The sequence below is a fragment of the Engraulis encrasicolus genome, chromosome 3 (assembly GCF_034702125.1).
Source record: "Engraulis encrasicolus isolate BLACKSEA-1 chromosome 3, IST_EnEncr_1.0, whole genome shotgun sequence".
In the NCBI taxonomy this organism is placed as follows: Eukaryota; Metazoa; Chordata; class Actinopteri; order Clupeiformes; family Engraulidae; genus Engraulis; species Engraulis encrasicolus.
Window position 1 is genome coordinate 26,424,362 of NC_085859.1, and position 70,284 is coordinate 26,494,645.

At 42.0% G+C, this 70,284-nt stretch overlaps 7 protein-coding genes across 8 annotated transcripts; 4 read left to right on the plus strand and 3 right to left on the minus strand.

The window, feature by feature from the left end:
• Positions 1-13,227: 13,227 nt before the first annotated feature.
• sdf2l1 (stromal cell-derived factor 2-like 1) lies at positions 13,228-18,087 on the minus strand. Its single transcript, XM_063195085.1, has 3 exons — positions 17,672-18,087; positions 16,811-17,007; positions 13,228-14,151 (listed from the first exon to the last, which is right to left on the minus strand). Exons 1-3 carry the CDS (start codon positions 17,847-17,849, stop codon positions 13,873-13,875), a joined length of 654 nt encoding a protein of 217 aa, XP_063051155.1. The 5' UTR covers positions 17,850-18,087; the 3' UTR covers positions 13,228-13,872.
• A 141-nt stretch (positions 18,088-18,228) lies between these two features.
• Positions 18,229-19,532, minus strand: LOC134445924 (uncharacterized). The gene is made up of 2 exons (XM_063195083.1): positions 18,736-19,532; positions 18,229-18,489 (listed from the first exon to the last, which is right to left on the minus strand). Exons 1-2 carry the CDS (start codon positions 19,357-19,359, stop codon positions 18,289-18,291), a joined length of 825 nt encoding a protein of 274 aa, XP_063051153.1. The 5' UTR covers positions 19,360-19,532; the 3' UTR covers positions 18,229-18,288.
• An 81-nt stretch (positions 19,533-19,613) lies between these two features.
• Positions 19,614-27,289, plus strand: ydjc (YdjC chitooligosaccharide deacetylase homolog). 2 transcript variants are annotated; one of them, XM_063195082.1, is made up of 6 exons: positions 19,614-19,859; positions 20,499-20,713; positions 20,834-20,990; positions 22,242-22,341; positions 24,544-24,721; positions 26,134-27,289. In XM_063195082.1, the coding sequence occupies exons 2-6, from the start codon at positions 20,550-20,552 to the stop codon at positions 26,498-26,500; spliced, it is 966 nt and encodes a 321-aa protein (XP_063051152.1). In that variant the 5' UTR covers positions 19,614-19,859; positions 20,499-20,549; the 3' UTR covers positions 26,501-27,289. The 2 variants fall into 2 exon arrangements, with proteins under 2 accessions (XP_063051152.1, XP_063051151.1); XM_063195081.1 differs by having other exon boundaries at positions 20,526-20,713.
• Positions 27,290-32,145: 4,856 nt separating this feature from the next.
• On the minus strand, positions 32,146-40,875 carry ube2l3b (ubiquitin-conjugating enzyme E2L 3b). Its single transcript, XM_063195086.1, has 4 exons — positions 40,758-40,875; positions 39,392-39,487; positions 35,393-35,579; positions 32,146-33,527 (listed from the first exon to the last, which is right to left on the minus strand). The coding sequence occupies exons 1-4, from the start codon at positions 40,833-40,835 to the stop codon at positions 33,373-33,375; spliced, it is 516 nt and encodes a 171-aa protein (XP_063051156.1). The 5' UTR covers positions 40,836-40,875; the 3' UTR covers positions 32,146-33,372.
• An 8,268-nt stretch (positions 40,876-49,143) lies between these two features.
• Positions 49,144-51,373, plus strand: LOC134445928 (C-C motif chemokine 26-like). The gene is made up of 4 exons (XM_063195088.1): positions 49,144-49,472; positions 50,221-50,338; positions 50,594-50,691; positions 50,962-51,373. Exons 1-3 carry the CDS (start codon positions 49,409-49,411, stop codon positions 50,685-50,687), a joined length of 276 nt encoding a protein of 91 aa, XP_063051158.1. The 5' UTR covers positions 49,144-49,408; the 3' UTR covers positions 50,688-50,691; positions 50,962-51,373.
• A 4,992-nt stretch (positions 51,374-56,365) lies between these two features.
• On the plus strand, positions 56,366-59,001 carry LOC134445929 (C-C motif chemokine 26-like). The gene is made up of 4 exons (XM_063195089.1): positions 56,366-56,946; positions 57,846-57,960; positions 58,332-58,429; positions 58,735-59,001. The coding sequence occupies exons 1-3, from the start codon at positions 56,883-56,885 to the stop codon at positions 58,423-58,425; spliced, it is 273 nt and encodes a 90-aa protein (XP_063051159.1). The 5' UTR covers positions 56,366-56,882; the 3' UTR covers positions 58,426-58,429; positions 58,735-59,001.
• Positions 59,002-60,206: 1,205 nt separating this feature from the next.
• LOC134445927 (C-C motif chemokine 19-like) lies at positions 60,207-65,885 on the plus strand. Its single transcript, XM_063195087.1, has 4 exons — positions 60,207-60,474; positions 63,946-64,069; positions 64,420-64,531; positions 65,214-65,885. The coding sequence occupies exons 1-4, from the start codon at positions 60,411-60,413 to the stop codon at positions 65,241-65,243; spliced, it is 330 nt and encodes a 109-aa protein (XP_063051157.1). The 5' UTR covers positions 60,207-60,410; the 3' UTR covers positions 65,244-65,885.
• The last annotated feature ends 4,399 nt before the right edge of the window (positions 65,886-70,284 follow it).

Sequence of the window (70,284 nt, forward strand, 5' to 3'; positions counted from 1 at the left end):
GACTGAAGAAGGAAGGGTTCGCCCTTATGCTATTGCGCCATGTTCCCCAACCCCGTCTTGTTAGCACACCTCACCTTACCTATGGTTCCCTGCCACTTAATATTCCAATTTGTAATGAAGTGTTGTCGAGCATAAGGGAGTGACTCAGTCTTAACTTTCCAGGGCCTGTGGATAGGTCTGTAGATGCCCCAAAGAATTACAGGCTACAGGAAATTCAGGGCTTCCATTCTTCGAGATAGGTGATCACCACAGGGTTTCCGTAGTTCTCCTTTTTAGTGTCTATGGACATGTGTTTGTCTGAGACAATGGTTGAATTTGTGTTTCAAGGGGGAAATAAATATAATTTTGTATATTTTTTTAAAAAAAAAGCCCATTGCTGTCTGCTTCCTTACAGACAAGACCCTATCAATATTGCCTCTGCTTTTTAAAATGTGAACGGAGTAGTGCAATATTGCTTATAGGGTCTTGACTTTGAGGGATGACTGCAAAACTTAAGAGGAGTGAAGAGTTGGAGAGTCCACTGAAACAATACCTGTTCCACTTGTAAGTTAATGATAATAATTGCTATACAACATAAAGCATTATAGGTCATTTACAAAAGCACAACATTCTCAATTGTATTATTTTTTTTAAAAATGCACTGGTAACTTTTTAAGCCTGTGTTTTTTTTTTGTTTTTTAACTATAACCAGTTTCCTGATTAATATCAGAGAAGCCAATAGTTTAATGTAGGTTCAACAATGGAGAATTTGTTGATTTGTTGTAGTATTCCCTCCACTAAACCCAAAAATCAGTGGTTTGGCTAAATGTATTTTTCCCTATTGTGCTTGTGCTGCTAATGATTGCTGTACGCCTGTACGTGTATCCTGGAGGTCATAAATACCAAAGTCTGAGTTTCAAAACGAGCGAAGTTCGGAGTGTGACTTCTAAAAGGGGTCAGAGGGCATGGGTGGCCCGCCTGCCTCTCCTTCACTGAGGGGGTCACACACACACACACACACACACACACACACACCCCCTCCCTGGTAAGGTTTAGTAAACATGTCAACCCATGATCCTATTGGACACAGTGTTCTCAGCCTTTGACTTCTTCCAACCACATCCACAGACTTTAAGCTAACATTTTTTTAGTTCACATAAACATGAATTTGAAAAGAATACAATGCATTCATCAGGTATTCTCTAGTCTTGTAGAGGCGTAGAGATGAAACTAGCTACATTAGCCTATCACATGTCTGATTGAACTTGCCACTCTCCTCTTGTGTACCTCATCATCATCATCATCATCATCATCATCTGCTCTGTGGACTGATGCTGCTAAACAGCAACAACAGCACCTCAGTGTTTAACAACATTCAGAGCTGACTGTTTTACATGCATATTAATCACACACACACACACACACACACACACACACACACACACACACACACACACACACACACACACACACACACACAATCACTTTTAGGTCGGTGTGAGACTGCGGCCCTGTTAAAGCTGTGGGGTGTGGAGGGAAGGGGAAAGAGAGGGCAAAAAAGAATCCAGAAAACAACTCCGACCTGCTGCCTGACACTCTTTCCCTGTTGCACTACTGTGGGAGCAGCAGCAAGCAGTGCAATAATGAAAGGGCATCAGTCAATCAGGTTCAACTACACAGTAATTCATGAACAAAATAAAACAGTAAGACGACTATCTATTTTCTTGGGGGAAAGTGATCTTTTTCTCTTTTTTTGCCAAGTAACACTATGAATGGGGTTGTGCTAAATACCTATGCCAAGGTGGTCTAGACACTCCTATGGGTGCCCTGGGCCTTGCAATGATGAAAGGCTCACACTTAATAATGTTTGTGTATCATACCTGGATTTAGTTGGCGGTCATCTTCATGTAAAGGCTAAATATTACCATAGGGTATAGGTACAGATGATTTTTAAAAATAAATGTTTAGCCATGACACTCAAAAGCATGGTTGGAGAGGCGATGTTAATATGCTCTCATTGCCATCTTGGTACGACTACAGATGTTCTGAATATGGCCACGTGTCCATGCACGGTGTCTATTTGGAGAAGGGTTGGATCCTTGTATTTAGTAGGGCGAACATCAGTAGGACCATTTAAGAATATATGCCAGACGGTTTGAACTGATTTGCGTCGTCTTCTGCGTGCGCTACACATGTAACTGCATGCTACCATGATGCACAGTTGCATTTTGTGATAGCAGTTGGTTTTGATATATTAGTCATAGGCTTTTGAGAGACCTCCGGGTATGGCGTCAGCGGTAAAGCATCCATGTTCAGATTAACCACTCCCACTCCTTAACTGGCAGACGAACAGACATACATTTAGATTGATATTTATATGTTTTTTTTAACTAGTTAACGCTCTAGTTTGCTGCCTTCTGGCTTCAAGCGACCTCCGGTTAGGCCAAAACCAAAGATGGGGGTTAAACATTACGCACTTGGTCCATTGGTTGAATATGGCACAACGGGGTGTTCAAAATGGACAAACATGTGGTCAGTTAGCTTAGCTTTACGCAATGGTCTGTCTATGGGCGAAGAAGGCCTGCATTAGATCAATATGGAAACAGCCTGAGCCACCATACTGTCACCATAGTAAAAACAAGAAGAAAAGAACGAGAAAGGTGCAAACGGGTCATACCATCTCATAATGAAGTGTGACAGACAACATGGGTGTGTTTGTCCATTTGTATGTTCAGTGTCTCACATGTCGTTTAAATAAAAGTGTTTAAGTGAATTTCATGTAGGCCTACCAGCTTAAGACACCGTAGCCACCATATCAACGTGCTCGTGAATTTCGCCATAGTGAATAACCTCGATAAAACATTGGCGAGCCTGATACGATACTCGTAGGCCATTGGGCGTTACATTTGCAGGCACTTACGGCTAAAATGGTTGGCGAAATAAAATTAGATAGCGCATTTTTGTTATAATTGGAGATATTCTGGTTAAACCAACTAAACCAGAAGGCCAGGGAGACGGGGCCCCCAAAACACTGAAGACTGCAGGCCTGCACTTCAGTGGACGGCGTCTCCTTAATTCTCATTTCTCACCAGAGCTAAAGGGCCAACTAGTCGGAATTGACAAAAGCTATTGTAATCAGTGCACAATTTGTAATGGTGCACAATTTAAAAAATATATAGGCCTATATTTAAATGTGTGAAATGTAAGTGAAATTAGTTATGTGTAGGCTACATTACCTGATACAAGGGGACATTAGGCCTACCTGCCTAATAAAAACACACACCGCACCCATGTAGGCTATGCCTGTTCTCGCAAGAGATATCGGCGACAAAGTAGTTGGACCGTTTGATAATAGTGTCAAAGGCCTAGTAGTTAGACCCGCTACCCATATTTAGCAATTAACAACAGGTGTGTAAGGATGACGTGGTCATGCATTTCATCTAGTTGAAATTTCAACTGCACTGTAGGCGTTTGCATTAGTAATTTTCTCCCCTCAGATACATTCCTGGGTATTTGTCGCCATCTTTTGGTGATTGCAGGACAAAGCTCGACGCTCAAGTTGTAATGAGCGTGCTGTGTGAATAAGGGACTTGCCAGGACTTCATATAGGCCTAATGTATTCAGAAAATTCATATTTTATGGGCACTGTTTTGTTATATGCATGTGTAAATGGATACGCAGCCCTTTTTCTTTTTTCAATGTGACATTTCTACAATACATGATGTTGTGCAATTAGGCCTTGGCTTTTCTGTGTGAAGAAGAACACCCTTTCAGAGGCATTGGGTCCACATTTCAGAAAGAAAGAAAAAAAGAGTGGAATCACTAATTATGGTGTAGTCTAACCAGTAGAATTCCAAATCAGAAATGTCTTCTTTTACCAATGTCTTAATAGCATTTCAGATTGTGATCAAATAAAGAAATACAAGCAGGACTTTCCATGTCATTCTTTTTTGTTTGTTTGTTTTGTTATCAGATTCCTTTATAAACCTCGTGCAGGTCAGAAACTCAACAATGCAGGCAAAGAACAGCCACCAAATACAAACCAATCTGCTGCCTCTGTAGTGGTTATTTGCAAAAGTAAGTCGTGGTTTCAAAATGCAAAAAAACATGTTGCATTTCCCTTTTGCATGTGACCACCAAGTAGCTGTCTTGAAATCAGATGATTAGATCAAATCTGTGGATAGGGCTTTTGCTGGAGAAGGGATGGACCTTTTTTATGTGATGTCAAATACTGTTGAACTTTGAACCTTCCAGTACATTCAGAGCCGGTATGAGTTGCCTTTGGTGGCACACACATATGGTATATACATTTTGGATGCCACTGTTTTCTGCCTGAAACCACCTTGCTTGAAAATGGAACTTGTCTGGTATCACAGTGAGAAAAAAGCTTATTGTCGTCTACAGGTGGCTGCCAAACAACCCTGCGTAATAACATTTACTATCTTGGAAGAACATTATTACTAAAAGAAGTCATGTCAGCACAGAGCAGTCAAAAGACCATCCAACCGGCCAAATAAAATGCTGGTGAAATTTGTCTGGTAGGAAAGGAAACTAACTACTACCCACTTTGACAAGTAGTAGTGTATTGCCTCTTTTCCACGGACGTTTTTCTGGTAGGCCTATATCTCGACACAGCGTGACTTGGCCACCACTTTTTGCTTTTCCAATAGGCACGACACAGCTCAATCGTAAAGCAAAAAGTGGTGGCCGAGTTGCGCTGTGTCCAGCTGTAGGCCTACTAGAAAACCGGCAGTGGAAAAGAGGCATATGTGTGGCTAGTAAGACTTCAACCTCTGTGGTGCTCAACAGACTGGGCTGCTTCTCATTGACTTGACAGGGATGACCTAAACACTCAGCATAATACTATGCTGAGCATACTTTTAAAAGTTCATATATATTTTGGAGTACAAAGTGACTGACGTTTTGACGGACCTGCATCTCCATCAGAGTCAAAAAAAAAAAGAAATACTGTCCGTGCACCAAAACTTTTAAAATGAGTGCTCCGGTCATCCCTGTCAAGGCCGGATTAAAGGACCAGTTCAGTCAATTTCAATATGCTGTTGTATTGCTCATGCTACCCTTGACTTGTCAGTACCCGGTGATCCCACATTTTTCGGCTAAGCCCTTTCCAAGATATGAGCTATTCTAATGGGGGCAGCGTTTGTTTAAAAACAAATTTAAATTAACATAGGCCTACTCCAAATATTTTCCCATAAGGTACCGCTGTTTGCTAGTTGTCTGCTGATGTTGTATAACCTTTCGGATGTTTTTGGGAATAAATAAAAATCTCGGAAAAGGCTGAAGAAGAAGGAAAAAAACCTCAGGTACTGACAAGTCCAGGGTAGTGTGAGCATTACAACTGCTCAACTGTTGAAATTGACCAAACTGGTCCTTTAAGATGGTCTGTAGGCTACAGGATGCTGTACAACTCCCCTTGAAGGCAACGTTCACAATTACTTCTGAGTAATCAAGACTAACATGTCTGCCAACTGCGGAAAGGAGTGTTAAGAGATTAAGTTTTCAATACCGCATTTGCAATCCAGTACATTTTGTGTTCCCCTCTTTGGTCAATCAGGGGCCCTCTGACTGGTGGAGGTCCCTAGGCTACATCCTATCTAACCTCTGCATTAATCTGACCCTGATCTCTGGGTGTAATTGATGAGAATTACCCCCTTTGTCTTGAGAATGTATCTTTTGAAGCTGAGAAGGTACCCCAAGAGTAGGGAGCCAAGTGATGGCAGTCTGGATTCAGAGGCTTCAACTTAAAACTATAGCCTACTCTCCACGTCATTTATTTACATGTGATTCCATTATACTTTTATCTCTTCCACATGGTTAAAGGGTTGTTCTTAAATCAAATGGAATAAAAAGTGAAGCATAGAACAAGGTGACATGCAAGGCAACTCATGAGCAGGGCTATACATTTTTCATCACTAGCCAAATTTGACTTGTCGATGCCAAGTCTTACAAAGTACTAGCCACACATACACTTAATACCAGTCAAAGTGGGTAGTCAGTTCCCTTTTCTACCAGCCAAATTTAATTTTATTTGGCCGGTTGGCTGGTGTTTTGACTGCTCTGTGCTGACTTGACCTCTTTTGGTAATCATTTCCAAGTATCATAGAAGTATACTAAAATAATAGTCTGGCAAGTGAGGTTGTATGTTCTGTCGCAAGGCGGTTTGTCTAGTTTGGTAAAATTGTGTTTGTTCAACCAAAATGTGAAAAGGCTGATGGAGTATGTGGCCTTTATAAACATGTTTGATCCCAAGCTTTCTGTGCTGTACTGCTTCAGACACTAGGAGACAGAACATGTTTTCGCCTGCCCCCTGTTGAAAGATACTGAGTATAGCACATTACAAACTTGAAAAAAAAAAAAAAAAAAAACCCGCATGGACTTGACCAGTTTGTGGAAACCTATTGCCTCAAGTGAATTAAAAAAGGCAAACACATTTCCTCTTTCAAGTTTTAGATGTAGAGTAGGCCCAAGTAAATATAGGACCTAAATTGAAAGTTACATAGCCTATTTGATTTGTGTTCTCAAAACTTTGAAAGCTGTGCATTCTTTTTTCAGAGTGGTATTGTCTTTTTTGGCATACTAGTAGCACATTTGTGGGGAATTAATCCGACAACCCCTTGATAACAAATTTTGTACGTGTTTTTCAACCACTGTGCCATGCCACACTAGTGTGCCATGAGAGATTGTCAGGTGTGCCTTGGGAAATTATTCAATGGGACCGAAAGGGTTTTAAAACACTTTTTAGGCCTTTATTGCTACAGGACAGTGTGAGAGTAGACAGGAAATGATTGGGAGAGAGAAATGGGGCAGGGCAATGACTCCCCACTGAACTCAAACCGGGGTCCCCGTGGGCAATGTTAGCCCAAATGTGGGGGGCTTAGCGTGCTGCGCCACAGCACCCCCCTCAAAACACTTTTTAAAATTAGTATGACATTAAAAGATATTTTTATGTGTTTCTTTAAACGCTATTGAAAACACTTTGATAAGAAGACTGTTTATGATAAGCTGCATTATCATTATTTTAGCATTTCCAATTTGTGATGTGCCTTGAGATTGTTTCCATTGAGAGAAGTTAACCTTGAGTGTAAAAGGTTGAAAACACTGTTCTGTAACCTTACTCCCCAGTCCACCACTGAATGGGTTTCACCATCAGGCCACAGCATAATGGTTTGTCGATTGACCAAACTATGGCTGAAACATAGAATGGAATAGACTTTATTGTCATGCCAGCATGAAAATTCCCTTTAATCTCACTGAATAAAAACACAAACAGACAAAACACATATACAAATTGTTTCATCCACCCCCCTCCAAGCATACACATCATATAAAAGTCAGGTAGAAGTTCCAGACCTCTAGCTTTTCTATTACTTATTGACCATGGAAATTGCATTTGGTATGAAAGAATGTTTGTGATGTTTCTCCTTGCAATGAGTGATCTGTAGCGCCTCCCTCAGGGCAGCAGTTCAAATTCAGAGTAAAGAGGATGAGTGCAATCATCTAAATCAGTGTTTCCCAACCAGGGGTACGTGTACCACTAGGGGTACGCGAGCACACTGCAGGGGGTACTTGGAAAAATGTTACTACTATGACAAATGTATGGAGCAGTCACATTAGGACAGAGAAAGTGATATAGAACATTAATTAGGGGGTACTCATGGCACAACTTAGAGGCTTAGGGGGTACATGAGACAAAAAAGGTTGGGAAACACTGATTTAAATGTTCAAAGATTTCCTGTCAACTGCAGTCCTGTATAGACTGCCCAGTGGTTTTTGGGGTCGTCCTGACTTTCCTGCCATTTGTTAGCCTGGTGAACCAGCGCCACCCGCTGGACGGCAAAATGTTTTGTCTACGGGTGGGTCTGGCCTCGCATAATGATTCAGTAGCCTCAGTCTCATTGCAGGGCCAGCCCCGGGCTGGCCCGGACAAAAGGGGGCTGACGGTGATCTCATCAAAAGGGGGCTAGGTGCTAAAGATGGCCGCCGGGCCAGGTTGTGGGGCTTAGGGCCGCTTTTCCTAGCCCGTCGAATTCGATGGGCCATCAAGCACCAACGAGGCTCGGAGTCAACCTATAAAAGTACCATTGGCAGGGGGGGTATGTCGTTGTGCGCGCTTGTGCATACGTTTGAGATTACTGTTTGCGTCACAGCTTATTTAAAAAAGGCTTCATGTGCTGGACAAAGTGGACATGAAATAAATAACCTGTATTCCCATCATCCTACTGGGAGGTTATGCCTGCTGTAGGTTATTTGGGAAGACATTTGTCTACCCAGCAGACAACTATCAAAACCACATGTTCGGATAGAAAGGACAGAGACGTGTCTTCGATACATTCGTTCCTTTATTTGTAGGCACAAAAGTCATAACGGTGGCTAAGCACGCCAACATAGGCAACATCAAACACACATAAGGTCAGAAAAACAGCTGTCGCTAACGAAGAGGACGTTCATTTTGTGTTGCCCATCAATCTGCTGTTTCCATAGCAGCTAAGCTTTAGGCTACTGCTGTTCAGCGAACCACTGTTCCAATGCACGTCTTACGACAGCTCCAGCGTCGGCATTTTCCCCTTCCTCTGCCACGCGGAGAGGTTGAGCAAGTTGTGACGGAACGTCCCACTCTGCAAGGAATGCGTCCAGGTTTTGCTCGCAAAGATTGTGCAGTGTACAGCAAGCCAGCACCATGTCCTCAACAACTGTGACACTGCATTCATTTTTTTTGCCCAGACACCTCCATCTTCCTTTTAACCGCCCAAAGGCATGCTCAACAACACAGCGGGCACGGCTTGTCCTCTTGTTGTACAGCTCTTGACTTTGTGTCAGTCGACCAGTGTCCGGGGTTTGGTTAGCGACGTTATGCTACTCAGTTCGCCGGGTCAGTTACCTACTTAATTCCAAACCTAGCCTGCTAGCATTCAGCATTCAGCTAGCATTCAGCCATGTTTACGAGCATAGCCTAGACTACTGGCAAACACTACACACATAATACTATCTATATGCTGATGCGGGGCGAAAGTGGGCTGTGCCCGACTGACGTTTCACAAACAAGGCGTGTACCTGAATGTGCCTGGGGTCGGCTATGAGTCCGATCAGGCAAAAAATGGCCCGGGGCCGGCAGCTCCGAGCCGGCCACTCTCCTGAGCCCCGGGCGGCCCCGGGCCGCTGAAGCGCGGCTAATGAGACCAAGGCTAATGAAGCCAGAATGCCATGAATCTGGCAAACCAATTACAACGCAAAGATGTGTTTTGAATCAAAGCGGGCAGGGTTTTGAGGGAAGGTTGTTCTCATCAACAATCTTCGGATTTATTATGCATCGAGGCCAGACTAAATTAGACATCCACATTTAGTCTGGTTTATCAGGCTAGCCATTTGTACCACTCTGGACAGCCTGTTCTTATTTAGTAGGGTTGGCTTATACATGCATCTAGATTTAGCCTATTATTACTAGCCTATTACTATTATTATTAGCTTTTTAAACTTCATTTTGAAGAGTGTCTTGAATGTCATTTTCCATCTACTGGATGATTAATGTTTCTGTTGTATGAGTAGCAGATCAGCTATTACAGATGTAGTCAAATCAAACCAGACTGTATAACTGCACTGTATAACGTTTTCAGTAGTTCATTTCCAGAATTCATGCTGCCCATTCACAAACGCTACCTTTTTAACAAATACTTACCACTTCCATTAAATTCTAAGTATTCATGATGAATGAGAAAAATTGCATTTTGCATACATGAAAAGGGTGATCTTCTCCATGGTCCGCCATTTTGAATTTCCAGAAATATACATTTTTAGCTGCAAAACTTTAGTAGTATTCATGAAAAGATCAAATTTGGCTATAGGCAGCTCAGTGTCAATGAGCAGCATAGTTGCAATACCTACTCTGGCCACAGTCTTACACAGTTACACAGTGCACCTTTAAGCACCAATGATCCCATCAGGGCTGGCAGAAATAACCCAGTCTTGTGATCGGTATTTGTATATGCATAATGGCACTGTAGTCAGACAATAGGACTGATGGTAAAGGCATCAACAGGTTTGCAGGCAGGGCTTTGGTTAGGCCCAGGACAAAGTCTTCTGAAAGAGCTCACCACCCAATGCATACAATGTAATGAGGACCCAACTCTGGGCCCCCTGTGGCCCTTTTGCCCAGGATAACTCAACTGTCGGCTTCCCTGTTTGCAAGCATTCCTAAGACAGTGTTTTGTAAGGGTAGCTCCGGTGCGGTGGGTGAACGGGAATGACAGTGACATATTTCTCGTCTTGGAACAGACTATTGTCGGTCGAGTAATTTCCTGTAGGGGTAAAAGAAACAGCAGTGTAATTAAGTCAGTCATGACACTGTATGGCAGTGGTTATCAACCTTTTTTGAACAAACACCCTCTTGACCTCATCATACGTTTGCCAAGTTGGCAGTGTCAACAGCCCCCTCAGTATTGAAAAATAAAATAGACTAATGCTCCCCAAGCACCCACCCCAGCTAGTCCATACTAGTTGTTAGTATGCAGTACTAATTATTGTTTTGCTAAACAAAACCTTTTTATTTACCCTTTTTTCCCATTCATCTAGTTTTCTAAGTTGTTATGTCACCACTCACCACACATCCTGGTGCTCATGGCTGAACTTGCACCTCAGATTTCAGCTGTCTCTCAAACGTGTCAGTATGGTATGTGCATGCCATGTGGGGCTTTTTTGTCATTTGTTCCTCTGATGTATGTACTGTGCTTACATAGGCTATAGCCTATAGTGGAAACCTCAGAACATGGTGTGTAAGAGTCAGACACTTGTTTCTAGGATTTTAGGCACTGCCTTTTCCTAGTGTTTGGTAATGTGTGAAATGCAAAAAATAAAATAAAAATGCAAGCAAGGTAGTATATCACGAAAGGGAGTACACCCCTCACAGTTTATGCAGATTTGTGAGAATATCTTTTCATAGGAAAGCATTACAGAAATTTCACTTTGATACAATGATTAATTTCTTGTTCACTCAGAAAAGAACAAAATACAGCCATTAATGTTTGAACATGTATTCACAAAAGTGAGTACACCCCAGATTAAAATCTGATAGAGAAGGGGCTGTGTTGGCTTGAATCGTCTCGAAATGCAAAGGGATTAAAAGGGAGGTCATCAGTGTGCGTCTCAACCTTTCTTTGTATTGAACTTTTACAGTTTGAGGTGCTGTGTCCACGTAGCAGGGTATTTTTTTCTTCTGGTTAGTTGTAAACGCAACATGTGGATAAAAATAAATCCTCCATTGTAACCAATGCGTTTCAGCCCCCTTAACAGGATATTTTTTTCTCCTGCTTTTTATACCTGGATTTTAAATATCTGCTACGTGGAAACAGAAAGCCAAAACCAATGCAAAATCAATGAAACCAGGAGAAAAAAATATCCACATATAAAAATATCCAGCTACGTGGAAACAGCACCTGAGTGTGCACCTGGCTTAAATAGATTGTTGTGAGATTTGAATGCAATCCCATGGAGAATACAATGATCTGCTTCAGTAGCCACAGTGCATGTTGACATGCGTGTTTCTTTTAGGTGTATTTCAGATTGCCAATGTTGACAGCATTCAAGCATCCTCAAACCGTGTCAGTCCCAATACCATGCTTGGTTATTGAGAGGATAAACTTTTTTGTAAAACTCACTTGTTCAACCACACATGCTTGACACCATCTAAAGCAAGTTTGTTCATCTTGGTCTCAAGAGAGATGAACAGACCGAGGATATGGATCACTGGAACCATGTCGTGTGATCTGAAGAGACCAAGATAAACAAATTTACTTTAGATGGTGTCAAGCATGTGCAGTGGTAAACAAATGAGTTATACAAAAAAGTTTATCCTTTCAATAGCTCTCAAATATGTTGTTAAAAGGTCACTAATCATTGTGTCAAAGTGAAATTTCTGTAATGCTTTCCTATGAAAAGATATTCTCACAAATCTGCAAAAACTTAGAGGGGTGTACTCACTTTCGTGAAATACAGTAACTGATTGGCAATTAAAATGTCCACACTCTTTTCCCTTATCACCACTAATAGTTCCAGATCATAGAAAGAATCAGTTGTGTACTGTATATTGGTAAAACTTCATGTAAGAGGATCATTGAACAATTTCAGATATAAAACAGTGGTTTTGTGGCTACATGTAACAGACAGACTAATAGAAAAAGAAACATCTGACAAGATGTGTAGACATACATGGATATGTTTGAAAATGCTCTGGTTTTGGCCTCCCCTTTCCACGTAAACAGAGTTTTAGAACACATATTTCAAAAATGTTTTAAAAACATCACATTTGGGGGCTAAAACGCACCCGTCACATTGGAGTGTTGTATTTTATCCATGTGTTTATATGCAAACGGATAAAAATACATCTACAGTACATCCGCATTTAAAAATATGCACATACGTGTAATCAGCACCTTAAGCCGTCTCTACTTCCTCTCTCTCTGGAGATGCAGACTCAAGAACAAATAAATAAATAATGTATCTGTAGACAGAACACATGTATCTGTAACACATTGTCATGCAAGAGTTCCTATTTTTGGATCACTGAAGCATCAACTGAAGTACATTCCAAGAATAAATATGGTAAAGAAAAAGAGTGGAAAAGCATCTAGGCCAAAACCCAAATGCTCTATAGACCCATGTTGTTAAACCAGTATATTACATGGACTTTAAAAGGTACACTGTGCAGGAAATGGTCAAAAAAGGTACTGCAACTATGCTGCTCATTGAAACTGGGCTGCCCATTGCCAAATTTGATCTTTATATGAAACTACCTGTAATAAACAAATATTTTCTAGTATGGTCCAAGTACAGTCATTTTTGCAGCTAAAAATGGCTATTTTTGGAAATTCAAAAGGGCGGACCATGGAGAAGATCCCCCTTTTCATGTATGAAAAGTGCAATTTTTCCAGTCATAAGGAATACTTAGAATTTGATGGTGGTGGTAAGTATTCATGAAAAAGGTAACATTATTTAGTGAATGGGCAGCATGAATTCTGGAAATAAACAACTAAAAATCTCGCACAGTGTCCCTTTAACAGACTTAAAATAATACTAATTTTCACATTCATATTTTTTATCACCAAAAATAATGATATTCTATGGGGATACTGACACTTTGTATAAAGCATTCATGATAATCAAAAACCCCAGAACGATGGATAAGAACTATGTACTCATTTTTGACTTTTTGACAAAACAAAGACTAAGGACATGGCATTTATTTCAGTATTTATTGTATCTGTGAACCACGAGGAAAGACAAAGTTGCTGTTTAAAAGGGTCTTTACCAACAAACCCATCTGAAACAACTTCCCTTTTGTTTATCCTGATGGTTGTAGGTCTGTGTCGGAGGTCTGTCCTGAACTTTGACCTTTTTTTTCTCCATTCTCACCTACAGCAAGATCCGCATCAATGAAAAACTTAAATTACTTCAAATATTACCAAAATGATACATTCTGACATATAAAAGTAGGCAAGACACATCATCTCAACAGAACTTTGGACAAGCCCACACACACACACTTTGTCGGTCTTACACACACACACACACACACACACACACACAATTTCATTTAGTCTTTTGCAATTAGAAACTCTCTCACACACACACACAAAGTCCTCTCATTGTAAGTGCAGAAACACACCCAACACGTACCCACACACAAACACACGAAAAGTGTCTTCATTGACACAGGTGAAACATAGAATCTTCACAGACAAAAGTGGAAAAAGTCATCCATCCACACGTAGATCTTGACGTACAGCTCCACTTCACATGTGTGTGTGTGTGTGTGTGTTTTTATGTTTTTTTTTTAGTCTGTGATGAGGTTTGTACTGTACGCGTGCGTGTGTGTGTGTTTCCTTAGAGCTCGTCGTGTCTGAGTGGGTCGTTGCTGGGCTGGATGAAGACTCCCTCCATGACCTTCCAGTAGTTGTGGTGGTTGGCCGAGTGCATGCCGTGCACCTCGCGCTGCCCGCGGATGGGGTGGCCGTACTGCTCGCCCGTCACGCTCAGGAAGGCGTCGGTGCCCACGTGCTTGAAGCGCACGGCCTCCTCGCGGTCCCAGTAGCCGCCGCCGCACTGCACCGACCACACGTCCAGGTCGTCGCCCTCGCCGTTCTCGCCGAACGCGCTCACTTCCTGTCACAGAAGAAGCAGAGAGAGAAAAGGGTTAAGAATGGACAACAAAAACATCTAGTGAAAATGTGCAGTGCGGCCTGCATTGCTTTTTTATCACACGCTCACTTCCTGTTACATGAGGAAGGACAAGCAGGTAGAAGTGAACTACTGGCATTTGAAAACATATTAATTAACAGCAATAAATAAATGAATAAGTACATACACTAATGAACAGGGGTTAACAATGAATAACTTTTTCATTAGCTCCTCCTCCAATCATTCTCAACAAACACCAGGAAGCACAAAGCTGCAGAGATGAGGGCTAGAGATGAAAAGAATTGGTGTTAAAACAAACAACAAATAAAAACAAATGAAGACAGAAAGTCAACCACAACTGGTGTTAACAGAAAAAAAAGAGTGTGTGCCACGGCCTGTGCTGCTTTGTCATGGCAGCTCGCAGTTCTGCTCTGAATGCACTCACTTCTCTCTTGACAAGAACAATGAGAAGAGGCAAGCAGGATTTTAAATGAACGTGGGGAAAGAATAGAAGTTTGACGTGTTTTCTACTGCAATTTTTGCGTTTGGGTTATCAAGTCATGGAGCCGCAGAACAATTTCAGATGTGCTGTTCTCCAAAACTCACTTCCTACACCACGTGCAACAAGTAGCACAGAGTTAGAAACAAACACTGATGGAGGGGAAATATTCAAATGAAAAATCACAGAACTGCTTTATTATGTTTATAGAGGACAGCAAAGCAAATTCAGAAGTACCATGCACCCAGGTAAAAATTGAAGATCCACTGAACAAAAAGAACCAATTCATCTGAAAGTGTAGCTTTGGCCATCTATGTAACGCACTAATGTTATGCCTGCCTTTTCCCCCACATATGTTCGGGGTATGCCCTGTTTATGTTGTTTAAGTTGCTTTGGATAATGTCTATTAAATGTGATGTAATATAATATAATGTTTGGCGGGAACGGGAACAAAGATTGGACATTCTCTCCTCCTCCTCCTGGATTCTCTCTGAAGTAGGCCAGTGGAACACACAGACGTTCTAGATTGTAGAATGTGATTGTGAAGGACGGCAACCATGTAGTCATTAGCCTATGAGGAAATGGATCACAGCGAGTTTCATGCCAAATTGAGAGGCTATGGAATCATAGGTAATGCAAGCATGAGAGACAGAAGATTACCATATGTTCCATTTGTCTTGCAAATTAGGGGTGGATATGCAGACTTCTGTCCTCCCTCCCTTGCTCACTTGCCATCTTGTGACCTCATGATGACATCACTGATGACATGACAAAAAATGAATCCAATATCTTGCAAAAGCACAATTCTAAGGCAATTTCCTCAATTGCAATCGGGATGGTGAATAAAAAAAAAGCAGTCCCCCAAAAATTGTTGTAGCTAGGCTGACAGTGGGGAAACTTTATTGTTTTCTCCACAGAGGCGGGGCGTCAGCAAAATGCGAGGCCACAAGCACAAGTGGAGGACAGGAGTGTGCATATTGGATTGCACCCTTGGACCACAGGGCAGATGCCCTCTCTCTGTGAAGAGGATGTTTTGATTAACCACTGACATTACCTGAATTTACCCCTTTGAACAATCTAGAACTGTGCCTCACTGTAGCGTAGTGTAGAAGACCCTGATTGATTGATTTATTGTGAATATGCAAAATTCCAACATTTGTTCTGTAAACCATTGATGACTGGACCCCGAGGTTGGGTATTGCAATTCGTCTGTCTGTCTGTCTGTCTGTCTGTCTGTCTGTCTGTCTGTCTGTCTGTCTGTCTGTCTGTCTGTCTGTCTGTCTGTCTGCAGTGTTCAGGATTGCCTGCAGGTAGAGCCATACACACCACACCACATACATACAGTACGTTGTACGTACTGGGCCGAGGGCCAGGTAGCCACCGTCCATGATTGCTCTCGCGTTGATGTAAATGTTTGTGATAGCTCCATGCACACAATGTCCTTGCCAGTGGCATGCACAGACTTTTTTTTGGGGGGGGGGGGGGGGGGCAGGTGCTCGAGGGGGGGCATTGAACATGTCAAACTTCCAGCTGCCTTACTGGGCAATAAGGGTTGTATTATATCGGTGTATTATTGTCACATGCTTTTACTCGTCAAGCATTTGGAGAAGGTCATGTCGAATATGACCACAAAAAAATCCCAAAAAGGTATCTTAAGGGGCATTACCAGTAAGTAGGGCAAAGGGGCAGGTGCTTTAGCACCTCCTCGTCCCTATCTGTGCAGTGCACATCAATGGCCCTAGCAGTGTTTGGCCCATCCCTCCCGCCACAGCTCATGACATTTCATCTGGCTCATTTGAAGGTCTCCCATTGTAAACCCCACCATTCCAGTTCAGCTCTGTATTGTTGTTCACTGTGTTTAGTACCAACTCCTTTTGCCCGTAAACCATTGTTCACCAAATCACCATTTTTAGACTTTTTAAGCTGTTGAAGGTTTGGAAGCTACTTCAAAGATGACAACAGAGTGGACCAAAGCACAACTTATTTCAGGTCTTCATTGCTTTCTTGATGTAGTAAGTAGGCCAATCATATGCTAGAGTATTAAATGAACACAGAGAAAGGACTCGGATCTTTGTGTGTGTGTGTGTGTGTGTGTGTGTGTGTGTGTGTGTGTGTGTGTGTGTGTGTGTGTGTGTGTGCTCTCACCTGGTTGTTTGACAGGGGAGAGCTGAAGTGGTGTGAATGGAGGTTGCGGCCGGTTGTCATGTGGGTGATTCGGACATGCTGACCGCACTTGATGGGGACACCTCTTTGACAGATGACACTTGGCTTCCCTCGGATCCTCCAGTAGCTGTTGGAGTCGTCTGCGCTGTCCACCCCGGTCACAGACTGCTGGCCGCTACCTGTTTGGTTTCCACAGGACGTTTTCATTCTCAAACACATCAACGTGCTTTGATAATAACACAGACATGGAGAACATTTAAATGCATGGTGAGTGAAGAAAGCCCACTGGAAATTGGAAAGCTGTCAGAATCAGATCCACCGTTCAACACCAGTTACTCTGGCCAGCTAGAGCGGATCAAAAATCAAAACAGATGTCTGTGAACATTTAAATTCAACTTATTCGCTAGTACTGGTCCAGCTGTCAAAACAGCAGTGGCCTACTAGCCTATACGGTCATCATTGATTGAGAATTGAAACAACGTCACTCAACACCTGAAGTTTAGCGCCGACAAGAGTTCAGCCACACAACGCAATACCAAATGGAAACTGATTGCTATGTCTTAGTGGCTACATCTTAAATGATGTCTCTGTCTAACCAGGTTACGTTTCTGTAACGAAATAATGCTTTGCATCTTTACTAAACATTGGACATTAGCGCCTCCTGGACCAAGCTAGGTCGTGAAGCTAAGCACTAGCTTACTGTACAAAGGCTTCGCTAGAAGCGCTGTAGTATCCATTCAGCAAAGACCAGAAGGACTTAAAGTAAGTCTGCAAAGAACACATTTGTGCCCATTGGTGGACCACTTGGCTCAGCTGTTAATTAAACAACGCTGGTTTCTTTACCTGATCCGTATTTCACATCGTGGGAGTGGAGCCTGACGTTGTGTCTGGTGTTGAGTAGCTTCACGAGAGATCCGCATGTAACAAACTGTGCTTCTGATTCACGGCCTTCCGTTTTAGAAAAAATAAATAAGAGCCAAATCAGATTCACAAAGACGCGAAAAACCTGAGAGGTTTCCATTCTATCAACGCTGTACGACTGGTTTGACTGCTAGCTTGCAGGCTAGCCACATCACCCCAACAAGGTAAGATGAATGGAAACAGCACAGACGAGACACCGGCCCGCACAGTGACCAATCACAGCTTGACAAGTCCCACAACCCGGAAACAATGTACTTACCCGGAATGAAGTCATTGGCCACTGTTCAGTGACATCATGATTCTGTTACAAAGTTGCATTTCTGGCTACTGTCATGTTTTTTTCTCACTGTAGTAAAAACAAAAGGAAATACACTTCAAAAAAATGAAAGACAGGATACTTCCCATTAAAAGAAACCTAGGGATCACAGAACAGCATGTACAGCCAGCACAGAAACAGTTACAAATTAACCAACAAAATGTGATTTTCTGGTGTTATTTATTGGAGCAGCAATTATGTTGGACACTCAATGCAAAGCAGCTCATTTTTTGCCTGTGTCATTGAGACGTGTGACTATCATGCCCAGCTGGTTGGAGAGATGGATTCCAATCTTGGCCCTGTGGTTTAGGCTGATGAGTGCATCCTGCAGGATATCTGACAAGGTCTTGGCAGCCTCTGACTGAGTCTTCTTCTCTGCCTGTGCACTCCCAGGGGACTTTGAGGATCCTTGACCTGATGATGTCTAGCAACAGACATGAAGATGTAAACACACTGTCTTATGCTGAGAAACAACTTACACATAGGTAGGAAGCATGCAAATAAACAAGCAGAAAAGAAAGAAAGAAATAAAGATAGATAGAAAGAAAGCAAGACAGAAAGAGAGACAGACAGAAAGAAAGAAAGAACGAAAGAAAGAAAGAAAGAAAGAAAGAAAGAAAGAAAGAAAGAAAGAAAGAAAAAAAGATGAGATATGAGGTTTGAACTCCACCTGGTCAGGCTTTTTCTTGGGGGTCGCTATTGTTGCTCGCCGCTCTGATCGCTGAGAATTGTTTTGAGCACATGACTCCTTCCTCTTGTCAACAGCAGAAGACCTCCTCCAATTAGATGGTTCTGGCTTAGTGTTATTACATAGGGACTGTCGAGTCCTGTTGTTGGCTGGCTTTTTAGTAGATGGTGGTGGAGCTGAGGCCTCCTTGGACGCCTTGTCATCCTTGGCCTTATTATCTGTTGAACCAGAAGCCTTAGATGTGCTGCTGTCCTTGGGTGGAACGTCTCCCGTGTTCAGCAGCAGGAGCGGGGTCCCATCGGCCCTCTTGGACTGCAGGAGCTTCTCGAGGACTCTTGAGGCAGTGTCCTCCAGCTCCTTGTAGACGCCCCTCTCCACTAAATACTGCCTGAACTCCTCCTCCAGGTGGGCTGCCAGTGTGTCGATGCTAATGGAGGAAAATCCGTTGTCGTGCGCATCAGCCGAGCTTGACACGTCGCCCTCGATGTCAGTCCACTCTTGGTCGTCCAAGGCCTTTGGTGTGGTGAGAGAACTGCTCCCAGACACCTCAACTGTAAGCGAGTTACTGTTGGGTGTGATAAAGTCGCTGGCACCCCTGAACTCCATCTTTTTTTCTTTTTTTTTTTAATTCCCCAGTGATGGTCTGGCCAAATGCCTCTCACTCAGGCAAGGTAATAATAAGTCATTTCATTTTATAGGTGGTGCAACAAAGCTACCATGATCCCTTTCCCCTTCAGACAGTAGTCCACAGGTATTCCTTGTTGCTGTTTGTGCTGGGAGTGTTGTTTGTGCATCAGAATGTTGCAGTAATTGTTACGTCATAGATTAATGCAAATGTTTGTGCATCAGAATGTTGCAGTAATTGTTACGTCATAGATTAATGCCCATGGAACACCTGTTGAAAAAAGATACAAGCATACACACACAACTGCTCCATCCTCTGTCTACAGGCAAAAAAAACCCAGTGACATTCATCTGTGAAAAAACCTTTGTCCACAGGAGGGCGTTAATACTGGGAAAAGGGGAAGGAAGTGAAACACATCATTCATTCGCCCTCGGCTTGGATAGAGGGTTGATGTTCTTATGGCCCGCATCTGTTAAAATGGGTAAGTTTTTTTAATACCGCTTACTTCTACTAACCAACTCTTTCGGAAAGCTATGTGGGGGTTTTTATGGCAAGTTTGGGTCTGATTTAGGCTGTTTTCCCCGAAGATAACTGTCTCGCTGTTCCATTAATAGACCACCCCACTTCATCTCGAACATAAACAAGTGATAGACATTCTCGAGCTTATAAACATACTGAGATGAAAACAGTAATTCTCGACAGACGGGAAACATGGCTCATTTGTTTTTGCCTGACACCTGTTAAAGTTTAATCGATCGGTAGTTAGCGGGCAGTTGCTAGTGTGAATTGTAGTTGCTAGTGTGAATTGTAGAGCTGCGCTGTACAATCAGCTGGTTAGCTAATCTGTTCTGGTAATGTAGATAGCAGTGACATTGAAGCCACGTATTCTTCATCACACCACCACCCACCTGTCAGAGAGCCCTCCACCTCAAAATGTTAATCCAGTAGAGAAATAAAGTAGCGAATGAGGCATTGGTACACTGTACGACGGGCTTGACTGTGGGCTTCTCGATGAATGCTATCTTGTCATTGGTTGGGCGATACAATCACTGTTGTATCATAATGTGTGATTAACCTTGAACTGCTGTGGCCTGAGTTGACCGCCCTTTTTAATGGACAGTGTCCACTCACTGCTTGTCGCTTGCAGCCAAGTCGAACGAACAGCGTCAACATGCCGCAGCCCAAAGTCAAACTGGTGGTGACGGGAGACGATTTTGGGTACTGTCCGAGAAGAAATCGCGGGATAGTGGAATGTTTCCTGAAAGGCGGTGTGTCCAACGTGTCGCTGTTGGTCAATGCCACATCGGCGATGGATGCCGCAGAGTTGGCGAAGAGGTAAGTAAGACAAAGTTAGTCAGACAGGCACATCTGTCTCAAGAGAGTGGATTAGCTGATCCACAAACATGGTTTCTTGTTGATCACTGTGTATTCTCTACCCTGTTTCGGTTATTGAAGACATCACATACCCATTGGACTCCATGCGAATCTCTCTGAAGGTTCCCCAGTGTCTTTGTGCCTGAAAGGCTCTTCGCTCCTGAACGAGGAGGGCTATTTCCATGGGAAAACTGGATTCCGGAAGGCCCTACTAAGTGGGCAACTCAACATGACTGAGGTAGTAAACAATAACAAGTATGTTTTCCTTACTTTTCAAATCAGTTTTAATATTATAAACTCAAATATGACCATGAAAGTGAGATGGATGAGAGATTTAATCAGGATAGACTTCTTGTGTCTCATGTCACCAAGAGGGAGTTATGAAATAGTCACATTGACAGCTGTTGACACAATTGATCATCATGGTACTGAGATGGTTTAGGGAGTTTATGACTCAGACTTACGGTTTATCTTATGTGGTTTCTGAGTAATGATGCCACCATGTTACCAAGAGGAGTTAGTTGTGAAACAGTCACAAGGCTCACTGACAGCTGTCGTTGACACTAAAAAAGGCTGTAAAAGTGAACATCACGAGGAAGTAGGCCTGAGTGTTACACCATATGAACCCAGTGTTTTTTTCTGGCTCGTAAATCCTAGTTACAAAAAGTAACATCTGGACACCTAGGAAAGATAAGGTAGAATGTGTTTAGGAATCCTGACTCTGGATTGAGTTGATCAGACCCTTTAGTGTAGTCGTAAAGTTGTAATAACTAGTTGCTGGTCCCTTATTTCTGTAGATAGGCTGTCAAACATCTACAAGAATGCAGAATAGAGTACTGTTATTAATCCTGATGGAAATTAAGGTGTCTGACATTCTTACCAGATACAAAACATGCACAAAGACATAATAAACATTATTGCACATTGAATGAAACAGTAATGTAGATTGGCCAGTGGGCTTCAATAGCTGCCGTTTAAACAAATTATGCTTGAAGTGAGCCATAAAGTCACTTCACTGTAAATTCGCGGGGGTAATGCACTGTACGTGGTAGGCACACCGCTTCACACCAACACAAATAGTTTGAGATGATAAGAGGAATGTTTACCCTTTAGCACGGCATTGCAGAGCCACAGCTGTGTAATCAAATAGTTACACAGACCCACAAGGTTGTCAACGTGTGTGAGCGAGAGTGGTGGCTCAGCTAAAATGACAGCTGTGTGTGTGTGTGTGTGTGTGTGTGTGTGTGTGTGTGTGTGTGTGTGTGTGTGTGTGTGTGTGTGTGTGTGTGTGTGTGTGTGTGTGTGTGTGTGTGTGTGAGAGAGAGAGAGAGAATGTGTGTGTGTGTGTGTGACAGAGAGCGCGCGCGAGACAGAGAGGGGACCAACAGACTAAGCTGTGTGTCTTTGTGTGTGTGTGTGTGTGTGTGTGTGTGTGTGTGTGTGTGTGTGTGTGTGTGTGTGTGTGTTGGTTCCCCGTGGCTGACGACAGGTGGAGCAGGAGTTGCGTGCGCAGGTGAAGCGTTTCTGTGAGTTGGTGGGCCACCTGCCCTTCCACATGGACGGACACCAGCACGTGCACGTCCTGCCAGGTGAGTTGCGGCTCCAAAGTCCAACCGAGGCTCTACAATATATACTGTAAGCACCACCTGTCCCGTGGTGTTACTGTGCATTGGTCTATTGAGGGAAAGGTTTCCTCCAATCCAGCACATCACCAGTTTTAGCAAAGGAATCTTACATTCCTCTCCCTCTATTCTACCTGGTAGAAAACAGTTCAATAACATTTACATTACATTACATTTAGCAGACGCTTTTGACCAAGGTGATTTACAAGGAGGAGCTATTTAGATGTATGTGAACGGTGTCTCGCTTGGTGCATCAACTCAAAAAGGCTAGAACTACTAAAAATTAGGCTCACACAAGCCTGACACGAAATAATGTTGAAAGCAGACAAGATGACAAAAAACTCCACAGACATAGACAAGAACATTAAACATTTTGGCTCTTGCCCATTTTCAATGTGTTCAGTAGCAAGCACCTTATTTAATCAATCGATCAATAAATCAATTAATATGGATGTATATAGCACATTTCATAACCACACAAGTATTGTGCAACTTTTTTGACAGAGGGTGTGGCATTCGACACTTTGCAATGGAGCCACAATTGAGTGCAGGAGCAAGTGATGTCACCCAATGTAATGTGAATGGGATGGGATTGCCAAATGTTGGCCAATTTTGCAAAGCTTGCTTGATCATTGTTGCCTGTGTGTGTCTGCTGAGGCGAGATGCTCACATCTTTTTGAGTGATTGTTCAATCTCTAGTGGGACCCCCATCTTTTGTTACATCACTAATGGTACTTTATCAATGACTTCAGAGTAGAATAATGTTGGCCAATACAACATCACACACAGATTCGCTGAAAGGATTTGGTGTTAAGCATCCCTAGTATTGCACCATTACGACGGTAGGCGCTATACAGCGTTTACAGCGGGACATATCATCAGTTGTGTACCTGAGCGTCACTGGATGTTTCGGCCACTTAACACAATACACCCTCTGCTGAGGCTGGCCCACCACAGGCTGATCAGGCCTGGGTGTGTGTCCCGCTGTTAGCTGTTTCTAGCAGCCCAGGTGATGTCGCTTCTCTTGAGCCACAGCCAATGGCTTGTTGTTTCCGCTGTATTGGCCAGTTCTTTAATGGCCTGTCTGTGAGTCCGACCCCTTACTCCAACTTCCCGGAGGAGCTTTGCCACCGTGCCGGCCACAAACCCCCTACATCCCACCTCCACTGGACGCACCCTTACTTTCCATCCTTTGCACAAACTATTTTTTCATGTATTGTTTATTTAGCAGGGACAGTGTACAACATACAATTGAGCCAGATTATAGCCACACGGCTAATTTTCATCTGTAGTCCCTGGACAGCAATTGGAGTTAAGCGAAAAACAAAAAGGATTAAAATGAATAATAATACAAGAATTTGATGCTACAATTAAAAGATGCCCGATGTGAAAATATAGGCCCACAACATTACATGGCCAAGAAGGCATATCTAGTTAAAAGAATACACCAAAGAATCAAACAAAAAAAACATGATGTATGATGAAGTAAACATAAAACACCAAACATAAGATAAATGACTGAAAATGTTTTACGTTCTTTTATGCCATTTCGTGAGACCTGATTTAAAACTACTGAGAGTGTTGCTTTGCCTAATACCTACAGGAATACTGTTCCAAAGTCCTGTTGTTTTTACAGAAAAGGCACTTTGACCAAAAGTGGTACTTCTAAACACACTTGATGAGTCCCCTCTAGATGATGCTCTTGTGTTGTTTTCTGCTTTACTCAGACTCACACATTTCTGAAGGGGAGGGGGACCAAGATAATTTACAATTTTAATAAATGAACAGCAGTTTGAAAAATAAATCAAATTGTCCAGACTAAATAAACCATACTTCTGTATGATGGGACAGTGATGGTATAAATTAGATTTTTTTTTTTTTTTTTTTTTTTTTTTTTAAATTTTTTTTGGGGGGGGCTTTTCAGCCATTTTATTGGTTTTTGTGAGACAGGATAGTGGAGGAGAGACAGGAAGTGAGCTGAGAGAGAGAGATATTTAAGGACCGGCAAAGGACCAGGACCGGGAATCGAACCCGGGTCAGCTGAGTGGTAAACGTGTGCCCTACCATATCAGTGGTATAATATTTAAACCAGGCAGACTGCAATAAAATTCCTATCATATTTTTTTTTCGTGTTTTTCTTCTCTTTCTCTCCATGTTTACTTGATGCAGAGGTGAGAGAGGTGTTTGCGCAGGTGGTTGCCGACTTTGGCATCCAGTACACCCGCATCCCAGTGGAGCCCGGCCTTCACACCTGCCCCCTCATCCCCCCTCACCTGCGGGACTTCTACATCCAGGTGCAGAACGATGCTCTGTCGTCCGTGGAGGTGTTCCAACGCCATGGCATCAGGTGCTTCTCTCTTTCTTTCTTTCTTTCTTGTTTTTTTTTTTTTTTTTTTTTAATATATATATATATATTCGATAGACCAGTGACTGAGGAATGAAAACAAGCTGGTCCACTTCAAAGGAGACTGGGCCAAGGATGACTGGAGCGCACAGGATACGTTTTGCTGTTATTTATTGTGGTGCAACTAAATAACAGCAAAACGTATCCTGTGTGCTCCAATCATCCTTGGCCCAGTCTCCTTTGAAGTGGACCAGCTTGCTTTCAACTGAATACAGTCCCAGACTGTGAGCACCAAAAAGGCTAGAGCGCAAGTGACCTCCTTTCCTAAGACCCGTGAGGAAGTTATGGGGAACACGTGGGAGAGAATGATGAGCAGGGCTGGGAAATGACCAAGGCAGGATTCGAACCTGGGTCCCCATAGGTCAGGGGTGCTCAACTAGAAACTGAAAAGGTCCACTCGCCAAATTTCGTATGTTTCCAGGGTCCAAAAAAGTCGCTACGGACCGATGCAGAAAATAGCCTCACTCGCTGGCCGCACTGGCCTCTTGCTCACTCACTGAGTTGTCATAGTGATGATACTTTTATTTGTCATAAGACTGGCTTCGCAGAAATACACCTATAGATCGCATGGCAGCGAAATCTCATGTATAATTTATACATATTAAATACAGATGGATTTTGTCTTGGTCCGGATGACATTGCATTTGGGTCCGCATCCGGACCTGGGTCCGCCAGTTGAGCACCCCTGCCATAGGTGAATCTGTTTATGGATGCTGGCCCACAGCACCCTGTTCACACTGCTTTGCATCTATTACTACTGTACATTACCTTTTGCAAGACACTTTTGTCCAAATCGACTTACAAAACTGGAACATTATCATCTGCATACAACATGTGGATAAATGTAGAATAGAAACGCCAGGCTGGGATAGTGGAGATGAGCAGGGTTAGGTTAGGTTTTCACCTACGGTGGAACCTGTTTTTCTACACTACTCAAAGAAAGGGAACATCAAAGCTGTGCAATGCAATGACAAGTCAGTCATACGTCTGTGAAATCAGCTTGACCAGTTAGATGGCACCATTGGCCAATATGCCAATCACGCTCCACAGTGTTGGACATTGAACGTTTGGACATCAGGCCCCCATACGCTCCTTCTCATGGAGTCTGTTCCTCACCATTTGATGGCACATCAGTGACCTACTGAAGCTCATTGTACAGTGTTCTTTCAGTGCTCCTCCTGCACCTCCACCTCCACCTGCATGCGAGTTGACATACAATACAATGTAATGAGGACTCAATTCTGCCCTCGTACCCGGGACCACTTTACCCCTTTGTCCCCCCTATTGGCCTCCTTGGTTGACTCATTGTTTTGTTTTTGTTTTTTTGTTTTTTTGGTGGCCCGATGGTTCTGTAGGTGGCCCGATGTCTACCTGGGCTTGACGACCATGGGCCAAAACATGTCAGTGCCCAACATCAAGCAGGCTCTGAGCTACGCACTGGGAGCCAACGGCCTAACGAGCGCCTTCACCACACCCTTAGGCACGGGTGCAGCAACCGAGGAAACGCCGCCCGTGCCAAAGACTGACCGTCCAATCACAGCTGAGCTGATGGTCCATCCGGGACACCCGAGCCAGCCTCCAGAGGGGGGCTGTGGCCAGGGCCCCGATGACTTCTCCCAGTCTGAGGACCGGCAACAGGAACTGGACACTCTGACTGACCCCACCCTGCTGGCCTACTTCAAGCAAGAGAGCATTCAGCTTTGTGCCTTCAGGGATCTTTAGAGGTATAGTATGTGTTTTTTAGTCGTTCGTTTTCAACATGTATGCTGTCCATTCACAAATTTGATCTTTTCATGAGTATTTACTAAGTAATCATCTAATATTTACTGGTCTGCCTTCAGTTCTCAAGTCATGCAGCCAAATGTGTGTTTTTTTCTTCTTCAATTTACTGGAAATTCAAAATGGCAGACACAGAAAAGATTTACCTTTTCATGTAAGAAACGTGTCATTTTCCCACGCACAATGAATACAAATGATGGTAAATATTTATGAAGAAGTTAACATTCGTGAATGGGCAGCATGAATTCTGGAAATAAACTTCTAAAAAACCCTCTACCTTTAAAATAATGCTGCTCACGTTGAAACACACCAAATAAGTAACATACTGACCAAAAAACTAAGTGAAAAAAACACCTCAGTTGTTTCTACTGTTTGTTGAGCACATTTTGAATCCCTTAGTATACCATAGTAAGACATGAGGTGCTAGCTAGGCACCTGACACTACTGTAACCTCATGCTGTAAGCCAAATCTTGAGCCATGTAGAGGCCTCCGTGATGCCAAGTGTACAGTAGATAGAGGAACACTTGCCATGATGAAGCCATTTCACTTTTGAAGGCCTGCTAGTGAGACTAGTGCATCCAAATGGAATGAAGGTAGGGCCATGAAATGTCCTTGTCTGATAATTTTATATGTATTTTTTAGTGTTCAAAAACAATGTATTTATATTATTTCAGAGATTTTAAACTGTCACAGTTAGAAGTTGAATAAATTAATTCTTGTTGAAATATGAATGGACTTGAATGTGTGTGTGTGATGATCTCCAGTTCAATATTCAATCATTTCAAAATGGTATCGAAAGAAAACAAGACAAGTACATCGGGTCTATAATAGGAAAGGATCCAAGAAGATATCCAAAAGAAAATCAGATGAGTTCCACTTGAATAGAAATGTAACACCGTGAGAAGACTGTGAGAGTGGAAATTTGAGCTGGCACCTTGCAGCCAAAAAAGATGCAGCTGAGCCATTTTATTGTTATGGAGCTTCAGATTTCTTGTGTGCAAGCAAATCTGTGTTCCCTCTCGTCACAACTCACATCAGGTAAATTGTAAGTAACACTTCAGATCATAAAGACACTGATATGCATTCACTTTATGTCTTCAGATGGACCTTTGCTACATTTCTGCACAGAAATGATTTTGTCAAGTGGGTCATTTCACGTGAAATCAGACACTTTGGGACCCGACCGACACAGATTTCAATCATACTTGCTGTGCCTGTTTAGTTGCAAGGTCGCATAGCCTGTAAACACCTGAAAATGGGGTGTTTGGTTCTTTATTCATTTCAGAGATAATGGGACATAAAGGTTTAAATGAGTTGTAATAAGGTAGTAATAGGGTAGTGTCAGGGACAGGACAGGACTGGACTGGACTGGCCATCTGGCATAACGGGCATTTTCCCTGTGGGCCCTGCACCCTCGTCAGTCCCTATTCTAGGTACTCAAAAACTACACTCCCATTGTCAATGGACACAGTGGAAGCTAGACCATTTTCAGCATTCAGAGAAGGCAGGGTTGAAAGAATAAGAATAGTTCAAATGTTCAAACATCAAAAGGTATGTTGTAGCTGTATATGATGGCAACTAATGGCTAGCATGTTTTGAGGAATGTATGCCGAGCACTGGAAAGGTGAAAATGAACTTCCTGCATCCTCATGGACCATCTCCATCCTTCACATATTCCGATAGACATGCAGTCATGTGATATTACTATGGTATTACCATATTATTACTAGATGATCTGTATGATGCCATATTTTCGAGTCCCATTCATTATCTCTGAAATGAATGAAGAACCAAACACCAGCATTTCAGGTGTTGTTCATGACATTGCAGGCTACGTTTAGACAAGGAACTGGCCATTTTAAAATATGAGTTTTTTTGATATTCAATTTTTAATTTTTCAATTTATCATCATACTCTGAGGGTTGTTGTATTTCATGCTGTTTGTGTAGTTTGTAGAGCCAGAAAATAGCTTTCAAATAACACCACAGACATCTTTTTGTGACTTACACTGACCGATATAATCAATGCTGAATGTATAGTGTTCTACCCTCACATGTAAACCTTTCCTAGTCTGTTTCTCCCTTAATATTGGTGTCAGATTCACACAAATGCAGTTCTGGGATGGGGTGCTACCTTGCTACTACACAGGCACATTAAAGGGGTATGCCACTATTTTGGGGCTTAATAGAGCTCTTCAGCGTTGACGTCAACTTGTATGCGGCGTTTGGACTACCGGTTCCATGGCGATTTTTTACATTGCAAAACGCCATAGAGATTCAGGTTTGGCAAAAATATAAGTTGCACGGCAACAAAGAACATTAGCGTGTCCCCGCATCCCTTTCTCATTAGTGGAACGGATCGTATCATCATGTTGGTGTATTCACATGTTAAATCATGACGATTATAATTCAATATTGCTAACCCCTTTCTGATCATTAAAACTTCCGAACTACATACTTTCCTTTGGTTGCCATGGGTACAACCTTCCGCACGTACATGCCGTTAGATACTGGCGCCGTTTCTGTAGTCGCCAAAAGCTTCCGGGTTTAGCATATGGACGCAACATCGTATTTATGTCGAAGTTTGACACAAAATGATCAACCATGTCATACCTACAGCCTATTTTTAACACCCTCGACAGTTTGCGGGGGTTCGCTAAGCGCGTGCTTGCACTCGGAGCTTATTTGAAATTTACCCCTATTCATTCCCAATGGAGGCCGGAAGCCGATAGGAACCAGGACGTCCTTAAATGCTAACATGAAAGACTACAATCTACTACATGCTTCCGCTTCCGCTGAAGAACTCTATACAGTTAAAATCGTTGGCTGGGGTTTATAAAGGTGGTAAAGTGTCTTATTTTTCATGTTAAGCGTTGTCTTGCTTTAAGACAAGTTAAAAGAGGGATTATGTCGCTAAGCTAGTGAAAGTCAATGTATCCGTGTAGCATTGCAGCATGCTACATGGATCCATTGACTTTCACTAGCTTAGCGACATATTCCCTCTTTTAACTTGTCTTAAAGCAAGACAACGGCTTACATGAAAAATAAGACACTTTACCACCTTTATAAACAACAGCCAACGATTTTAACTGTATTAAGCCCCAAAATAGTGGCATACCCCTTTAAGAATGATTGAAATCTGTGTCGGTCGGGTCCCAAGGTGTCTGATTTCACTTGAAATGACCCAAGTATAATATTTAAATTAAAATATAGACAACAAGACACCATACTTCGGTGTGAGAAGGTGGTCAGGTACACTAAATTGGGAAACCCCTTCTGGTAAAATGGGACAGTCAGTTTGATAATCATTATTTTTGGATACAATTAAGAATAAAACTGCTGGAGGATTAGACTGGGATCTTAAGTATTTAATAATATACATAACGTTGCTAAAACATGTCCTTTTCAAGACAATATTGAATGATTAAGGCATGTGTGACTGTGACCATGTCAATTGAGTGTATATGTGTATGTGAGAGCTCAGGTTTATGGCTTGCTAATGCTATGCTATCAGACAACATAAGCCCATTCATATGCTGAGAAAACTGTCCAATACTATCTGAATATTTTGTCCCAATTTAACCAGACACACACTATATTAAATAACTCCTCCTCAATATAGCAAAGATCATTGTCCTAATGTTTTGATATTGACTTAGTCCTTTAATGAAACATCATATATTTCAATCATAATTTGTTCCATATAATGACTGGTTCAGCCATAATATCCTTATGATCACGATAGCATAATCAACATGTCAGGGGACTCAAGTGTTGGGTCCATTGTCGCTTCAAACCTTTGGTCCTCCCTTTTATGATACTTCAGACCAATCAAAACTAATATTGTTCCTTATACAGGATGCCTGCAGTAACAATATTCTCTCACATTTTGTGATTGGCTGCTAATATTTAGACAGAAAACATAACATAACATTATTGGTCTAATTGTACCCGATGTTCCAATTTACCTGATCTAATGTGTTGTTGCCTGTTACTCAGTGAGACTGCCAATCCAGAATTTATACTTAATTATTTAACAGACTGTGTTCCTTCCAGATTATTAAAGGCAAAGGAGTGCCAAAACCTGATTTACGGAAGACAATCTCATGCCAAGACATATTATTAATGCAGGTAAGTTGTGTGTTTTACAATAACAATGGTAATATTCATAAAATAATTGGGGTTGATTGTTGCAGGGTTGTGTGGGATTTCCCATCAGCAAGTTGTTACTTAGGCATCTGTGATTTTCATGAAGAATAGGCCTAAGAGAACAGTGATATAACAATGGGCCTATTATAACGCAACATACTTGACCTAGCAGCATAATGTGTAAAGTGTTTGTCTTCTGTATTTATGTATGTACAGTACGTATGCTACTTCACACCTTAATTTCCCCCTGGGATCAATAAATGATACTCTACTAATGATCAGAACAGGATATTGCTCAGTTTCCAGCACTTATTTGCGGTCAATAAAGTGACGGTAAATGTTTTGTAGCTGAGCAAAATAGCCTGTTCAAGAGTTTGAATACTCTGCCACTTTGCATACTGTTTACACAGCACTCACTACAGTTTGTTGACATCTCTTCTAACTCTTCCAATAACTCAGCTTTGACTCCAGGAAGTTAGTTCCCCCTGGTGGCTCTTGGCAAAATCACAGCGAGGCATTACCTCTGAGCTGACAAAAATGCTTCATCAACTGCATTCCACGTCACTTAGTGAAACCCAAATTACAGTTGTGATGAGGCCCCATTTCCTGCAACCTTTGCTGTGGGTGTCCACACAAGGCCTGGCCAACCACTGTTTCCTTCGCAGGCCCAGCTGAGTGTGTTATGTTTGACAGAAGTGCCAATGAAGTTGAAAAAGGAAAAACTGCCACAGTAGAACAAGCTTTGAACAGTCATCTGTGATGGGTAAAATGGATTGAATGACTTGATTTTTACCTGTCCAATTCAGCCAGATGATTGGCAGGTTGAATGATCACTTGGTTGAAATAGACAGGTAAAACAAGGTTATTTGGAATAGACTGTAACTAATTCATCCATTTTGCCCATCACTGGTGGTAATGAACACTCAGAACAGGTAGATCAGCTATTTGATGAAGTTACCCATGTCAGAAGGGAATCGTGGCATGGACTTTGCGTTCTGAAAGCAAGATTGAAATCACTCATTTTAGGTTTCCCTTTCCCCTCAGGTTTGATCATGTGACTACCAGTAGTTTAGTCCTCGACACGGAAGTATGGTTACAGCATTTTATTGGTCAATATACCACCAACAGTTCCCTTTACCACCGTGCCCCTTGGCTGAAAGAGTATACCAACTGTGCAAACTGCGACAAGGGAGCCTGGCTAAATTAGTTTGTGAGGCCATGGTGGGGCAGGGAGTACTGCAAGTTACTGTACACAAACTCATTTGATACACCAATGTGAAACCAGTCTTTTATCAAACCTGATATCAATTTACACCATCCTTATGTCTAAAAGTGGCAGCAAACAACACTGGTAGTAGGGTTTATAACTACAAAAGCTGGGCGTCCATTAGTACTAAGGGATTTAAGGGGGGGGGGAAAAGTCAATGGAAAGGCGTATGTTCTTTGAAGTGCCATAGATTAAAACTAAGTTTATTTTGGTCAAAGAAAAAAAAGGACTCCAAAATGTATATATGCACTTTGTTTGACTTCTAAATTTCAACAGGTTGTTGTTGTTCACTCAAACCATGTCAGGATACTTGGAGCCAAAAAAAGAAAGAAAAACAAAAAGTGAAAAAAATACAATTGCATATGATATCTGTTAAATCAGTGTCTCACTTTTTTTTTCTTCAAAATTTTCCATAAAAATTATGTTCTGTTGCACTCTTACTCACTCAAGCACACACATGCACACGCACACGCACACACACTCGAATCTCTATTTCCTTCCTTTAGATTTCTGAAATGTTACCGATAACAAAATTGGTACCTGGTGATGCAGCAGTGAATTGTGGGTAATGAGACATAGGATGGGATTTCAACCAACACAGTGCAGAGCAACCAAAATGCAAAAAAATGAAAGACAATAAAAAAAACTATTAGCCTTTATGAACTCGTTTTAAACCTCATGTCCAATATATATATACCACTAATGTCAATGGAGACATTCTATTATTTGGAGAGAGGGGGGGCGGGTGTCAAAACAGTTAAAGAGTGAACCTCAAGGAGCTGAATAATAACAAACACTTTTTCCACCTTCTATTGGATATTTCATATCCAAAACTTCAGTGTGGGCACAGAATATATTTTCCTACCTTCTTTCCTCACAAAAAGAAAACAAAAGAATAAAGAATAAAAGAAAAGAAAGAAAGACTTCATGGTGTATTTCCCTATCTTAGAAACCTAATCACTGTTTATTTTTTTTAGTTCTTTATTTTCAGTTTTTTGTCGTTTTTGTTTAACTTAAGAAAATAGTAGAAAGTTAGTTATGGCCTCAAACTAATATCAGGCAGAGAGAAGAGAAGAGATCTTTGTGGGATGGGTCCATCTGAGTCCTGCTTCATTCACCGCGGAGCGTGGAGCGCGGAGGAGCAGGCGGCTCTCTGGGTCTACTACAGGGGGAGAGCGAGAGAGAGAGAGAGAGGACGAGGGGGAGACAACACACACAGAGTGTGGAGGAAGAGGAGCAACCGAGGACATACAAGGTAAAGAAGTGAGAGGGTGGGGTGAAGGAGGGGAAGGAGAGGAGAGGAGGTGAGGTGGGAAGGTGAGGAGGGGTGTTTGAATTTGAAAACGGAGTGAGGGTGAGAGGAGGAGGGCGGGGAGGGGGACTACACGCTGGTCAGGTATTAGTCCACTGGCCGCTTCTCGCCATGTTTCTTTGTAAACTCTTCTGCGTTCTTAAAGAATTTTTTACGGTCCTTTGAGTATTCCTCTGCTAGGTCGGCCCGGAGCGGGTGCTCGGGCTGGGGGTCGTTCACCAGCGCGATGAGGGACTGGATCACTGGAACAGGAGAAGAAGAAAAAAAAACCCAACAGAAACAAAGATCACAACTCAGCACATAGTCAAGTGTACATCTCATTATTAGCCCATACAATTCCAATGTTTTTTGTCGTACTCCCACAGCATTTCCTGTCAGCTAGTTCCTTCTGAATGATTTAAAAATAGTAACAGAGACGTCGATGTAACTGCGTATAATGAAGGCCGACACACACAAAAATAAGTCCATGAGTTTATTTGTATTCTACGGTCTATTGTGGATGACACACACAGGCGCACAGGCACACAGGCAAGGGGTTGTCTTTTGCAGTTGTCTGTTGTAACAGATTGTGAGAGAAGTAAACCTAATTGTTGTGCATAATGAACCATTTCTGTTATTTCACTGTTTGGTGCGTATGGTTGAAATAACAATAAAAAAACAAGTTGATTGACTCACTATTGACTCGTCAATTCACAATTGCAATCTAACAATATATGAAACATTGGATGTGTGCATCACTGGCATTATTATGGCTCAGCGTTGAGTTTTACATGATTCCTATGCCTTGATTTCCTAAGTAAACAAGGTAGTATCCCTGCTTCTTATCCCTAAACAGGATCAGCTAAACTGACTGCAACAATGTTTTCTGAATTTTGCCGTTGATGCCAGCAATTCAGACCATGTTTGATGTTTGTAAAGCTTGCATTCAGTGTTAAAACTAGAGACATACTATGGCTCATTTGAAAGGCCAAACTCTTAGTTCTCATAGGGTGAAAACGGTTTGTTTCTAGGAAATAAATCGACCCAGAGTAAGAATGGCCAATCAATACGACAGGAAGTCAGCACATCTCTTTCTTTGGAGTTCCACTTCCTATGCGTTTACTTAAATCAGCTGGTTAACATGGGCGAAGAATCAAATTGCTATTACAGACATGGGCCAGGGAGTACACAAGGTCGATGGCAAATCACCAGGAGGCTCATGGACCTGTGGGCTCATGGACTTAACTGTCTCTAAAGCACTATTCCAACGGGACTAGTTTTATATATGGACATTGGGTAATGTGATTTTTTTCTCAGGACGTCGGTAAAAGAAAAGGTCGATTCGGGCTGGATTGAAATATCTCAGTAAACGAACAGAAAGTAGGAGGGGTTACTCATCACGCACCTGTGACTGCCCTTGTCGTCATGCACCGTGCCAACTCCACAATACATTATTGATTTTTGAGCACATTATTGTGCATCCATGGAGGCTTTTGGTCCCGTGGAACAATTTTAATAATTGCCTGTTGGTTTACTAACCCATCAAAGTCCATTCTAATGCGTCTGCATGCGTGTTTTTTCATTTGGAGAGAGTGTTTGACCATGCTGTCTGATTTTGACAGCGAACACAGCGGTTTACTGCAAGGCTGTAATGTTTGTAAGCCCGCGGAGAGATTGGATATATTGTGCGTTTCTCGCACTTAACCAGACATCTTTACATGGGGTCGGATTCGGACGGGATTAGAATTACCGAGGGTAATGTCCCCGGACGGTTTCACAGTAGGTAAAACTCGCGGTAAAGTTTACCGACATACGCTATTTTTACATGACATGGCGCATTCGGACGGGACTAAATATACCGGTCATTATTAATTTACCCCAGGTCCCCACATTAAACTAGTCCTGTCGGAATAGGGTTTAAGATTAGGGTGAGATCAAAACTCCATTAATTTGATGCATAAATCGCCTTTATTCAACCAAATCAAATTTTAGCTGATACATAGGAAGTTTTATAATTGTTTTAATTATGCGAACAAAGATGAGATTTTGAGTATAATGACTGGAATTAAACAAGGTTAACATTAACAGACCAGACTAGACAAGTAGGTAAATGGGTACATTGGTTTACCTTGGTCAGTTTTGGTTGCTGGTTTCCAGTTTTCTGCGCTGATGACTGGCAGACACACCTGCCCCTTCTCGTCGATGTTTGGGTGGTAGATCTTTGTTTTGAAGGTGATCTTGGGAGGTTTGAAGGGGTACTCGGCTGGGAAGATGATCTCGATCCTGAACGCTCCTTTGTCGTATGGGGGGTTGTCCTGTTGTATGAAGGGGGATGACACCAAAGAAGCATGGGTGAATGTGAGACATGAATTGTTCATTTGTGTAATTGTACATTGACTACTTGAAAGAGTGGAAAAGCGCTGTAAAAATGCAGTCCATTTGTAAAATCCATGGCCAACCTGTGTAATTGTGTACACAATTTTTGAATTTGCCAATACCTCTAGGTTAACTTAACCTCGTTTTAGCTGTAGTTCTGCCTATTTCAATATGCTGTTGTATTGCTCACGCTACCCTTGACTTGTCAGTACCCGGTGATGCTGCATTTTTCGGCTCAGCCTTTTCCGAGATCTGAGCTATTCTAATGGTGGCAGATTTTGTTTACATTTTAAAAATTCTTAACACATTGAGTACCGACGACGTAATAATGCGTTTTTCACGCCCATGCGTTGTATACCAAAACGCAAAAATACGTTTTTGCATTTAAATATCATATTTTGAATCTACACCCTTCAATGGACAATATATGTGATTTTGGTAGCTCTGTGATGGACATAAATGACAACATTTGCAGTCCAAAGTTGTTTGATTGTTATGATGTTTGAGTGTTATGATTTGGATATTTTAATTTAACTTACCAAGATGTCTGGAAGCCAACCCATGTCGCCTATCGCGCTGCCTGCATTGATTTCCCTAGTACGGTCACTGTAGCATCTGTTGTCTCTGACTTCACGCAATAGGTAAACACCATTGTATAGTGCCTGGAGTGTCTTGAACTTTCTGGACTTGCTAGACCTTTACCAGATCCTTGGATCCAAATGGCACCCGATATGTAATTGCAGTAATGCGCTCCGATTTGGACGTTTGATCGCCAAAAAGATAAGTTTCTGTGTCTTCCTGTATGTGAGAAGCCAGAAGCTAGCATGGCTACATATCATGATTCCCTGATTGTCGCTCCCAACGCAGGACGCTCCCCTGTCGGCTCGCTCCCACTAGCCAGACTATCGATCCGGGTGGGACTACACGTCCGGGAGTGATAGAAACACCTGGGACTACACGTCCGGGAGCGATCTCAGCTGGGAGTGTCCATCTGCCACCGCATATGATTCGGGTCGGATGGGCTAGGCTACATCTAAGCATCATATCATTTGGATTTGTTGTCAATGTTGGGCTATTATTTCGGGAGTCATCGGGAGCTATTTTAGCAAATGTCTCACCCTCTGCATGTGTGCAAAGAGTTTATGATCAGTCCACGTGAAAAACGGGGATTTCAAAGGGCATCGATTGCTGGTGTCGTAGTGTGACAGAGCAGGAGGTGTGCTGCCGTATTCGTGAATCGTGCTATGTTGTTGTTTCCCTAGTAGCCTACGATCGGTAGCGTGTATTGTGTCTGACTTCACGCAATAGGTAAACACAGAGACCATTGTATATCGTGCCAGGAGTATCTTGAACTTTCTGGGCTTGCTACCTAGACCTTTACCAGCTCCTTGGATCAAAATGGCACCCGAATTGTAATTGGAGTAATGCGCTCCGATTTAGAAGTTTGATCGCCAACCAGATAAGTTTATTTGATTATTCACCCCTATGTTGAACTGTCTTCCTGTATGTGAAAAGCCAGAAGCTAGCATAGATGGCTACATATGGATCGGATGGGCTACATCTAAGCATCATATCATTGGGATTTGTTGTCAATGTTGGGCTATTATTTCGGGAGTCATCGGGAACTATTTTAGCAAATGTCCGACCTTCTGCATGTGTGCAAAGAGCTTGTGTTCAGTCTGTGTGAAAAACGTGGATTTCGAAGGGCATTGATTGCCGGTGTCGTAGTGGTTTAGTGTCTTGACGTGCAGGAAGATGTGTGTCAGAGCTAACCTTGCACCAAATTGTGATTAAAACCAACTCATCCCCTTTCAAACTCGTCACATTCTGAAGAAGCGCACCCTTCACAAAAACCTCAATATCTCCGATTGTAGCTGAATTCCATGGATACCCACTTCGGTTTAGCGTGGGTTTACTCGGCAATAAAAGCTCGTAGAGACACACAGTTTTCACCTACTAAGAGGGCAGCGTCTCCACTTTCAAACGAGTCATAACATATTTCAGTGGCCCTATCACATAATAAGCTGTGAGTCTACAAAAAAACGTAAAAAAGGGCTTAGAACGCTGGTATTCTACGACATAATTCCGTGAGCACCGCCGGTATTCAATGTGTTAACATAGGCCTACTCCAAATATTTTCCCATAAGGTATCACTGTTTGCTAGTTGTCTACTAATGTTGCATAACCTTTTGGATGTTATTGGGAATAACTCAAGATGTTTCTTTGAAATGTAAACAAACACCTGCCCCCATTACAATGACCAGGATCTCGGAAAAGGCTGAAGAAAAAACAAATCTCTGGTACTGACAAGTCCAGGGTAGTGTGAGCCTTACAATTGCATGTTGAAATTGGCTGAACTTATCCTTTAACATCATTCTGACCAACCGGGCTATTCTTGGCTGATCATTCGCCCACCAATAAATAAGGAGGGCATAATCATAGGTCTGATAGGTCGTTTAGTCTCGTGCTACATTACGACACTTGATGCCTGTTGATACTGCCTTGTTTATGTTGGTGAGATGTTTCTCAGACACTGTCTACAAGCTTATTGCGACAGACAACCAGGCTTGATACTTTTATTATCTGACTATTCCCCCATTTCTCTAAATAATAGTTTTACCATCCAGCAAATACATTCTAGCCTGGCTATCGTGAATATTAAGTTCTTCTGATCCTCTAGTCTGGCCAAACTGCTGTGATTTCACAATTTTGAGAGGACAGACTAAACCCACATATATTTCAATTGTCTCAGTATGCTACTGTTTGAAAGCACCAATCAATTGGACAGCTATTTCCTCGGGCTCAACTTACCAGCCCATGACAGAACTGGTACCGTTGAAGTACTCGATTTTGACTGGCTCCAAGGGAAATTTTGAAACTGAAGAGATAGCCAGCTTGGCCAGAGTAACGATAACAATTTTGTGTGGCGGCCGTCACAAGAAGTATCCTGCCATAGCCAGGCCACGACCTCCTAGTGACGCAACACCTTGGGTGTTGCTTCTAGTCAGGCCACGAGCAATATACATATCGTTTGAGCTCCAGATAAATGAGCAACCATCCACTTGGTAGGGAACCAGTCAACTCCAACGGCTCTGGGAAGAGGCGTGTTCAAGGCAGTGATGTGGTTTAAGCAGACGCATTGTATTGGGACATTCTCTTATGAAAATCTTCGGTTTAAGCATCGGCACAGCCTTTTCTTGCCCCGACCAACAGCAAACCGAAGGAGGCGGGTCAACCATGCGTTTGGGAAACGTTAACCGTTGGGCTCGTTTTTGATGAAGCAGGGATGCTTTATGCAGAGCCCATGCGAACTTTGCCATTTCAATGTTTTTTACTAAGAACATTCTAACCAGAATGCATTGAAGTGTGCATGGGCTCTGCATAGCAAAAGCATCACCACTTCATCAAAAACGAGACCAAGTATCGAACAGAAAAGATAATCAGGCAAATCCAGCTACCCCATTGAGCAGCAGTTGGTAGTAACAGGTTTTTACAGGCGGCCAAACGGGGGGAACTTGGAATATGTAGATGGCCAGACCGTCTTGGTTGGTTCACAAAATGCTGTGCCGTGTCCCTGAAAGTAAGGCTATTGGCTTGCACAGGCTTAACATCTTCACCATTCTAAACAAAGTCAGAGTTTATCGGTCAGTGCCAGAGCAAGGCTACACAAGCACAGGCAGTGGCCCTGCGTGGCTGAGCACAAGGGGAAAACTGGGGAGGAAAAAAATGAACTTTTGAAAACAGTACTCACAGGCACAATCAGTCCTTGCCAAGTCAATATGTTTGATTCATCAACTTGAATGTTACGGAAATTTTTCATTCCAGACTTGCGGATTTCTTCAAGTTCCTGTGGGGGAGGAGACATGTTCGGAATTATTTGAGGCACCATTGTGTTTGTGTGGAGTGTGGACAATGCATGGACACCTCAGTCAACAAACACAATGCTGAAAACATTGACAGCGCTGAGCACATTGGGCAGACGCAACATATAATCCATCCAGCAAGTAGACACAAGTAGCAAATTCTCACTAACAGTTTTTGTGTGCTTGTTGTGTGTGTGTTTTGCAGCAACAATGACATTAGACTTTTGGTAAATCCTATCCAAAAATAACATTACCACATGAAATAACTGGCCATAAGAAAATATTCAACACCCACCCACCAAACGAAGGGGGTTGTCTAGGTAGGCAATAATCTACAACCCACCCATGCCATGCGTCAAACTAGCTGACACCCAAATCCACTTTATTGTACATGGTCTTTCACCGTCCAACATGACTGTCCATGTGACCAGCACTTCAGTCATTCCGTAGCAATATAAACAAGTGGCACACCCAAACATTGCCTTGTTCACAGGCAAGACGCAGTTTCGGTGTCAACCGATGATCCCTAAATTGAGTGCTATCTTCTTACCAACAGGCTGCCCTGTTTGTTGGTGACTCTATGAGTCAGCCATGCACAGTTGACTTCACTTAGCCATGTAAGGGAAGCGTGCCGCCTTTGAATAACATTGGACTAAATTAAGGGATAATCGGGAGATCGAGTAAGCTTAAGATCAATACATACAAGGAAACACTGTCGAAATGTCTCCTGGTGGGCAGTACCCGTTGTACAAATGAAATAAACCCTGGCGTCCTTTCTTTGCTGAGTTCTGGCTAGTTATCCTAGCCAGCTAGCATGTTAGATAGCTAACGAGATAGAGGGAGATAGCGAACGATTTCTGATCATATGGGACTCAACTGAACGAGGAAGGGCGTTCGTGGTGGTCAGTTAGCCAGCTTAATGGTTAAAGTTATGGATTTTGAGAACAATGTGACTCCTTCTGATAACACAGTGACTCGTCATCAAGCTAACAAGCTAGCGACCTATAAAATGCCCAGACCGGGTTCCTGTACCCTGGCCTTCTGTACCGGTGCTTCCCTTTTCCTCAGATTAGAAATGTTTAGCTTGCGAGTGAGCTCGGGCGCTTTCTCTGGATGAAACCATCGCTGAATCGACGTATACGACCACTATAAGACAGACCGTACACCCTTTACTTGAAAGTCTTTTCATTTGATGAGCCTTGGCCTGGAACGATTTTTAAAAGTGAATTTTAAAGAATGAGGTGTGAATTCTACCTTGAGCAGTCTCCTACTCGCCGCCATCTTGGATCGTTCTGTTCCCAGAGTACACAGCGAGAGCATGCAAGACTGCATAATGTGAATGAGTGCATAGCCTGCTACACCCCATGACTGAGTCAGGCACTGCATGAAACCCAGACCATTTTTTAGCCAACAAATATAATGTGTCAGTATTTTTCTGAACAGATTATTAGTGTACATACGTGTATACCACGGCTTCGACTTCTAATTTAGCTGATCAAGTCCCCTCATGTCAGTTGGCCTTGTCCTGTCTAGTACCTGGACCTTTGACCTTGCAGTTCAGCACTCTCCTCCCCTGGTTCTTCTCCAAAATGTAGGCCTATAGACAATAATGAGAGTAGACTACTAGACTATATTAAGTAGTATAAGTGGTTTAACGTCCTGTGTCCCGTTTCAGCTTGATACGGATACTGGTGGGCTGCATCCGGCCTCCGGGGCTTATGTTTGACACTGGATGACTACTATCTAGAGTAGTCTTAGTCTACTATTTCTAAATGACTAAAATACAAAACCAGACAAACCTAAATGACATACATGTAGATGTGGGAATCATAGTCAAAGGCCATGCCTGCGTTATTATACCTGTGTACTGAGGTGCCAGCTCATTAGGCCCTATCTGACTCCTCGCCTTGTGCTTATGAGCTCCTTTGCTGTTGATGCCTTACCTCTGTGGAGAAAACACACTGAGAAAAAGCACTGTAACCAACACCCTGTAAATAACTGTAAGTTGCTTTGGATAAAAGCATCAGCTAAGTGTAATGTAATGTATCATCCCGATTGCGAATGACAAAAATGGCCCTTTAATTGTGCTTTTGTGAGATATTGAATAAAACGTCTATTGTCAATGACGCCTTCCCTCGCATGACGAGGCCACAAGCACAAGGCAAGGACGGGAGGTTAGATAATGATAATCTACCTCTTTATATCTTGGTGGAGACACAGGTACTGGTTGCCTGGCCTGGTGGAAGCAAAAGTCTTCCCCAGTCATGAATGCTATAACTGTTTTGCATGTATAACCGGGGTGCAAAGAAAAGGGAAAAAAAGGAGGGATACGTTTCAGATGTTAAGCTATATCAATTGAGTTACATACAGCAATCAAAACGAATCGAAAGGGGGTAATCTGTAGCCTGATTATCATCATTATCGAGACTTGATCTGACCAAGAGCATAACAATTAACATTTCCCAAACGGCATGGTCCACCTTCCTTGGTTTGCTAATGACTGTAGCTTCCTGACAAAGTGGGAGGGGTTCCTGATTTTTCGGGAGCTCAGAAATGATATTTGTATTGCTCTTGGCCTGACTAGAAGCAACATTGAAGGTGTTGTTTCACTAGGAAGGCAAGGCCTGGCTAGGTAATCAGACCCTTCAAATCACACCTCGTGTACAGCAATAGTGGGCTACACTTGATTTTGCACACGTCTTGCATCTAACTTTTCGTATCTACATTTTCAGTCACCAGATGTTACTTAATTCACTTGGCGTCATATTTTAGCTATAAATAAAAAAAGAAATGGCATTGCTTTAAGATGCCTCAGTGGAGACGTTTTTAAATAGAATGTTAGAACAGTTTACCATTATCAACAGTGCGATGTGGTTTTGCATCCTAATAACCCTATCGCGCCGGATGCATCATCTATGATGCATCAAATTCAAAGCCCTCTCCACGCTGACACAAAAAAAAATCCATCTAAAAAAAACCTGCGTGTCATTTCCAAACGTCCTGCAGTACGCGGAAACCGCCACAAGAGAGCAGCGGTCAACAACAAGTTGATCACAGCTCGGCGAAAAATGCAAAAATGGAGTAGAAGCGGTTTCCCTGACTGACGCTGAGATATCGACAAATTGCAAAAGGTTTGTGTACAAATTTCCGAAATATAACTCTACATCCTTTAATTTGAACATTTGCTTTGTGCAATTAATCAAGGAAGAGTTTATATTTTTACACCGTGTTGCAGAGAGATCGTGCTAAAACTGATGAGACATATAAGCACCATCCGGCGGTGGCAGGAAGTCAGCCATCAATGCATTTGCTCCATAGGGAAACTTACAAAGCATACCACGACGATCGTTTAACAAAACACACAAGTTGTTTTACTTCAAGACAAAGATATTGCCTTAAGAAACACGTTTTACTTGCGATTTTGGAAATGTAATGCAAAATGTTGAAATTATGATCTCGTAAAAAATGCATTGAAGTGAATGGAGAAATGGTCCAATTGTAGTAATGGACCCATATATTCAAATTACACATCAAAAATGAATAATGATCTATATTACACTCATAAATAGGTTGTTAAGCATTCGGTCAGCTATGTTTTTACATAGATTTTAAAAAATTACCCAACCAGGCTGTGGGAAATGTAAAATATGGTCCTGCTAAAACAAGGATAGGCTTAAAAAAATGGCAGGATCTCACTAAATATTTAAAGATAATCCTCAAATTAAATTGTCTGACAACTTTTTTAAATTAAAAAAAAGATGCAAATGCATTAAAAGTCATTTTTCAATGGTCATGAAATTGGAATTTTCATTCCCTTTAAAGCCTGATGCATCATATATGATGCATCAAATATCTCAGTGACCTTAACAGAATTTAGAAATTTCTTTTTTACATTTCTTATAAGGGACCAATATTGAAGCAAATTCCAAAAAAATATAATTTTCTCTCATTGCTTTCATGGTTCAGGTTTCACAGGGTTAAGTTACTTGAGAGTTTTGACGGCACAGATGATGACAGTCTGTAACTGACTGTTTGATTTTGGACAGTTTTTGACAGATTTGCATTGAGACATGAACAGATATGAAAGACATGCAAAAAGAAAAGAAAAGAAAAAAACATGATGATCAAGCAGGCTTGAGAAAACAAGAGTAAGTGGTGTATCATGACCACAGGAGGACAGTCTTGAGCTGTGAGTTATAGTGTGCATGCATACATGAGAGAGTGGCACAAATGCCTCTTTTCCACTGGCGGTTTTCTGGAAGGCCTACAGCTCGACGCAGCAGGACCCAGCCGCCACTTTTTGCTCTTTGAGTCAAGTCAAGTCAAGTCGGTTTTATTGTCAATTTCTTTACATACAAAGAATTGAAATTACGTTTCTTACTTTCCCATGCAGACATAGACATAGGCTTAAGGTGTGGACATAGACAGTTAGACATGGACAGTACACATACAGTGCCATGAGAAAGTTTGATTGAGCAGTGTCGTGCCCAATTGAAAAGCAAAAAGTAGCGGCCGAGTTGCGCTTTGTCGAACTATGGCCATACCGGAAAACCGCCTGTGGAAACAGAGACAGAGGTGTGTGTGTGTGTGTGTGTGTGTGTGTGTGTGTGTGTGTGTGTGTGTGTGTGTGTGTGTGTGTGTGTGTGTGTGTGTGTGTGTGCGTCGCACACCCATGCTCACACACACACACACACACACACACACACACACACACACACACACACACTGTGCGTGCATGTTTCGCATTAGCCTGATAGTTGAAAGGAGGTAACTCTCTGTCAGTGCTGATGCTGTCTCTGTATGTATGGACCTAAAGTGAGTTTTAGAGGCCAGAGGTTGGAACATGCAGTAATTTAGAAGAGAGGGGACCTTGAATATTTTGGCAACCTAATACAGAATCCTGGAATGACCCTGAGTGAGGTCAAAACTTTGGACTTGTTCATAACAGAATAGAATAGAATAGAACTGAATATAATAGAAGAGAGCAGAGCAGGATAATACAGAATGGAATATTTGCAGTTTTGGCCCTGTCGTGGCCTAATGGTGGGGCATTCGTCTGCTATGCGGACGACCTGGGTTCAATTACCGGCCCGACCCCTCCCTGTCTCTCTCCCCATTCGCTTCCTGTCCACCTCTCATACTATCCTGTCATCAATAAAGTTTAAAAAAAGACCCAAAAAAAGAATATTATGCAGTTTATTGTCGCTATAGCTGCTAATGAGAACTATGTGAATGACATAAATAGACTGACTTGAGGTCAGAATTACTGTATGTTTGAGGCCCAGAATCCTCCTCATTTTCGCTCTGATACAATACAATGCAATAGGCCTACAGCATGTATTTATATAGCGCAGTATCACAACTATGAAGTTTCCTCAAAGCGCTTTCAAAATGCACATAAACATACACACATACACAGTACACAGACACTATATACACACTCTCACATTCTCACATTTGTCCACACGACTGTCCGGGGTTCACGTGAGAAAGTGTAAACACACACACACACACACACACACACACACACACACACACACACACACACACACACACACACAAATAGTACCCCGGTCGAACAAAAGGGCACTGAGGGCTTTGAGGAAGGATTTTCTTCACTTCTGATCTCTTTTGACTCTTTGGAATTGCGGAATTGTGGAAACGAAACTGAAGACGCCTCCAAGAAACCGAAAGTTAGCATTTCCAGTCTGTGAGGCCTGTAGAGACTTGTTCTCACCATAGTAGCTGGCAAGTGGGAGAGCGTTAAGCTGTACAGCAGGCACTCACGTGCAGGTGAAATTATACATGACGATGTCAGATGGCATCATGCACAAGAATGAGATGCTGAAATGTTTTTTTAGGCTGCTATGTAAAAACAAAAAACAAAAAAGAAAGGAACCTGAGCGCGACCCACCTTCAACAAATTCCAGTCACATTTTCTCTGAATTTAATAATAATAATAATAATAATAATAAAACGTTACGTTACGTTAGTTATGGTGAAATAAAACAAGTAGGTCAGTTGTCGGGTGAGGCCAAATTGAGGCCTAGGGGTTAGTGGTAGATTGAAAGGAAGCTTCCACCCTTTAATTTTTTCCATTAGTGTTGATGTCTCCTCCACATTATTTATTCTACCCACAGGCCTGTGAGAATAAGGTGGGTGAGAGGCGCCTTCTGCACCATTTAATGATGAGGCAAGACGTTTGGACTTGTTTTATGGCAAGTAGTGTGAAAACTGCCATGCAATAAAAAAAAAAACATTTGTCTGTCCAAAGCTGTGTTTTCTCATCCATGCCGCTTTTTTCATTGCTTGTGGAACATAATATCCCTGTTTACTGTACATACAGTTGGCTACTTTTTTTTCAAAAAAGGAAGAATGAAACATGTTGTGTTATTAATGCATGTCATTCCAAAATAGTTCTGAATACACAAGTGATTTCTTCTTCTGCTAGTTGACTGTGGATATTTCAATTTCACGCTAAAGTATGAAACCAGACGACGTGCAGAATAGCGCGTGGAAACTCAAGAGATAAATACCGGCTGTGAATCTGACATAAACTATGAAAATCCAGAACTTTCTATTTGCTGCTCGGGATGCACCTCACACTGGGACAGAGGCAGGAAGTGGACATGCTTCATGAGCATTCCTATCACCTCCAGGGTCAGAGGGCTGCCATGAACAGTGGACACAAGTTCTTGCCAGAGAAATGCTTCCGATTTCCCGTAAAAGCATGTTATCAGTGTTCTCAGCATAGCATGCTATACCCACAGCTGTGATATGACGGGGGACTTTCCAAAAGGCTCAGACAAAAACCCGCATTGTTTTGTTTGCTTGTTGGTATTTGCCTCACTGTCTGCTTCTATAGAAGAGTGTGCTTCCCTGAATGGCACTCCCTCTTCACAATACATTTGTGGTGGAAAAAAACCTGTGTGTGTAAGGGTGCCATCTATAAAGGTGTGTTCAGGATCAACAATTAAAGGGCTTTGCCTCTTCTTTTTGTCTATTTTATCTTACACGGGAAGGCACTCCAGAGACACCTGATATAATGTAATGTTGAATTTTAAAAGTTACATCTAAATAGAATAGCTTTGAAGTAACTTGATGGTCTGTACACCTTTATACATTGTATAATAGATACTCCTCTCCTACAGGTATGTCTAAATGTGATTGTAATACATTTATTTACAGACTAAAATTCTAAGCACTCAGAGAATGCAAACCTCCGGCAAGGCCATGGGGTTACACCATTGTTTTTTTTTTCATTTCAAGTCTTTCTGCCTTTTTTGTCAAGTTAGACAAAACACAATGGTGAGGAAACTTTTTAGAAATTCCTGGATCCGGTTCGATCAAACTAAATAACGTGACCAAAACATAACGTCCTGGGCGGAGGTAAAGAAATGTTTGGAATGATATACATCTGTTTTATCAATTGTGTTCATGTTTCATGTTGGCAAAAAAATATCATGCTCACTCTCCATTGCAAGTCTTCGATAGATATAGCACTACAACACTCAACTCACACTACAACACTCAACAACACTCCCCACACCAGCTCTGAAGGAGGAGTGAATGACCAGTGAGCGTCCTCTGCCACGTCCTCTCTATGACTGGTGTGACCTTCAGCCATGCTATAGCTTCTACTCTCCACAGTGTATGAACAGCTTGATGAATGTTAAATTCGACTCTCTAAGTGTTGAATTAACACTTCAACATGTACTGTGCATCGCTTCATCAGGGGGATTTCCTGCAATGACATAACGAATCTCTTTCATTCCATCCCACTGCCCCTTGACCTGACATTTGTCCCCTCTGCCCCCTCTGCCCTTTGCTCTGTTCACACATAGTGAGCTTATTCTACTCCATCTTTCTCTGGATAGCTGTACTGCCGTGCAAAACAAGAACGCAGTAACTCAAAATGGTCGATTTTTTTTTATATCGGAAATGGGTTTTAAACTACCTCATTTGTCTTGTGTCAAAAAATGGTGGTCCAACACCGTCCCGTTTTGGAGAAAACTCATTTTGAAAGTGCAAAAATTACCAAAAAAAAGTTACTGCTTGTTGTATTTAAAGGTTATGTCGTACAAAACAAAAACGCAGTAAGTCGGCGAGTTACTGCTGCACGTTCCAATGGGACTGGTTTGGGAGTAGACAGTAATACCAGCCAAGAACGCAGTAACTCTGTTTTTTGTGGCAAAAAGACACATAAATGTTGTTTTTTGGGTTTTTTTGTGTGCATTAAATTTCTATCCTAAACAAGCATTACCAGGAAGTGTCACCACCAATTTACCGACAACACAGTTGTCGCGCCATATGGGAAACTTTGAAGCCTTTTTTCTCAGTTTGCTGTTTTCAGAGTTACTGCGTTCTTAGATTGTAGGGCAGTGTACCAGAGAGAGTAGAGAGAGAGAGAGGTTCCATTGGCCCATTGTTTCCGGGTTCTATTATTGCGGTGGGGAGGGGGGCAGACCTAAGGACTGTTCTATTCAATGCTAGGAGTATTATGACATGCCCCTTTAGGCAGACCGGAACCTGGTCATGTTAGGTGCCCATAGCAACCTATTACATTGGCATATATCTACATACTTAGAGAATCTATGGCTGTACCATCAAATTGGCCTCTCATAACAGCCACACTTACAAGCTTTGCCATCCGATTTTGCCAGGCCTTGAGCCATGAGGATTTCATGGCTACTGTATATGAAAATGATTCTACATCAGGCTTATTTATGTCATTGTGTTCTCTGACATATCTGTATGTGTTGTTTTGTCCACAATATCCTTTTTAAAAATGTCTTCATTTTCATTTCATGCTCTATCACAGTGTGTCCTAACACACGCACCCTCACATACATGAATGAAAGAACACACATATGCACGCATGAGCACGCACGCATGAGCGTACACACACATGCACGCAGGCACGCATGCACGCATGCACGCAAGCACGCGTGACATTTTTGAGGATCACAATCAACGGTTCAGTTTCTGACACATAATCTTTTGTTGTTACACCATAAATTGTAGTGTGAATTGTGAAATGTGACTCTTTGGTTTTATTGGTACAGAAAAGGTCAGCCTCCAAGGCTTGACTTTGACCATTCCATTGTAAAGATTTGGCAACAATGATTCTTTTGTCTTTAGATGATGTATTATTGCTCAATCTTGCAAATGTGGATGCAATACAACAGTGTGCAATATGATGCTGTGTGCAGAATTGTGGTTTTGTTACATGTCAATCAAATTAACTACCTGGAATTAATTAAAACCATGTCAGGGATTTCCAGATATAATGAAGTGATATGGCACCTTTCCCAGAAGCTTACAGCTCTCAATATCTCATAGCATCATCATGCATGCTATCTCTCCAGGTTTCTTTATCGAGGAAAAGTAGTTATCATTCCCATCTCCGTTACAGGTGAACAGATTGCTTCAGACTTAAGTGTTAGGAGGTAAATAACATTTCAAGTGAATAGTAGCGGAAACGTGTGGGCCGACTTTGAAGAAGAAGAGGATTTAGAGAAGGACTTGTCTGGACAAGACTGCAGCCACTTTCATCATCCTGAAAGTGAAAGTAAACAGGTGCTGCTACTGTATATATAGCACACGGACAGGTACACCTGATCATGCAATCGCTCTCACTCTCACTTTTCAGCACTTCTCCACAAGAAAGCTTCTCCATCCATTCATCTATTCTCTGAAGACCACCACTACTGTCCAGCAGAACGTCCTAGGAAGGCAATCTTCATCCATCCTCAGAAGACCATCTCCAGCATCCATCCTCAGAAGACCATCTTTCCGCTCATTCTCCAAAGAACATCTCAGTTCATTCCTTCATCTTCAGAAGAGCGTCTGCATCTCCCTCCATCCCCTCTTCAGACCCCTCCTCACACCTTAATCCAGTCAACATGATGACTCGCATCGCACTTCTCCTTCTTATTGCAGCATCCCTCTACTGCACCGTCACTGCAGGTAAGATGAAGACAAAGGCATGACTTTACAAGTTATATCTTTGAAAGAGCTAATTTATTACACACATTTGCATTTCTTTTTTTCTTTTTTTTTGCATTTCATCTTGCAAGAGTTACATGTGGGGGTATATGCAATGTTATTCTTTTAAGAACAATAACAATGGTGAGACAGGATTCTTAAACAGTATTTTTGACCAAAATTGTAATGACATCCCAGCTAAACTGGCCCTTGTCCAGACACTGGGAGTCTTCACTGCTCCGCTCTACTCTAAGTCACAACGTTTCCGAGAAAGCATAAATCCCACTATAGTGCCAGAGCCCTGTATGTGGGCCAGTTCACACAGAACAGTTCACACAGAACAGGAAGTGAATTTCTCTGCCATGGAAGCTCCATATGTCAAACAGTAAATGTTTGATCAGGGGTCACCACTGAGCATGTAGTGTCTGCTGTCAGAGATGACATGCATTGCCCGCACTAGGAAACAACCTAGGGGGAAAAAGTACTGTATTGCTGTCTTGTCTGTTTTCATTTTTAAAAAATTAAAATGTTTTATTTTAAATGTAATCTTAACTGTTTTATTTATAATTCCATATTTTCTTGGAAGGCTATGTCCATAAGCTGCCTTGTTTGTTTTCATATTTTATTTTGGACATTTTGCCCATTTTTAACTGTTTTATTTATAATTCCATATTTTCTTGGAAGGCTATGTCTTTTATCAATAACAATTTTCCATTTTGTGTCCTTGTAGGAACTGGGTCTGGCATTGCACGCGACTGTTGCTTGTCCATCAATCCAAAAGTTCTACCCCGAAAGCTGGCGGCCTCGTACATGCTGTCCGACCCAGGATGCAACCTCAAGGCCACTGTGTAAGTCTCACTTTCAGTATTTTCAAATCTTAAGACAAGGCCACTAACATATCCTAAATACATACCACAAATCGCTATGACCAAGTAGAAGACTTTTTCTGTTTTTATTCTCAGTTTTGTCAGTGTTTATTCACCAGTGATTTTCATGCCCTCTTTTGTAGCCATATTGGATAAAAATGTTTGCCAAGTGCAATGTCATGTAATGTAGGCTAAGTTTCTCGTAGTGTATTAAAGTGTGCCAACTCTCTTATGCAGGTTTACGACCAAGAAGGGAGTACATGTGTGCGCCCCTCCACCTGAGGAAAGTGAATGGGTGAGCAAGCTGATCGCTTGGCTGGATAGACAATAAAAAGGTAAAAAATACCAGCATTTAAAATGCTGTTGGTCATTCAGGTGGCCCTTTCCCCATACAATGTTACATGGAACTCACACAGAGTCACAGAGAATCTCATAGATTATCTTCACAATTCCCCTACCCTTTCATTTGTCATACCACCACTATACACTTGTTGACATTGTGTGATATCATGTTTTCCATTTTTGATTTTCATCAGAGCTATGTCTCGTCTGCCCCCCTTTAGCCATCATACTGATGTCATCACTTCCTCTTTTGTGGCCCACAGGTTCACACACTGAGTGTGCTTCTTTTCGGGCGATGAGGCGCAGAGAAGAAAAAGGAAGGACTCAGGTGCCACGGTGTTACCACGGAAACCCAGCACGTTCACACAGTCCAGGAGGACTCAAATTTGCACACCATTGTAAATGTAAAATGAATTCGTTTAACTATGATGCCCTTGTGATGATGCATTTTTCTTCATACATTGTCTTGTATTTTTCAGTATGTTTTATTCATGTCTTATTGTACGTATTTTATTTGTATAGTTATAGTGCAGGTTTTTCAGGAAGAGAAAAGAATAAATCACGTGGGAAATATGGGAATGTTTTCTCAGGGATCAAATTATGTATTTTGTATGTCTTCAATTGTATGTTACAAGTGTGCCCTGCTGATTTTTTTCAAATTTTTGTAGCACTTTTATGTGATCCTTTTTTTTACAATAAAATTGTCATTTTCTATAACATACAGTAGTCGTCCTTTGAATCATCTCACAACGAATAAGAAAACACAGTGACAGACCAATACCTGAATAAAAGCCATATTCAGGGATGGGCAACTTTCTTGATAAGGAGGGCCACGTTTTTTCATCGACACCATCAGAGGGCCACATGACCACAGAACTAATCGCTATTGCACATTTTCCAAGATGGCCTCTGAAAAACACCCATGAGAAACTTTGCAGCAATGTCTTATTGTGAACTAGACGTAGGAATTAGTATGTTTCGACAACAAGTATGGGGTGGTGTGCATTAATCCCCTCTGGTGACCAATACAGCCATAGATGTTCAAAGTGTGTTTGGTTGCACGCTGACTGCCAGTATTGTAAGGAATAGGAGTTTTCTCTATCAGCCAACAGTAGGCCTACAACCAGAGAGAGTAGAGAGAGAGAGAGGTTCCGTTGGCCCATTGTTTCCGGGTTCTATTGCAAGGGGGAAGGGGGGGGGGGATCCCCCTTTTGGCAGACCTAGGGACTGTTCTATTCAATGTTTAGAGTATTATGACACGCCCCTTTAGGCAGACCGGAACCTGGTCATGTTAGGTACCCATAGCAACCTATTACATTGGCATATCTCTAGAATCTCTGGTACAACAGACTGATTCAGCAGTGGGTTAAAAAATCTGGTCATTATTTATGGTTTCTGGTCATGATTTTATGAATATTGTGTTTTATCTCTGCACTGAGCGAGGAGGTGGGCCTCATGCCGCCCCCTGACCTCCAGTTGCCCATCCCTGCTCTTGATGAATAATATAACACCTACTGTGAAGACATTGTAATATCTGGACGAACGTATACACTTCCCTGCATAATCCAGGGGAAAAAAACACAGAATGACACCCTTCGCTTGAACTTGGACAATAAGCACAAAACAGGAAGAGAGAACTTTCTTTGTTCTGCTTTCTGCCAAATAGCCAACTTGTGGTAAACAGTAAATGGTTTCACCACAAAAGCTGAGCAACATCAAAGACATATCAGGAAAATGAAAATTCAATAAGGCTCGTGGGCTGGGCATCGTTGGCATTATGGGATGTAGTGGCAACAGTATTGTCAAGGTGTCATTTATTCTGGAATTGATGACTTGTGGTAAAGAGGATATTGAATTTGGCAATCGTAATGTATCGTGACAGTGCCAGAGGTGTCCATTGTGGCCTCTCACACACAGATAAACAATCATACACTCATAAATACACACAGACATATACGGTACAGTATATGAGCGTGCATATATTTGCTTGCTCGTGCTTGCACACACACATACACACCAGCGGTGTAGTCTACTTTTTTGAAGTGGGTATACTGTATATTTGAGCATTTTTTTTAAGTGGGTATACTGTATATTTGTGCTATTCAAAACAATGGATCAATCAATTTTAAGTGGGTATACTGAAATCCCTGAAATTTAGAAGTGGGTATACTCCGTATACCCGCGTTCTACACTGTAAAAAATGCCCGTTGAAATTACGGCAAAAAACTGTCAAATTGCAACAGTCAGTGACCGTAAAATGTAAAACAGTTTATCTCTGTACTAAATACGGCAAGCTACTATTGAGTCAAAAAGCGCTACATAACTTTATTTTTGACAAGTGTCATATGTAGAAAATACTGGACTGTTCTCTGTAAACGAAAATATTGGAAAATACCGTTAAGTGAGATGAACTAGTCAAGAAACGGTACATAACTTTATTTTTCACTGGTGTCAATATGTAGAAAATACTGAACTGTTCACTGAAAAGAAAATATTGGAAAATACCGTTAAGTGAAGATGAAGTAGTCAAGAAACGGTACATGACTTTATTTTTCACTGGTGTACACATATGTGCACAGCAAATTTGTCAGAGTTAGATTGATCAGAGTTAGACTGGTGTTCAGACAAAATCTAAACATCAAGAGTTGCAGCAACACTACACAGTGTATCTGTATCTTCACAGTAATCTGAAAAAGTCTACCTGGGACAGTAATCCCTTGATTCAGTCTCTTAGAAGTAGCCCAGTCTATTTGAAACTGTCATTCTAACCCATCCAAATCAATCTGTCAATCAATTCCTGACCTCACCTGAGTGCTAAGGGCTGTCATGCAATGATTAGGATAGGATAGGATAGGATAGGATACTTTTTTTATTCAATATCTTTTCAGGAAATATGTACAGATCATTATTTTTAACATTGATATTGAAAGGTAAAAAAAAACCTTTAAAAAATGATTAACTGCCTGCACCTGCCAAATGCTTAATCACTCGGGTCACATGGTTCACTTGAACATGTATTTAAACAGGGACTGTTGCATTGTACTGCTCACTGGTTGCTAGCTAGCTAGGTGGCTGGCTGGCTGTAAGGCTGGCCGGCCGGCTGGCCTGGCCTGGCCTGGCCTGGCCTGGCCTGGCCTGGCCTGGCCTGGCCGGGCCGGGCCTGGCCGGGCCTGGCCGGCTAGCAGGTCACGTTGTAAGGGTGGCTGCATGGCTTGCTAACTAGCTTGTTTGTTAGCTTGCTTGCCCTGCTAGCTTTGGCCTTCATTTTCCTTAAGGTTATTTTCAGGCCTTTTTTTAAATAAAGAATGCATTTGCATACCCTTCATTGATGATACTAGACTGGTCCACCTCCCTGCACTAGACAATCTGGCAATTGGGCATTTATTTAGGTATCTAATTAGGTTGATGTTTATCGGACTCCAGTGAGTAGAATCAGTCCAATCAGCTGTCTGTGATTGCAGCTCTATAATTGGACTCACCTTTGTATAATCAGTCCAATCAGTTGTCTGATTGTAACTCTTGATTGTAATTGAACTCACCTGAATATAATCCATCCAACCACTGCTGCCATAATTTTACCGTAAAATGTAAAAAAATAATACCGTTATTTATTTAACGGTAGGCTTTGGCAACCACTGCTGCCATAATTTTACCGTAAAATGTAAAAAGGAAATAAACCGTTATTTATTTAAGGGTAGACTTTGGCAACCACTGCTGCCAGCAATGTACCGTAAAAACAACAGTTCTTTTTTTACTGTGTACGTAGACTACACCACTGATACACACACACATGCGTGTGTGACATTTCTTGGTCAGATTCTTGCCATTAAACTTCACTGGATTTCCTACTCTGTTGCATGACTCATCAATAATAATATTACATCAGTTTGACACAGATTCATTCACTTTTGTATTAGTAGATTCAGTCTGATTATCAACAATCATCCGTTATTACTGCTCTGTGTCTCTGTCTGTCACTGTAGCTAGACCCACCACCCTCTCTCCCTACCTCCCATCTCTCTCTCTCTCTCTCTCTCTCTCTCTCTCTTTCTCTCTCTCTCTCTCTCTCTAAATTGCAGTGTGAATTGTGGAATGTGACTATTTGGTTTTGGTGGTGCAGAAAAGGTCAGCCTCCATTGCTTGTGAGGTTGTCCATTCCATTGTAAAGATTTGGCAACCAATCTATTTCGATTTAGATTAGATGCCTTTATTGTGCCCAAGGGGAAATTTGTTTCCACCACCATCAAACATATTTACAGCCAAAAATAAAGACAGAAAACCAAAAACACATACACAATAGAGTACACAAGGACAACATCAGGACATCAAGTGCAATATATGGTCATGCACAAATACTGTCAATAAAACACACAAGCCTACTCTCAACATACACACACACACACCCACTCATACATGCATACTTCAATACAGATACTAACTTTAGACAACATAAACACTTACTCACACAAAAAAACATACAGCCATACCAACAATCACATACTATATCCAGGGGGGGACCATACCAGGTTATTGTGGTAGGTTGTTGTTCAGTGCTGTGATGACAGATGGAGTACAGCTTTTGTTAAAACGTGCTTGTCCCCACCTGAGGGTTCTGTACCTCCGTCCGGATGGGAGAAGTGTGAAATGATGATGGAGAGGAATTGATGACTTCTGCTAAAGAGGATATTGAATCTGGCAATTGTATTCAGGGGCAGCCGTGGCCTAGTGGTTAGAGAGTTGGTCTTTCAATCTAGGGGTTGCTGGTTCGAATCCCCCCTGACCTCTCCCTACATCTCCATCCATGGCTGAAGTGCCCTTGAGCAAGGCACCTAACCCCACATTGATCCAGGGACTGTAACCAATACCCTGAAAAATAATAGTTGTAAGTCGCTTTGAATAAAATGAAAGCGTCAGCTAAGTGCAATGTAATGTAATGTATCATGACAGTGCCAGAGGTGCAGTGAACCACGTATTCCATTGTGGCCTCTCACACACAGATAAACAATCATACACTCATAAATACACGCAGACACATACGGTATATGAGTGCATATTTGCTTGTTGTCTTTCTGTCACTGGAGCTAGACTCAGCAGCTCTCCCTCTCTCCCAACCTCCAAACCTTGGCATTTGGACTCAAATGATGGACTCAAAAGACTGTATGGATTCAAGGGACTAGCCGTTATTCACATGAACCAGAGCTTGTTATGAATGTAACGTGTAACCGTCTACTATCACCTGTCTACCCCCCCCCCCCCCCAAACTAAAAGCAATAAAAAAGTTGATCAAAAAAAAGATTTGGCAACAATCATTCTATATATTCTCGGCTTACAACATATTGGCATTTCACTTTTTAGAGTACAATTGGAAATATATTGACTACAATGTTATTGCTCAATCTACAAATTCACTACAAGTGTTGCAAGTGTGGATGCAGTACAACAGTGTCTGATCTTGCGCAACATTATGCATTGTTCTGCACAGTAATTGTGGTTTTGTTAAATGTCAATCAAATCAACTGCCTGAAAATAATTAAAAAAACCATCAGGGATTTCCAGATATAGCCTAATGAAGTGATATGGCACCTTTCCCAGAAGCTTACAACACTCAATAGCCTATCTCTTAGTATCATCATCATGCTATCTCTCCAGATCTCTTCTTCGGGGAAAAGTAGTTATCATTCCCATCTTGTTTACGGGTGAGAAGATTCCTCTAGGCTTAATTGTTAGGAGAGAAATGGAGAGTTTAAAGTGAATGGCAGCGAAAACGTGTGGGCCGACTTTGAAGAAGAAGAAGATTTAGACAAAGGACTTGTCTGGACAAGACTGCAGCATCATCCTGAAAGTGAAAGTAAACAATTGCTGCTATATAGCACACGGACAGGTACACCTGATCATGCAATCGCTCACACTCTCACTTTTCAACACTGCTCCAGAAGAAAGCTTCTCCATCCATTCATTGATCCTCTGAAGACAATCAACACCATCCAGGAGAACATCCTACGAAGGCAATCTTCATCCATCCTCCGAAGAAGACCATCTCCAGCATCCATCCTCCAAAGAAGACCATCTTTCCGCTCATTCTCCAAAGAACATCTCAGTTCATTCCTTCATCTTCAGAAGAGCGTCTGCATCTCCCTCCATCCCCTCTTCAGACGCCTCCTCCTCACACCTTAATCCAGTCAACATGATGACTCGCATCGCACTTCTCCTTCTTATTGCAGCATCCCTCTACTGCACCGTCACTGCAGGTAAGATGAAGACAAAGGCATGACTTTACAAGTTATATCTTTGAAATAGCTCCTTTATTAAACACCTTTGCAATTCTTTTTTTTCTTTTTTTTGCATTTCATTTTGCAAGGGCCACGTGGGGGTATATGCAATGTTATGAACAACAACACTAATGGTGAGACAGGATCCTTAAACAGTAGTCCTATTTTTGACCAAAAATAATGACACCCCTGCTAAATGTCTTGAGAATGACCAATAGCAACTGATTGTTGGCATATCCGTAGCCCCATAATGCATTGAAATTGAAAAGTTAACTAGTAGGCTAATACGCTACTACATGTATAACATAACGCTTGGCCTTTAGTAATGCACTATGACTTGGTCATTGCCATTCTGGTAACAGCATTTTTTTAATACTGTGTCTGAATGGGTTGAGGGGATGCAGGCCGGGGGAGGCGCTTTAGAAGGTGATTTATTTTGGACAAAAGCTAAGAGTGCAGAGTTCAAGGATTCTGTGGCTCTAGTCCAGACACTGGGAACTTTCTCCGCTCTGCTCTACTCTAAGTTAGGACATTTCCAGGAAATCTGTGTCCCATAGTGCCAGAGCTCTTTATATAGGCCAGCATGTTTGCAAACAGATAACACAAAAGAGAAAGCGAGAGCTTTTGTTTGATTTGTGCTGTTCTCTGCCATGGAAGCTAGTCAAACAGTACAGTTTGATCAGAGGTCACTACTCGGCATGTAGTGTGTGTTACCAGTGACGACATGCATGCCCAGCACCACAGGAAACATGAAACTGTTGTCCATAAGCTGCCTTGTTTGTTTTCATATTTTACATTTTTAACTGTTTATAATTACATATTTTCTTTGAAGGCTATGTCATTTATCAACAACACTTTTCCATGTTGTGTCCTTGTAGGAACTGGGGACATTGCACGAGACTGTTGCTTGTCCATCAATCCACTGCCCCTACCCCGAAGGCTGGCGGCCTCGTATAAGCTGTCCGACCCAGGATGCAACCTCAAGGCCACTGTGTAAGTCTCACTTTCAGTATTTTCAAATCTTAAGACAAGGCCCACGTGTTTTTTTCAGTGGTACAATGTTCCACTGGCATGACAGTGTGCATGATGAGACTTCGTAGAACATTCATTGGGAGAATTAAAATGTTTAAAAACATTCGTTATTGTATCTAAGGAAACAGCCAAAACTGAGAGGCAAGAAAAAGACCCACTCTTTAATACTACATAATGTAACATTACAACTGGATATAGGCTCTTAGTGAATTATTCACCAGTGATTTTTAATTCCCTCTTTTGTAAGCCACTACAGTATTGGATAAAAAAATAAGTGTCATGTAATGTCATTTTTTGTACTAGTGTATTTAAGTGTCGCAACTCTTGTACAGATTTACCACCAGGAAGGGGAAACATGTCTGCGCCCCACTACCTGAGGACAGCGAATGGGTGCGCAAGCTGATTGCTCTGCTGGATAAACAATAAAAAGGTAAAATAATACCAGATTTTAGTTTAGAATGTTGTTGGTGCTGGTGATTAAACTGACCCCCATACAAGGTTACATGTGTGTAACTCAATGTCATGTAACACACACAGAGACGATCTCACAGATTTGCTGTGCAATCTCCCCTAACCTTTCATTTGTTGTACCACCACTATACACTTGTTGACATTGTGTGATTTCATGTTTTCCATTTTCATGGTTTTTCATCAGAACTATGTCTCATCTGCCCCCCTTTACCCATCAATCATACCCACACTGATGTCATCACTTCCTCTTTATGTGGCCCACAGGTTCAGTGTGTTTCCTTTTGGGCGACGACGTGGCAGGGAGAAACAGGAAGCACTCAGGTGATACTGTGTTAAACACAGGGGAAACCCAGCACGTTCATCATGGCATTACTGTTCACAATGTCAAGGAAGACTCAAACTTGCACACTCTTGTAAATGTAAAATTAATTTGTTTCACACTATGATTCCCTTGTGACCTTGTGACGATGACCTCTTTTTCATTTTTCTTCTTCATTCTTCAGTGTCTTTTCAGGATGTTTTATTGTTCATATTTTGTTAATTATTGTGTTTATTTATTCAGGTTTCTGGGGAAGAGAAAACAATAAATCATTTGTGAAACAATGCATGTTTTCTCAGGGATCAAATGATGTATTTTGTGTTTCTTCAATTGTATTTTACAAGTGTGCTCTGTTGATTTTTTTTCTATTTTTTTTGTAGCTTTTTAAGTGATCCTGTTTTTTTTTTACAATAAAAATTGCATTTGCTTTAACATAGTTGTCCTGTGGATTATCTCAAAATGAATAAGAATAGTGACAAACCAATGCCTGAATAAAACTCTTGATGAATAATATTGCCTATACTGTAAACACATTGTAATATCTGGAAGGACACACTTCCTCACATGTTCTGGGAAAAAGGCAGAGAATGGCACCTAAATGAGAAAACCTTAGCTTGAACCTGGACAGTAAACACATAAGAGGAATAGGGAACTTTCTTTGTTCTGCTTTCTGGCAAATAGCCAATTTGTGGTAAACCGTAAAGGGCTTCATCACAAACTCTGAAAAACATCAAAGACATATCAGGAAAAAGGAAACTTCAATAAAGACCTTGGGCTGGGCATCATTGGCATTATGGGATGTAGTATGCATGGCAACAGTATTGTCAAGGTGCCATTTATTCTGGAATTGATGACTTGTGCTGAGGAGGATATTGGCAGTGCCAGAGGTGCAATGGACCGCTTATTCCTTTGTGGCCTCTCACACAGAGATAAACAATCATACAGTCATAAACACACACAGATATACATGAGGGTTCACATTATTTGCTTGTCCATGCATGCACAAACGCAGACACGCATGCAAGCGTTCGCGTCATGTAACAGGGACATTTCTTGGCCAGATTCTTGCCATTAAACTTCACTGGCTTCCCTACTCTGTAACTCATCAGTATTATATCGGTGTGACACACAGATTCATGCTTCCACTTTCGTATTAGACTCATCCTGATTATCAGTAAACATCTGCTACTTCCCCCTGTATCTCTGTCTGTCTGTCACTCCAGCTGGCCATCTCTCCCTTTCTCCCTACCTCCCATCTCTCTCTCTCTACCTCCCATCTCTCTCTCTCTTTCTCTCTCATCCTGAATGCGAGCACACCAGCTGCCCTGAACTCGACGGCCACTGCAGAGAGAGGGGAGGGACCGTGTGTGTGTGTGTGTGTGTATATATGTCTGTCTGTGTTTGTGTGCATGTCTCAAAATGAAACTGAGGCAGTTACTATAAGTCCTGCAACATGGACCAGAAAGGCTGCAGTGTCTGCAAGGACCAGTGAGGAGACAAGAGAGAGGCAGGAGACAGACTCTGCTCTTTTTGGAAACATCTTCACCTGCTGAGAACATCTTGGTCCTTGCTTGGAGGAAACCTCTGGAGCGTCTTCTTGCTGTTTCTCTACTCCTCAGTGATGGCTACGGGTGTGAAGCTTCTGTGCTGTGCTGCCCTTCTCCTCCTGTGCCTCTGCTATGTTGGTAAGTCAAAGAAGAACAGAAATGTTGTGATGGAGTTGTCATGGAGATGATCTGTAGCGTGTGATGCTGAAGAGCTATTAATTCAGTGATATCCGAAGGAAGGAATTTACAGATACTGACATCAGTAGGTGTCACATAGGCAGACCTGTGTAATGCATTGTTCAAGGTGTACAATACATCACTTATCTTTTTATCAACTGCTGTGTAGCATTTTAAGCCAATACACTGTTAAGTGTGAGATGTTTCCCAAAATAAATCTTGTCTTAAAGTCTTGCTGCATAGATATTTTAGGGAGCATCTAATGTCACTACTGTATTTCATTTGATCAAACAGCACCCAAAAACGTACATCATGTATGCTTTTTTAAGTACATTGAGCTGCTTCTGTGTATGAAATGCACTATACGTACATGAATAACCTTGCATTTATGTATTATTGTAATTATTCATTACAGCACTCACACAATGTGAGCTATATAGAGAATTACAAGAGAGATCATACAAGTCACCCTCATGCGGATGGTGGAAATATAACCCAAACAATAACATGCAGTGTTATAGTGTGGGACCAAATACAATCTAGAAGGTGTTAAATCAGGGGTGGGGAGCCTATGTCTTGAGGGCTGTTTACAGCCCTTGAGGCCATTTTATCCGGCCCCGATATAATTTTAATGTTATGCATTTTTAAATGAAATATGACACATTTTGTGAAGAATTCCTAGAAATGAAATTTGCAATACAACTAAGTTATATTCAGGAGGCCTAGAGAAGGCGGGTCTGTTATAAAGGTGTCTGCCTTCAATATATGCCATAAATGCAGGGGGAAATCCTGGTTTGCATTCACGGCCCTTGGAGAACTTTACGGCCCTTTGAGGAATTTGAAATGACCCCTCGAATGAAAAAGGTTCCCCATTTCTGTGTTAAATCAACTCTCCAAGCATCAAATTGACAGCATTTTTTGACTTTGTAGAGTGTATTATGCTGACTTAAGAGGTGTTGTAGTAGACTGTAAGGTGTTAATTCATTGCAGCAGAGATGTGGGCGGGTCAGAGGGAGTAACCTTCGCCCCCGAGAGAGGAAATTCCCACAAGGGACTTCCACACAGGCCATAGCAGTCAGCTGGGGACAACAACAACTGGCTTCTCTACCCTCTCTGTCTGTCTGTCTGTCTGTCTGTCTGTCTGTCTGGCTGCCTGTCTGTCTGTCTGTCTGTCAGTCTGTCTGTCTCACTTTCTTTCAGACACACACAAGCACACTCACTCTCACTCTCACACACACACACTCACTCTCACACACACACACACACACACACACACACACACACACACACACACACACACACACACACACACACACACACACACACACACACACACACACACACACACACACACACACACACAGGGAAAGAGAGAGCTAGCGACAGAGACAAGAATGCAAAACTGAAGCGGTTAATTATTTATTTAGCGGTTAATTATTATTAATGTGCTCTGCGTGTAAAACAAAGTTTCACACTACTGTCGGTCCATTTCATTCCTTCCCCTTCCAACTCCCTGTTCGTCCTTTTTCCTTCTCTGTAAATGCGCGTCACATACATCTGTTTTTGTGAGTTTTGGCAAAATTTTGTTTTGAGACATGCTGAAAAGGAGGAGTAGAGAATTTCATTGAGTCCTTAAAGGGACACTGTGCAGGAAATGGTCAAAAAAGGTACTGCAACTATGCTGCTCATTGAAACTGGGCTGCCTATTGCCAAATTTGATCTTAACATGAAAGTTTACTAAGTAATAAACACATATTTTCTACTATGGTCCAAGTACAGTCATTTTTGCAGCTAAAAATGGCTATTTCTGGAAATTCAAAATGGCGGACCATGGAGAAGATCCCCCTTTTCATGTATGAAAAGTGCAATTGTTCCAGTCATAATGAATACTTTGAATTTGATGGTGGTGGTAAGTATTCATGAAAAAGGTAACATTAGTGAATGGGCAGCATGAATTCTGGAAATAAACAACTAAAAATCTCACACAGTGTCCCTTTAAGTGTCCTGTAGAGAGCCTGTGAATGCAGTAGCCTCCAAAGGTCGACTTTATATTCCATTCACATGTGGGCCGAGACAAGCCAAGAGCAAAACAAATCAGTCAGGTTGTGTGTGTGTGTGTGTGTGTGTGTGTGTGTGTGTGTGTGTGTGTGTGTGTGTGTGTGTGTGCGTGCGTGTGTGTGTGTGTGTTCGTGTGTGTGTGTGTGTGTGTCTGTGTGTGTGTGTGTGTGTGTGTGTGTGTGCGTGCGTGCGTGCGTGTGTGCGTGCGTGCGTGCGTGGGTGCGTAAGAGTGTATATAAGCAAACACTAAGACAGTCGTTACAGTTAATATCATGAAATTTTGCCCCAAATGTTGCTACAATATTGCCAACCTCACATGAAGAGGAGACACTATTGTATTCCATGGCCTCGGGCGGTTGCCCTCCCACTGGCATTGGCTGTTGTGAATCAAAGGCAACACAACCCACGCTAACAGACACCTGTTGAGAGCCCTTTCCCTGGGTTGTGGTTATACTCACTCAGTCAATAGCTGAATGAGATTCGGTTGAAGAGGCGTTTAACTGAGCGTGACCATCTCTGGAAATCCCCTTAAAAGCAACTTATCCTGCTGGGCGACTTCAGGAGAATAGTGTGTAGTACTTCGATTTACCACAGTTTGCAGTAGTGCACTTCAAATGATGGTTTCATCATCATCATCACCATCACCATCATCATCATCATCACCATCACCATCATCATCATCATCATCATCATCATCACCCATCTCCTCCTTCTCCTTCTCCTCATAATCATCTTCTTTTTCTTCTTCTTCTTCTTCATTGGCGTTGGGGGCATGTGGAACAGATAACGTTCTGGGATATTACATCGGGGCATTGACAAAAATGTCCCAAAAAACAAAAGGGGCATGTTTTGTCCAGTAGGGCAAAGGGGCAGGGGCTTTAGCATGTGCATGCCTATGCTGCTGTGGTGCTTCTGCTCAACATGCATGGTCTTGTGATGTTCTGCGTATGTCCTGTCTTCAATTAGTCTTGTTCAAGGATGCAAACTGAATATCAGTGAAAACTGACAATTAAGTCCTTTTGTGTCGTATGTATCATGCCACCCGTGTTGAAATTACATCTGTAGAGCACTTGAGTTCCGTTGCAAAATGAGGTATCCACCATTTGCACCATTTGCATTTTACTATTGGAAACGGACTGTTCAGAAGTCCTATCATCTATGTGTGAATTCTTGTCAATCAAATATTTTCCAAATTTTAAGCCTATATAAAATGTATTTTGCAATGCAATGCAATACAATACCCAATACAAAAATGTCAATTTCCCAAAATGTTCCAAAATGGATATACGTCATTTTGTGATGAAGCTCGTCTTCACTTATACTTCTGCTTTATATAACTCTGGACACCCACCGCTATGTTTCCCCCCCCTGCAGTTCATGGCGGTGAGCAGGCTCTGGACTGCTGTCTGAAGGTCAAGCCAAAGAAGATCCCCATGAGCCTGCTGGCCAGCTACCGCGTCCAGGACAAGGCAGATGGGTGCCGCATCCATGCAGTGGTGTGAGTGTCTCTTTTGATTCACACCTTGCTACACGTACATGGAAAAACATATATGCCCATATTGCAGTTACTTCCATACACACCTGCATGAACACATAGGCCTATGTGCAGTGCACACACACATGCATGTATGTTCACACATGCATGAACACATACATGCACACACACATGCATGCACACACAAGCACACGGACGCGCACGCGCACACACACACACACACACACACACACACACACACACACACACACACACACACACACACACACACACACACACACACACACACACACACACACACACACACACAGACTCACCCCCTCGTTACTTATTTTCCTGATGCATGTCCACAGCTTCACCACAGTGAAAGACCGTCAGCTCTGCTCTCCGCCTGATCTGCATTGGGTGAAGGACAGGATGAAAAAGCTGGATCAGAAGAAGTGGTGCGAGGAGAGCAACTTCCAGGTATAGGCCTACTTATTACGCACCTGGGATGCATTTCTCGAAAGCGCAGTTGCGAACTATGTTAGCAACTTTGTTGTTTACAATGCAATTTCCCATTGCCAACTACTGAAGTTGCTAACTGGCTAACTACTACGCTTTCGAGAAACGCACCCCATGCACTGTACAAAATGAAAAAGGGGCACCGTGGCCCATGTGGCTAAGGAGCTGTATCATATAACCGGGCGGGGACCAGAGTCCGAGCCTATAGCTCAAGGGCGTTTCCCGGTCCTTCCTGATAGCTCTCTCCTACTTGTTCCCTTTCTACTGTCCTGTCAGAAATAAAGGCATAACAATTGGCTAAGCAATTTTTTTGTCCATTAATATTGCTAAATTTTCCATGTCCGCTAATATTGGCAAAAAAATCCATTCTAGGCTAAGACAATGGTGGTGGTGGTGTGTGTGTGTGTGTGTGTGTGTGTGTGTGTGTGTGTGTGTGTGTGTGTGTGTGTGTGTGTGTGTGTGTGTGTGTGTGTGTGTGCGTGTGGTGGGGGGTGTCAACTGAAGTGGCAACTGAAGCTTCAAGAAACTGTGACATTTTTATACTGTGGCGATTCCACAGGGGACATGAATTGTCCCTGGTGCATACAACTACTGTGATTGTAGGTTAAAAACATGTCTTTTTTCCTTGTGTTTTTTTTTGCAGGGAGAGGAATGCGCTAAGTGGAGAAGATGAGTTATATCACCAACTCTTCTATCACCAACAATATGGCAGCTAGCTGACAACAGGAGGCTTAGGAGACGTTTAGGAAGTTAACACGTAGCATTTGGGATCTTTATCTGTGTGCTCTGAAAATCTTTCTTTTCTTTCACATCCATTTGTAATGCACACCGTTCCGCCAGTGGGCCGCTGTAATAGTGACTGAAAAAACGTAACTTCCATAGTACTACACAGCTATGACAGCCCAAAAGGCCTTTAGTAATACATTACGACTTGGTCATTGCCACTCTGTTAACAGCTAATTTAGTACAGGGGACATGTCTTAGTGGGTGAAGGTTTTCTGTGATTAGGCATATATATAGCATTCTTAAATAGAGGTTTAAGGTGATTGGACAATTGTTTTAAAATGAAACTGACCCTTGTGTTAAATTTGAGATATAGGAATACATATATTTTTTTTATGCCGTTTTCTCTTTCTTTTCTTTTTCTTTTTTTTACTATAGCCTATAGACTAATATAAACAAAAATAAGGAATAGACTGGTGTTCCCACATTTTGATGTCAGCATTGGCATTGGAATGATGGTAGCATGTTGGTGTCAAGACATTATCCAAATGTTGTCACGTTTTGTCAAAATAAAAAAAGATGAGAAAGACAATGGAATTGGCTTTGTGTTTCTTTGCTCCTAAGTGAGAGGGGAAGAGTTTCACATTCACAGTGTGATTTGGTTGAACTATTCAGACTGTTTAAGTCACCTTGCATCATAGTGTTTGGCTCCCTCTATCAAAACAAATTATTTTACAGTACAAGTTAGCCCCCTGATATCACAAGAACAAGCAATAAAAGTCCACACAAAAAGAGTTCCTCACATCTTGTGAAATAATATACTGCATTTCCAACCCCAATTCCCACAGGCATATGGTACTGCACAAGACAACTTTCTGTTTCTCATCCCCCCAACCCCCCCCCCCCCCACACACACGCACACACACACTCTGTGTCTGCCGCTCCCATCCCCCTGCCCACACACAAATGCATGCAAATATGAGCCTTCAACTTAACTTTCACTTTCCTATAAACCATTACACAACAAAGGGAAAACAATTTTCCCATCAATTAGGAAATGTTTAGGCTGTGTCAGGTTGGTTGGAGTTGGCACACTGTTCTGCATGTAAGTGTTCCGGACACTAGATCAAGGGGTGCACTTTAGAGATATCTGGGAAAGGCAGTAAGACAGCTGGTTAGACCTGATTTCTGGCCTTCCAAGAAGATGCTTCTGGAAAGTCCCCAAATACATAAAAAAATGAATTATATGATTCTCATCATGTCCCGCGTGCATGCTGGTTGGCTGTACAGTATCTACTGGGACAGAATGAAGAAGTCAGCCAGATGCATGCACGCACGCACGCACGCACCACGCACGCACACAAACACACACACACACACACACACAGAGTGAAAAAAGCCCGTCCCATGTTGTTGTATCAGTCAAACCAAAAGTGAGAGTGAGGAACTGGAAACTGTCCCTGCTGATATGTGTACTGTAAATGATGATAGAAATGGAGATAAGGCAGTGTCAGAAATCCCCCGCCGCTACTACAACTCCGCTGCAGGAGAGGACCTGACCCTGCCGTCCATTGGCCCTTAACCTAGTGTTGATAATGACACCAATGGCACCTGGGAGTCTGCCAAGTGCCAAATAATAATAATTTGGATACTCACACATGCAAACATGCTCTCTCTGTCTCTCTCTCTTTCACACACACACGCACACACACACCCCAGAGCGTAAGTGTCATAGTGTGCAGTTCTGAGGAGGAAATAAAGTGTGTAGTTCCGAGGAAGAAACAAAGACACACACTTTCCTTCCTAAACGGCCCTCCGGATAAGGATACTATATCATTACCACTATAATGATCATTATCATGAAAGGATGACCAGGCAGGCTAGAGCAGGCCAAAGTTTGACATGCTGTAGAGCTTTGCTGATTCCCTGGTGTCTTATAATGTGGATGTGAACATTACCTTCCATATCCCGGGTGTCAGGAGGACACAAGAGGCCAGTTGTGTTTGGAGACTGAAGAGAGGGATGACAACAGGGGTGTGTGTGTGTGTTTCTTCTCCTCTGGATTTGCACTCTCTCTGTCCCTGTCTCCGTCTCTCTCTCTCTGTGGGTGAGGATGACCTCTGGGAACCTGGAGTAGGTGTGGGAAAAGCCGAGGACACCAATGACCCCCTTGTATGAACAGCCAGATGAAGAGAGCGAAAAGAAAGAAAGAAAGGAAGGAGAGAATGCGCGCGAGAGAGTGGCAGAGAGAGAGAGAGAGAGAAAGAGGGAGGGATATATATATACAGTATGGACAGAAAGTCTACCAAGGGTATTTTTACGGTTGCTCAGTACATAATAATAATAATAATAAGCTTCTGATACATGTCGTCCTTTGGGTCTAGACTCGTATTTTGAAGTGAGTATGACAAACCTTTGCCCTGTCATTTCGTAGAATCGATTGTAATATCAAACAACAGTTAGCTGCGTTAATGACAATTTTTGTTGAATATGGTTTAATGATTGAACTTCATATTAACTAGGCCAATAGTTGAGGTCATTCCCAATGCTAGTATATGCTGGTATCACCAGAGACGGTCTATTGGGAGAGAACTAAGAAAATCTTTGCCATCACCACCAAGGAAGAGAGGGTGATGCTTCATAGGTTTAACTACAACTCCCTCTAGAGGCTGATCATTTCAGTACAACATTTTATTGGATTCCATGCGAAAACGTACAACTTGTACACTACCTTACAAGTAACTATTACATTTATTACTGATATCATTGTAATTCTATAGAGAATACTCTTAGTCACCTTGCTAAGTTTGTAAAACCCCAATCCCCATGTAGCAATGTCTGCAGTTAACATTTTGTGTGCCATATCACCCAATGATGATACAAAGGAAGAATTATAAGAAGAACCAAAGACCACACACACACACACACACACACACACACACACACACACACACACACACACACACACACACACACACACACACACACACACACACACGCACACACACAGACAGACATGTACACACCAGAGTGTAAGTGTGATAGTGTGAAGTGTGTGCAGTTCTGAGGAAGAAATAAAGACCACACACACACCAGAGCTGTGTCCACATGAGCACTTTGTTATTAATATCCATAGAATGTAGGCAATGCCATCAGACATCATCATAGAGCATGATTGGGTTGAGTTGGGTTGGGGGGAAAGAACAGAGGTGCCACGTGAGGTACAGGTATATTTACAAGCAGGAGCAGGAATTACAACCTACAGTAACAGCGGTGGCAAGGCCCGGGTTCAGAAACGAGAAAAAAATCCCTGACACAAATTTCATCCAACCAGCTTTGATTAAGGTGATCGTAAGCTGAGTGAACTGTGTTGGAGGGAAACTGTGGCAGGCGTTTGACTTTCTGGACCGGGTTTTTGACACCTCTGCAGGGGTGCGTTTCTCGAAAGCGTAGATATTAGCTGGTTAGCAACTTGGGTAGATGTCAATGGGAAATTGCATTGCAAACAACAAAGTAGCTAACGTCGTTAGCAACTATGGTTTCGAAAAATGCACCCCAGCCTAGTTAGGCAAAACAAAGAGAGGAGGAGAGAGGGAGGAAATCATCATGTCAGTCAGTCTTTTCAAATATTTTTTTCCCCAGGGGTAGAGATCCACCAGCTAGCTATGTCCTTTACAAAATCCATCCTACACAGACAAGGACGGTCCGTCCACATGCAACGATATTCTCTGTTTCGGAAAAAAGGCACTAGCGCGCTTTTCTTTACATCAGCTCCTCTCCAAAAGCTATGAAGATTTTTTGTTTATACATATCTGCCTTGTCAAAGGCATTCAAATGATGCCAAAGCATCTTCCCAAAAACCCTCGCCGTAATATCTCACCATCTTTCTGTCTTTCTTTCCTTTACACTTTAAAAAAATATTCACTTTCAATACCCAGTCAGTCAGTCTTTTAACATTCTTTCCATTTCCCCCCAGGTCGTAATCCCACCCCTCTTTTTTTTCTTCCTCTTTTCCTCTCCCTCTCTCTCTTTCGTTCTTATGCCTCTTGAATACAACCACTACCACATTAGGCAACATGATCTGAGTGACGGACTGTCAGCCTAGAGGATGCCCATGGACTGCTAAAGCGTGTTCGGAAGACAAAGGGATGTGTCTGTGGTGAAAAAGGGAGGTAGGGAGGGAGAGAGACAGAGAGAGAGAGAGATAGAGAGAGAGAGAGAGAGAGAGAGAGAGAGAGAGAGAGAGAGAGAGAGAGAAGAAAGAGAGACAAAGAGAGGGACAAGAGATGGACAACAACGGAGAATGTCTACACACCGTGCAGACACTTTTTTCTACCCATAATTCCCTTTCCCAGTTGGTGGCCTTCATGTGATACATATTCAGTAGTGGGGATGTCATCAATGCTTTGTGATACATTATTGACACGACATATTATTGACATTGTCTGTACAGGTGCTCTTACTTTAAACATGGGAGGACAAAACACACACTTACAGCAGCAAAATTAAATTTTGTTCGTACTAAAATTATATAAAAATAATATAACTGTACAACAACATAGCAAAAAAATAAAGTGAAATGAAACCAAATGACAGTCAACTCAATGTGGTTAAACGTAGTCACATATAATATATATTAGTACATATATTACTTATATTAGCTTAGCCTCTGGTCAAGCTTTGTTGTTTACAGGATGACTAAACTATATCCTGTGATAAAACCGTCATTCCTGTTTTCAGAAGATATTGAGACACATTCCAAATCTAAGGCCACTCATTGCAGTCAAATCAATGTACATTATATACCTTATACTCTAAAAGTGGATCTGAAAAATGCCAAAACGAAGCACCACGTAAATGTGGCATAAATATACTTTCAATTGGCACCTGTCCGCTTAAAAATTTGTGTTTGTTTTTTTCTTCCCTCTCTTTCTATCTTTCTCTGTTCATTCTTGGAGGATGGTGGCAACATAAGAGGGGGTCGCAAACAA

Bases quoted from the DNA above. Each gene is read 5' to 3' on its own strand.
- LOC134445928 (XM_063195088.1), top strand. From the start codon at position 49,409: ATGATGACTCGCATCGCACTTCTCCTTCTTATTGCAGCATCCCTCTAC. The intron at 49,473-50,220 runs GTAAGATGAAGA...GTGTCCTTGTAG, and splicing joins CTACTGCACCGTCACTGCAG to GAACTGGGTCTGGCATTGCA. The intron at 50,339-50,593 runs GTAAGTCTCACT...TCTCTTATGCAG, and splicing joins TGCAACCTCAAGGCCACTGT to GTTTACGACCAAGAAGGGAG.
- ube2l3b (XM_063195086.1), bottom strand. From the start codon at position 40,835: ATGCAGTCTTGCATGCTCTCGCTGTGTACTCTGGGAACAGAACGATCC. The intron at 39,488-40,757 runs GTAGAATTCACA...CCTCCCCCACAG, and splicing joins CGAGTAGGAGACTGCTCAAG to GAACTTGAAGAAATCCGCAA. The intron at 35,580-39,391 runs GTGAGTACTGTT...TTCATACAACAG, and splicing joins GGCAAGGACTGATTGTGCCT to GACAACCCCCCATACGACAA.
- sdf2l1 (XM_063195085.1), bottom strand. From the start codon at position 17,849: ATGGAAACCTCTCAGGTTTTTCGCGTCTTTGTGAATCTGATTTGGCTC. The intron at 17,008-17,671 runs GTAAAGAAACCA...GAAACCAAACAG, and splicing joins CGATGTGAAATACGGATCAG to GTAGCGGCCAGCAGTCTGTG. The intron at 14,152-16,810 runs GTGAGAGCACAC...CTTCTGTGACAG, and splicing joins CTCCCCTGTCAAACAACCAG to GAAGTGAGCGCGTTCGGCGA.
- LOC134445927 (XM_063195087.1), top strand. From the start codon at position 60,411: ATGGCTACGGGTGTGAAGCTTCTGTGCTGTGCTGCCCTTCTCCTCCTG. The intron at 60,475-63,945 runs GTAAGTCAAAGA...CCCCCCCTGCAG, and splicing joins CCTGTGCCTCTGCTATGTTG to TTCATGGCGGTGAGCAGGCT. The intron at 64,070-64,419 runs GTGAGTGTCTCT...GCATGTCCACAG, and splicing joins TGCCGCATCCATGCAGTGGT to CTTCACCACAGTGAAAGACC.
- LOC134445929 (XM_063195089.1), top strand. From the start codon at position 56,883: ATGATGACTCGCATCGCACTTCTCCTTCTTATTGCAGCATCCCTCTAC. The intron at 56,947-57,845 runs GTAAGATGAAGA...GTGTCCTTGTAG, and splicing joins CTACTGCACCGTCACTGCAG to GAACTGGGGACATTGCACGA. The intron at 57,961-58,331 runs GTAAGTCTCACT...ACTCTTGTACAG, and splicing joins TGCAACCTCAAGGCCACTGT to ATTTACCACCAGGAAGGGGA.
- ydjc (XM_063195082.1), top strand. From the start codon at position 20,550: ATGCCGCAGCCCAAAGTCAAACTGGTGGTGACGGGAGACGATTTTGGG. The intron at 20,714-20,833 runs GTAAGTAAGACA...CGGTTATTGAAG, and splicing joins GCCGCAGAGTTGGCGAAGAG to ACATCACATACCCATTGGAC. The intron at 22,342-24,543 runs GTGAGTTGCGGC...TACTTGATGCAG, and splicing joins GCACGTGCACGTCCTGCCAG to AGGTGAGAGAGGTGTTTGCG.
- LOC134445924 (XM_063195083.1), bottom strand. From the start codon at position 19,359: ATGGAGTTCAGGGGTGCCAGCGACTTTATCACACCCAACAGTAACTCG. The intron at 18,490-18,735 runs GTGGAGTTCAAA...GTCTGTTGCTAG, and splicing joins CCAAGAAAAAGCCTGACCAG to ACATCATCAGGTCAAGGATC.